We start from the raw sequence: 72,089 nt of genomic DNA on the forward strand, positions 1-72,089 counted from the left end.
CACTGGGAAAACCTTACTAATCTGGTGAACCTTGATTTGCGACACAATCTACTTGATGGGACTATTCCACCTTCTGTGTTTTCACTTCCCTTGCTGCAAAAGTTACAGCTTTCCGAAAATCACTTCTCTGGTCAGTTGCCTGAATTTGGAAATATTTCTACCCTATACAACCTTGAATTGAGCAGCAACAGTTTGGAAGGTCCTATACCTGTATCCATCTTTAATTTACGAGAGCTTAGAATACTCTCACTTTCTTCAAACAACTTCACCGGCTCTTTCCTTCTTAATGATATTCAGCAGCTGAAAAATCTCTCAAGTCTTGATCTTTCATGCAATAGCTTGTCTATTAATTACAATCACACCAATTCCTCTCATTCTTCATTTCCGAAAATTACCACATTGAAGTTAGCTTCTGGCAATTTGAGAAGATTCCCAGGTTTTTTGAGAAATCAATCAACATTAAGCACTTTGGACCTATCAGATAACCAGATTCATGGTGAGATACCCAACTGGATTTGGAGAATCAGTAATCTTGTTCAACTAAATCTTTCTTGCAACTCTCTGGTAACTCTACAAGGTCCTTTCCTCAATCTTACTTCAACTTTGTCTATGCTTGACCTTCATTCCAACCAGCTTCAGGGACAAATCCCAATGCTTCCACAATTGGCCACTTATCTGGATTACTCAAGAAATAATTTCAGCTCAAGCATTCCAGTTAACATTGGTGATTTCCTTATGTACACTATGTTCTTCTCTTTTTCAAGAAACAAGTTAAATGGAAGCATTCCAGAATCAATGTGCAACAAACCATATCTTCAAGTTCTTGATTTGTCTAATAATTCTCTAAGTGGCCCGATTCCCCAGTGCTTGACTGCGATGAGTTGGACACTGGCAGTACTTAATTTAAGGGGAAACAAACTTTCTGGCACTCTTCCTGATAATTTTCCTCAGCCCTGCAGTCTACAAACTCTAGACCTCAATGGCAATGTGATTGGTGGTCAGTTCCCAAAATCTCTAGCCAATTGCACAATGTTAGAGGTGTTAAACCTGGGAAACAATCAGATAACAGATGTCTTTCCGTGCTTACTGAAGAGCATATCCAGCTTGCGTGTACTTGTCTTGCGCTGCAACAAACTTTATGATCGCATTGAATGCCTCAAGACCAACAGTTCCTGGACAAAGCTTCAAATTATTGACATAGCTCGCAATAATTTTATTGGTGAAATACCAGGAAGTTTTTTGAAAACATGGCAAGCAATGATGGCTGATGAAGACGGTGCCATGTCAAGGATTAATCACCTCCGATTTCAAGTTCTAGAGTTCGAGCAAGTGTACTATCAGGATGCTATAACAGTTACCAGTAAAGGTCTGCAAATGGAGTTGGTAAAGATTCTAACTGTTTTCACCTTGATTGACATCTCATGCAACAAGTTTAGTGGATCAATACCTGAGGATATGGGAGAGCTGAAATCCCTCTATGGCCTCAACTTGTCCAGTAATGCTCTCACTGGGTCAATCCCATCGTCATTAGGCAACCTACGACAACTTGAATCGTTAGACCTTTCGGACAACAGATTGAGCGGAACAATTCCATCAGAGTTTTCCAAACTTAATTTCCTCTCATTCCTGGATCTCTCGAACAATCAACTAGTCGGGAAGATTCCAACCGGCACTCAGATTCAGTCTTTTTCAGCAGATTCCTTCGCAGGCAATAAAGGATTATATGGGCCACCGTTATCGTCGCTAGGTAACGTAGATGAGGGATCAGCAAGGTTGTCACCAACATTAGAAGGCAAACATTCAAATTCTGCGCACGGAATTGAATGGGATCTGATTGGTGCTGAAGTTGGATTTATTGTTGGCTTTGGAATTGCTACTGGATCACTTATGTTTTGCAAGAGGTGGAGTAAATGGTATTATAAAACTATGTATAAAATGCTTGGTAAGATATTCCCTCAGCTGGAGGAAAGATTTGGCCCTCATCGAAGACATGTTCACATACACCAAAGCTGGACCGGTTGAAATGATTACGAAGAGCAGTACAGCGTGCTCTGCAGTAACATTTTCTCTTTGAAATGTTTTGTATTATGAATTGTGAAGTTCCAGCAAACGGGATCGAACCCTGTCGAAAGACACGGTTCGAGGCACAACCTTGAGTCGTTAAGAATATATATTGTAAGAATCATTGTAGACATTGTAGGAGTCTTTTATTAGGAAGGAAATATGTTGTGTTTATAGTTTTCCTTGTAAGACAAGGTTTGTGTGTGTATATATTGTACAGCTTTGGTGAATAATAAATAAGAAAGTATTTTGGGTGTACAATTCTACATAGCATCGAGAGCTAGGTCTAAAGAAAACCTAACGTACCACCGTGCCGCTGCTGCTCAGAGTCTGGGGGGCCTATATTGTTTCTGCCCTTGCCGTTCCAACTTGCGAGGACTGTTTCCCTGCACTAACCGTGTGTACCTCAGGGCTGCCTCTCAGATATTTTAGGGGCCTTGTGCCAAATTTATAAAAGGGCCATTCTTAAGACAATCTTAGAAAAAAAATTGAACAATGTATTGGTGATAAAAAGCAAATATATAAACAAACTTAAAAATCACAATAATTATCGGTTTCTAAATATCATTAAATGTAAAGAAAATTACAAAAATAACCATATTAGTAAATAATCAACAACCAGTTCAATTTTGAGAAACAAATGAAAAAAACTTAAAAAAGTCTAGCATTGAAGTTTCACTTAAAGATGCTTATTCGTGCATTCTTGCTATAAAATCATCAATTAAACCTTCATAATCAATTTTGTTTAAGAAACCACTTTCTACCAATATCAAAGCAAGTTCATCTAACCTTTCCTACAACATGGTTGATTGCAAGTATGCTTTTAATAATTTTAACTTTGTGAAACTTCTTTCGCAGATGCAATCGTAACGGTACAATCAACAAAATTCTGTATACAATGCTTGTAGTCTGGAAACTACGCATTCTCTTCAAGTAGTTCAATATGTCAATGTTCTTCATTTCTTTCGGCAAACACTCTCGTAAAAGCTTAAACTCTACAAATAATGCATCCCCATCAACATCAAAGAACTTAACTTTCTTGAGAAAGTTTTGAAGATGATCACAACAATCTTTCAATTTATCATTGTCCATCGAATTCAACCTTTATGAAATGAACAAAAACCCAAATATATCATCATATGCTTGATATTCTTCAAACCTTCTCTTTAGTGAACCAATAGCTTGACCTATTATATGTAAGAAGTAATGAACCCTAAAAGATTCCTCCACTGATTGTTCAGTTGATTGGGATGATTCATAATCATTCTAATTAAAGTGTCTTTTGCTACAAACTTGATGCTTTTCTAGAACCACGAAATCAATGTCCATTTCAACAGAAGCTTTATAGCATTAATTATGGCCTCTGCAAACTAGTTTCTCTATACTTTTCAAAATAAGCGATCAATCATTGTACTTGTTCTATAGCAACATCAATACGCATCTCTTTAGATTGCAAATCTTTGTTAACCTCATTACAACAACCAATATTTTGTAACAAATACTTTATATATAGTTCTAGTTAAATACTTCAAAATTGAGACACGAAGCGATGAGCAAAGATGTACTTGTATGGTGCGAAAATATCAAATTTAAGCCACAACGGAATGTTATGCGTCAAATGTTTCACTTTTGAAAAAAGACTAGAATCCTTGCAAATATAATATATGCATTATTGATTTGTCAAACTTATTAGCAATACAATACAATTCTTTAATCACAGATAATAACCAACATGAAAGATAACAGTCATGGACTAAACCTTGCAAATTGTAGAACCACCATAAAGGCATCACAACGAAAAGATTGCAATACCGTCTGATGATCTTGCAATCGTCAATAAACAAGCATTACTTTGAATTATCTCCAACAAACGTCGAATCCTCTTCAAAGTCTTTTGTCATGGGCATAAATCAAAAGAAAAAGAAAATTTTTGAAAACTGTCGCCGCTCGATGATCTTGAAGATGCTATGAATACACAAAAAGTCCTAAATTTGAAGACTCATTTGACATCTCTCTTGGAACACAAAAAATCCTACGTGGCACTTTAAATTTAATTTTATGAACTATCTTGAAAATTCTCTAAGTACACCATCTTACCAAACCGACTCTTTTTTGGGATGCAATTCTAAAACCCGAAATCGAACTAAAATTTTAGTATTTCCGAATTTCGGGATTCTCAAAATTGTTTCTGTTTTCCGGTTCAGGATTGGGAATGACTACAGTCCTAATTTAGAAGATCGAATGAAGAACGCAAACCCCAAATCCCAAATTTGCAAACAACCCTTAAAAAAATCAGAGAGTCAACAATACAAAGATCGAAGAAGCCCTCGATCAAAATTCAAAAGCAGAAAGCCAAATACAAAGATATCAAGCAGTAATTGAAATTAGAGGATTTTCAAAACATAAATCCTAATTTTAATTCTAAATCCCCAAATTGAAAGTTCAAAACCCTAATTCTCAATTTAAGAATCCAAATTGAAACCAAGGTACAATAATTTCATGAGTCTTTGCTCCTTCATATCAGAGAAGCTTCGATTTGGAGGTCGTTGGAGGTGGAACCATGGAAGCTTGGATCTGGAATATGGAGGAGTCATAGAGGTGTAGTGGTCGGATGTGTTGAGTTTGCTCACAGATGGAGGAGGAGAAGAGTAGAGAGTCTAGAAACGATTCGAGAGATTAAATAGAGCCTGTTGACATAGTTGAGGAGAGGAGGAGAAGAGGAGAGGAAAGAGTGTGGAGATATTTGAGAGGTTAGAGAGAGTGAGGTCATCTGAGTGAGAGAGTGCTGACACATTTGAGAGATGGGAAAATTTATTTAAACCGATGTAACCTATTTTTACACCCAACTTACTCTTTGCACACATTTGATTTTTAACTAAACTATTAATATCTCTTTAAAACCCTAATTTACTACCTAATATACCCCCATAAACCCAATTCAATATGCGAATTTATTTTTACACCCATAACTGTTGGTCTCTCCTGACATCGTGCTTTGCTTTTCAAGATTAGCTTTCAGATTATCATCAGTTATTAGGACTTTTAGGCAATACTATTTCTGCAATTAGTATATCAATGCAAACTATTGGTCTCTCTTGAGTTTAGTACATCAATGCAAACTAGTGTACTACCTATTAGATCCATAATGGTTGGTATCTCCCGATTTAGGTTATAGAACCATTGAATTTTGGCAATTAAAAGCTTCAATCATGATCTCTTCAAGCTGAGAGATGAATATTGAACACCATTTCTTTAAAACTAAGAATTAAGATTGATTAATTACGCTATTTTCTTCTTCTTCTTCCTCTTTGAAATTGAACTCATACAGAACAAGCATGCATGTCTCCAGTTCTGCTTTCTTAAACTAGAAATAATAATTTTTTTTTCAACAAAACCGATTCCAATAACAACAACTGTGAGCCTGTGACCAAAACCAGAGCCAGAAGCAAACCATATATTTAAAACTACTATAATCTACGGGGAAGAGATTTGAACTTAGGTACAAGGAGGTAGACGCAAAACATTACAGTAAGATAACTTTTAAACTTTAAAAAATTGAAATCAAACGAACAAAAATTTCATAAATTGAGTCATACCTTGGTTGGAGAATTCAAAACTTCAAAATCACCATCCATCAATAAAAAAACTTATTTTTCTCTATGAAAGCTATTAGGGTTTTAGTCAGAATGAAAGTAGGATAAACAAAGAGTGATCGTAGGGTTTAATTATAGTGTTTGGGTTTATTGATAAATTTGAGTTATATTATTAATTTCATTTTGTACTTAATAGTAATTATGCAATAGGGTAAAATAGGCAATTAACATTTAAAATTTAAGTTGGGTGTAAAAAGAGGTTACATGGGTTTAAATAAAATTTTCCTTGAGAGATTAGAGAGAGTGAGGTCTTTTACCCAACAATCTTAACCGAATCCAATGGTTACAATTTGTTCTAATATATATAATATGTGACAAATACATGTATAATATGTATATAAATTGGTTCGGGATTACTGAACATCTGCCAACCAAGTCCCAATTCCTGTACTGAATCATTGGGATTTTTTCGGTATGGGTTACCAAACTTTTCGGGATTTTTTTATTTGGGGTTTTTCGGTTTTGAATTATGGATTTTTCGATCGGGTTTGGGTAATTCAGAATTTTTTTTTTCCAGCCCTACATACATGAGATGTGAACAGAGTCATAAAATAACAACGTCAATCTTTACACAAATTAATATTTGGGTACAATGCAGTGTCTACTTCTTGTTTTGTGGATTCAGACACTTTGTTGCAGTGTCTATTTCCTATTTTGTGATTGTGCATTTAGATTCAAATAGGTTTGTGGATTCAGACACTGTAATAGTGTCTATTTCTTGTTTTGTGGATTCAAACACTTCATTGCAGTGTTTGTTTTCTGTTTTGTGATTGTGCATTGAGATTCAAATAAGTTTGTGAATTCAGACACTGCAATGTAGTGTTTATTTCTTGTTCTGTGGATTCAGACACTTCGTTGTAGTGTCTGTTTCCTGCTCTGTGATTGTGCATTGAGATTCAAATAGGTTTGAAGATTCAGACACTACTGTAAAGATCATACCCTCAGAGGTGGGTAAAGATCATACCCTCAGAGGTAGCCACCTATACTGAGATTCGCCACAAATCCTTGTCAATACGAACTTCCAACAGCTAAAACCTGGAAGGGCTAAAAATCAATGGTGAGTGGGCCTGAAAATAAAGTTTTTAATAAAAACAATTTTGAAAACAGTATAACCCTTTGCCGTAAAACCCGTATAATTTCCCAGAAAATAATAATACATACGTATATAGAAATCATGCTCGAGAGTATTGAAAACCAAGTATATGCCATGTCAAGTATCTTAGCAATGAAATAAGTAAGCCATGTGAAATAAATCAATATAAAATGATATGCCAGCCAGAGTCACCTAACATAACCTGTACGGCTCTAAACCTACACACAAGTCAGAACCACCCAATGTGGTCTGTACGACAGGCTGGGTGTAAATAAATACGCTTAAGTGTTACAATCACGTGAAGGCTGTGCGAAGTATTGCAAGTCACCTACAGGCTGGCACCTGCCTTGGATCCAAGGTGAGCGTATGGTGCAGGAAGTGAACGATCACGTGAAGGTTGACCCTGACCTCGGATGGAACACTAACACTGGGGTGCAGGATAATGAGTACTAAATGCATCCAGGCATAACCATATACATCACAACCATTAACATCATAATGTACTCACCTGTAGCTTACGTGGGCTCTGCAACATCATGCAACATTATTCAAAACTATACTAATGCATAGGTTAAAATGTAAAGCAACCATGACATGGCATCTTAAATGAAATTCCACTTAAAACCCTTTCTGGGAAAAATGGGAAATGTATATACGTATATATAGAAAATCGAAAAGCCCACTCACCTGGAGTCCGTGCTATAACTCCCTAGCACAAATATCAAGGCGTCACGAACGATTGCCGCCTAGAACAATTATCAAATCATGTCTTAGAATTCTTATCAATAGAACATATAACTTACATGTCCTAACTGGGAAGATTCGCAAGTCGGATTCCTGATCCGTAAGTTTCTAATATCCTCAAATATTATGTGTTATAACGTATCAAAGTTTGGTGACGATCCAACGGTCGGATCGTCGATTCATATAATTATCAAGTAACGCACCTTAATCAAACTAGATTCACAATACTCAAATCACATCATATGGATATCAAATTTGAGATCAGGATATCAATTTAGTGTAAAATAGCATTGCCCGTTGGGCACGCGCCGCCACACGCGTCACCGCCGGTGGCGATCGGCTTCTCCGTCTCGCCGGAAAATTCAACTATTTCTAAAAATTCTCAAACTTCACAAAAAATGAAGATCTCAGTGAGTGGAGCAACTTTCATACCTATGGCTAAGACCAATTTGGCCGGAAAAAGCCCCAATTCCACTAAAACCCGTCGGAAACCCTTTAAAAGGTGCTTTTTGATTCGCCATCTCTGGTGCTTCGCCACCCTACAACTGATTTGGCTTTGTTCTAGACCTCATGGGAAGTCTATCGATGGTGGTGATTGACTGAGGTACCTTTGGATTTGGTGGATCGCCACCCCGAAGCTGTCGCACCCACCGGTGCAAAACCTCTCAATTCCAAACCCAATCCTCTCAAATTTGATGTAGAAATGGTAGAGGAAGGGTCTATATGAGGATTGGGAGTGGTAGATTGGCCTAATCCATAGGAAAAATGATGAATTTCACCTAAGAAACCTACGGGTCACAACCGGGTTCGTGGGTCCACGGGTCAAGGGTGATTTCGTGCTTCTCGTTTCTCTCATTTCCCCTTCTTTCTTCTGCTTCCTATTGGTTCTCCTCACATCACTCCTCTTCTGATTTTTCTCACCTCTCCCTCCTTTCTCTCCTTTATACTTCATCTGCAATGACCATCCTTTGTTCCTTTTAATCTGGGCTACACATTTGGCATCCCGGATTTTGCTCCAAAAATCTGGAATTTTCTAGATATTAGCTCATACCTTCTTCCTTCCTCAATAACATAGTAGTATAATACTCGTATAACTCGTAAGGTTGAACACCACGAGTGCAAATAACTCACCCGAAATTTGTAATGGCAGAAATACCCACATAAATAGAATAACTTAGTAAGAAAATATTTGTACGAGAAAAATCAAAACCCAAAATGAAAATGGACCTCACCAAACATTCTTCGTGTTATGAACTTCGAGAATGAGTCTGAACCATAGGTAACTAATAAGTGTTGCCGTAGATGAGCCGTCTTGCCCATTTTCTTAGTGAACCCAACAATTAAGCCATTGATATTACAGTTTACAGCTTGTAATGCCGATCACCCATTGTTGTCTCAATAAGCTAGTGAGAAGTTCTCGAGGATGCCAAAATATCATTTTACTTCTCATGTGCGAGTATGCCTAGATCACTCGATTCATGCCTCGATCACGATACCTTACTATCCCAGAGCGCACCAAACCATCTGCTAGAAGTGTTTGGACATCCACATTCCCACAACAATGTGACCCTGGAGTGAAGCAGTGGAAATATACGTAGAGACGAACATATATTGCGAAAGGCTTTATTCGTGGCTAATCACTAGAGTTGCTCTCCAAATCGAAGGGTATAAGATATGAAAGCTTAAGTTAGAGAAACCATATCTCTAACGACATTCTCTGAATGACAGTTATAGTCTCAAGCCACACTTGAAAATTAACGCCACAATCACCAAGCTCATAACTTATGTTTATACCTTCACCAATATCATGCTGAATTACTACTCAATCCTCAAAGCCACTTGGAATTCGTTTTGATAAATCTGATAAACTTGTAAGAAGATTATGCTCCAATGGTTTCTGCTAGCATCGATATGAAACTGGCGCACACATTTGCCAAGTCGACCTATCATGAATTCCTCAATGATTGAGTGAGAAAACATGTCGAGAAGGCTAAAAGAATACTCAAGAATTTGAGGGTCAAAACAAGTCCAAGAAATCTAGAGTACAAGATATCTGGATTGAATATACAATTTCGATGTCTAAACGCGTAAAAATATCTTACTCAATCATGTGCTGGAAGATAACTCAACTTGAACGATAGTTTAAGGAAGGTTGACGGACGGAAACTTAGATTTTTCCTTGACTCAAAATTCACAATAGTTTGTTACAGGGATATCTCTATGAATAATAAATCACTGATGGTGACGATTTGCTCGATATATGCTGATTGGGTGATTTAAGGACTGATGATCTGAACTGGAAGTTTCGACGTCTAAGTAATCCTCCTGGATAGTCCATCAACATCAGAAATGACCATTTTCTAGTGGGATTTCGTTGAGTAGTCCGGAGTTGGTTAGAAATTGCTCACGATAAATAATTGTTTTGGTAAATTAGTGATCATAACATTGCTTGGGGTCCAGATAGGGACATACAGTGATTGCTTCATTAAATTTCCTGAATTATTACTTTATTTGATTGGTTTACATAGTTACATTATGCATATTTGAATTGGTAAGTTGATGTGATTGTGGAATGGAGTTGGAAAGCATGTGCAATATGTGAATGACGAAATGACAAATCTTGGTTGACATATGATTGTTATGTAGTATGGAACTCTATGTTTTCTGCTATAAAGTATCATGTGAAATGTTAGAGTTTTACAAAGGATGATTTACATATGGGCTTGATCCTGTCTTAGGTACATAGGTAACACAAAGGTTAGATGTAGTCATGATATACAAGAAAAAGTTAATGCCTTGTTGAATCGTCGTTTTGCTTTTGGTCATGTCTCGGAGGCGAGACATGATAAATGAACAAGTACGTGGTGAAGTCATTTGTCAATCCTGAATGTAACTCGGGATTAGGGCGGGACAATTGTTATCACCTTAGGATTGTCACCACCACCACACCAACACTAAAATGCTCAACCTGAAATTGATTTTGATCTTATAAGTGCTGAGATTGGATGTAGCTTTGGCTTTGGAGTTTTCATCGGGCCACTCGCGTTCTATAAGAGATGGAGAAAATGGTACTACAAAACTGTGGAGAACATCTTCTTCAAGATGTTCCCTCGTTTGGGTAAAAGAAGAGGTTGCTGAGACATGTTTACATTAACAAATTTTGTAGATATCGAAATTTTCTGGTTTTTCTGGTTTCAAATTTTCATTACGTACCTAGCAAATAAGAAGCCATCTGATCAAATCGACGAGCTGATCTTGTTCTTAGTAAGGTAAATGCATGTTAAAGTTTCGAATACATTAACAGTTGCTGAATTGCTCGATTCGTCAAATATTGTCATGTAATCTTAATGTTTGGCATGAAATGAGTTTGTTTAAAGCAAAATACTTCTTTCAATTTTCAATCTTGTGAAGTTTGAATGAACGTGAAGTTTCAGGTTTCATTCTTATGAAGCTTCAACAACTTCTTCGGAATTTATTTCAATTTTGTTATCATTTATTCACATGGTTAATTGTTTTAGAACGCAGAATCATAAATTTAGAAATTACACTCAATAATCAACCGGATCAAAATTGAAGAAATTTTTACAACGTTAGGGTAGACTTGCAGATGAGTGAGCTAACTGATAAGCTTCCAAGTCTCCCTTGTTTTGACAACAAGATTCAGGGTGTCCTTTTCTAAGGGAAAACAAGGTAGTTGGGGTAGGATACATCACATCGCATGAGATCTTTTTTGACCGTATTACGCAGAATATTTAATCCAACTCCAAAGATTGCAAGAAATATGTACCACACAACGACTCCTTTTGCTTGTCTAGACTCTAAGTTGGTATGGGCACAAAAGAGTTCATGAACAAAAATGTTTTCTACAATAACGGTCTCTGAGCTCTGAGTCTGGTTTGGCATTGTTGTGCTTTGAAAAAAAAGCTGCTTCTGCTGTGCTGTGAGAATAAGTAGCTGTGAAATAAAACAACAGAATGTTTGGTAAACTTTTTTATAAAAGTGCTTTTGAAAAAAACAAAAAGCAGTATTATAGTGTTTGGTAAATTTATATGTAAAATAGATGTGAAAAAAAGCCGGTTTTTCAAAGCTGGGTTTTGCAACTTCTTGTTTTTGGCTTTTTTTCACCCAAAACTGTGAAAAAAAGCTGAAGCTGAATGTTTACCAAACACAAAAACATCTTCCAGCTTTTTTTTATACCAGCTTTTTCAAAATCACCTCAGTACCAAACCAGGCCTTCTTTATTTGTCTGTTCTACTTAAAAGATGTTATGTGGACTTATCTTGCACCTAAATCTATGAATTAACTGTGTTTAAAAATTTTTATTCTCTTCTCACTGATGCCTTAATTAAATCCCATTTGTCAATTAAATCATTAAATTATTCACCCAAATTTGACAATTCTAATTATTTTGTTAGGTCTTTTCCCTTCATCCCATGAAAGTTGAAAGGTCTCTCAAATATAATCTATAATCTTCTTGTTGTTGTATATGCCCCTTCTCCATTAAAATATCAGTTGATGTCTTTGTTTACATTTTGCAGAAAGGTCCGAGGAACTCCCTTCTGCAGTATTATATAAAGCAAAGTCGTTGCAACCGAACATATTATTTTTTTTCTTGGTGTTTCAAGAAATTACTTAGTGTTTTGTCCAATTGTTGTGCTTGTCAATGTTCTTCTCTTTGTCTATTGTTTAATTCTTATAGCGATGTCCTTATTTGCACAACAATTTGTCTTTGGTTTGTTGGTCTTCTTATTACTTTTTCCACTTATTGGTGATCTATTTTTACTTTTCACTAGCCTTAATGCACGCGCGTTGCACAACAATTTGTCTTTGGTTTGTTGGTCTTCTTTTTACTTTTTCCACTGATTGGTGGTCTATTTTTATTTTTTACTAGCCTTAATGCATGAGCTCATGCGTATGCAGAAGACATTTTTTTAATTATGGTGTGCTACGCACGACTTACACGTTTTAAATGTATATATATGCATAAATTGACAAAAGGAAAGTCAAATGATTGAAGTAAATGAATAATCTTAGATCATGCTAGAATAAACCCCTAAAAAACCAATTAAAGCAGTTGAATACACATAATAAAATAGGTCTTCATAAAATTTACATTAAGAATAGAGAAAATAATATTTAATAAACAACTGATTAAACCACATTATTTCCAGCTCATTGTGAGGCAAAACCAACCCTTCCCCCTTAGTATAGATAATATCGTTTGTTAAAAAAAATTATGTGCCAACTAATTAAATCACATTATTATCTGCGTGCGAATGACCTTTTTATAACCTGTTTACACGTCTCCTAAGATGTCTTGAACGTGTTTAAAAATTGAGAAAATAATATTGAATGATGAATCACATTATTGCTAGCCTAGTGAGAGATACTAATTAAAAAAAATGCAAAAAAATTAATTATTAAAAAACACTGTTAAAATGACTAAAATTCCTCTACCTTTTTTGATGCATTATTTTGGGATGCCTTTGAAGTTTTTTGTCATAAGGGCATTTTTGTCCGAATATTTTTGTTGAAGCTTAGTGACACCAAAAACACTATTCAGCTCTTATGGGTGATAACAATTGTCACGCTCTAATCCCGAGTTACGTTTAGGATCGACCAATGATGTCACCATGTACTTGTTCATTTATCATGTCTCTCCTCCGATACATGACAAAAAACAAAACGATTCAACAGGGCATTAACTTTTTCTTGTATATCATGGTTGCATCTAACCTTTGTGTTAGACTACCTATGTGCCCTAAGACGAGATCAAGCCCATACGTAATTCATCTTTTATAAAACTCTAACATTTCTCATGATACTTTATACCGGAAAACATAGAGTTCCATACTACATAACAATCATATGTCAACCAAGATTTGTCATTTCGTCATTCACATATCTCACATGCTTTCCAACTCCATTCCACAATCACATCAACTTATCGATTCAATGACTCAAAGATGCATAATGTAACTATGTAAACCAATCAACTAAAGTAATAATTTAGGAAATTTAATAAAGCAATCACCGTATTTCCCTATTTGGATTCCAAGCAATGTTATGATCACTAAGTTACCAACACAATTGTTTATTGTAAGCAATTTCTATTCACAAGATTGTAGGGTTTCAGAATAACTCCAGACCACTCAACGAAATCCCTTTAGAAAGTAGTCACCCACTGTGGATCTACCAAGCACAACCTTTACTTATGGGGTAGGACACATTACATCGCATGAGACCTTTTGGACCGTATTACGCAGAATATTTAATCCAACTCGAAAGATTGCAAGAAATATGTACCACACAAGGACTCTTTTTGCTTGTCTAGACTCTAAGGTTGTATGGGCACAATAGTGTTCATGAACAAAAATGTTTTCTACGATAACGGTTCCCGAGCTCTGAGTCTTTTTATATGCAAATCGTAGTATAACATAGCAAAATGACTAATTACACTAAGAGGAGTATTAGCTACATTCCCACTTGCCTTCTTTATTTGCCTGTTCTACTTAAAAGATGTCATGTGGACTTATCTTTCATCTAAATCTATGAATTAGTTGTGTTTAATTTTTTTTATTCTCTTCTCACTAATACCCCCTAATTAGATCTCATTTGTCAATTAAATCATTAAATTATTCACCCAAATTAGACAAATCTAATTATTTTGTTAGGTCTTTTCCCTTCATCCCAAGAAAGTTGAAGGGTCTCTCATATATAATCTATAATCTTCTTGTTGTTGTGTATGCCCCCTTTATGCCCCTTTTCCATTATAATATCAGTTGATGTCTTTATTTACATTTTGCAGAAAGGTTCGAGGAACTCCCTCCTGCAGTGTTATATAAAGCAGAGTCGTTGCAACCAAACATATTTTTTTTTTTTTTTTTCTTGGTGTTTCAAAAAATTGCTGAATGTTTTGGCCTATGGCGTTGCTTGTCAAAGTTTTTCTATTTGTCTATTGTTTCATTCTTATGGCGATGTCCTTATTTGCACAACAATTTGTCTTTGGTTTGTTGGTCTTCTTTTTACTTTTTCCACTGATTGGTGGTCTCTTTGGCTATGTCCTGCATTGTTATATAAGTAGGTATTTTTTTAATCACCGCATGCTACGTACAACTTATCGTTTTAAATGTATTTATATACGTAAATTGGCAAAAGGAAAGTCAAATATTTGAAGTTAATGAATAATTTTAGATCATGCTAGAAGAACCCCTCATAAACCAATTAAAGCAGCTGAATCCACATATTAAAATTGGTTCATATAGAATTTACATTAAGAATAGAGAAAATAATATTTATTAAACAACTGATCAAATCACATTGTTGCTAGCCTATTGTGAGGCTAAGCTCACCCCCTCTCTCTTAATGTAGATAATATCGTTTGTTGCAAAAAAAAAAAAAAATCATTTGACAACTAATTTAATCACATTATTATCCACGTGCAAAAGATCTTTTTTTATAACCAGTATTACACGCATCTTAAGATGTTTTGAATGCTTTTAAAAATAGAGAAAATAATATTGAATGATGAATTACATTATTGCTAACCTATTGCTTGGTGCTAATTAAAAAAAAAAAATGTACAAAAAAATTAATTATTAAAAAAACACCGTTAAAATGATGAAAATGCCCCTGCTTTATTTGATGCATTATTTTGGGATGTCTTTGAAGTTTTTTGTCTTGGAGGAATTTTTGCCTAAATTTTTTTGTTGAAGCTTGGTGACACCGATAATACTATTCACCTTTTGTGGGTAATAACAACTGTCACGCCCTGATCCCTAGCTCCGTTTAGGATCGACAAATGACGTCACCATGTACCTGTTCATTTATCATGTCTCGCCTCTGAGACATGACAAAAGACAAAACAACGATTCGACAACAAATTAAAATTTTCTTGTATATCATGGTTGCATCTAATCTTTATGTTAGACTGCCTATGTATTGTAAGACAGGATCAAGCCCATACATAATTCATCCTTTGTAAAACTCTAACATTTTTCATGATACTTTATTGCGGAAAACATGGAGTTCCATACTACATAACAATCATATGTCAACCAAGATTTGTCATTTCATCATTCTCATATCTCACATGCTTTCCAACTCCACTCCAAAATCACATCAACTGATCGATTCAATGACTCAAAGATGCATATTGTAACTATGTAAACCGATCAAATAAAGTAATAATCAGGAAATTTAATAAAGCAATCACTGTATTTCCTATCTAGATCCCAAGCAATGTTATGATCACTAATTTACTAACACAATTGTTTATCGTGAGCAATTTCTATTCAATAAATTCTGGGATTTCAGACTAACTTCGGACTATTCAACGAAATCCAACTAGAAAATGGTCCACCAAGCATAACCTCTCCTTACAAGAGGGTAGTTAGGGCAGCACACATCACATTGCATGAGACATTTTTTTACCGGATTACGCAGAATATTTAATCGAACTCCGAAGACTGCGAGAAATATGTACCACACAATGACTCCTTTTGCTTGTCTAGACTCTAAGTTGGTATGGGCAAAGGAGCGTTCATGAACAAAAATGTTTTCTACAATAACAGTCACCGAGCTCTGAGTCTTTTTTATGTGCAAATTATAATATAACATAGCAAAATGACTAATTACACTATGAGGAATGTTAGCTACATTCCCCACCTACCTTCTTTATTTGCCTGTTCTACTTAAAAGATGTCATGTGGACTTATCTCGCACCTAAATTTATTAATTAATTGTGTTTAAATTTTTTTAATGAAAACTAATAAAAAGAGTTTGAAAACTTTGAATTTTAATGATAAGGACAAAATAAAGAGTAAAGTGAATAGTACCAGACTGATTTTTTAGTGTAAAAATGTGGTTTTTCGTTAAAATGAACAGTACCGTGAGCTTTTCGTTAAAACTTCAATTTTTTTATTCTCTTCTCACTAATGCTCCTAATTAAATCCCATTTGTCAATTAAATCATTAAATTATTTACCCAAATTTGATAAATCTAATTATTTTGTTAGGTCTTTTCCTTTCATCCCATGAAAGTTGAAAGGTCTCTCATATATAATCTATAATCTTCTTCTTGTTGTATGTGCCCCTTCTCCATTAAAATATCAGTTGATGTCTTTGTTTACATTTTGCAGAAAGGTCCGAGGAACTCCCTCCTGCAGTGTTATATAAAGCGAAGTCGTTGCAACCAAACATATTATTTTTCTCTTGGTGTTTCAAGAAATTACCGAATGTTTTGTCCTATGGTTGTGCTTGTCAAAGTTTTTCTATTTGTCTATTGTTGAATTCTTATGGCGATGTCCTTATAACAATTTGTCTTTGGTTTGTTGGTCTTCTTTTTACTTTTTCCACTGATTGGTGGTCTCTTTTTACTTCTTACTACCTTTAATGCACGCGCTCACACTTGTGCAGGAGGTATTTTTTCAATCACGGCGTGCAATGTGTAAATTATACGTTTTAAATGTATTTATATTTGTAAATTGATAAAAGAAAAGTTAAATATTTGAAGTAAAGGAGTAATCTTAAATCATGCTAAAAAAAACCCCTCATAAAGCATTTAAACCAAATGAATCCACATAATAAAATCGGTCTCTATAGAATTTACATTAAGAATAGAGAAAATAATAATAAACAACTGATTGATTCACATTATTGTTAGCCCATTGTGAGGCTAAGTTCATCTCCTCCCCCTTAGTGTTGATAATATAGTTTGTTGAAAAAAAAAAAATCATTTGACAACTAATTTAACCACATTATTATCCACGTGCGAAAAAACCTTTTTTATAACCAACATTACGTACATGCCTCTTAGGATATTTTGAATGCATGTAAAAATAGAGAAAATAATATTGAATTATAAATCATATTATTGCTAGCCTATTGTGAGGTACTAATTAAAAAATAAAAATAAAAAAATTGTGCAAAAAATTAATTATTAAAAAAACACCGTCAAAATGATGAAAATGCCTCTACCTTATTTGATGCATTATTTTGGGATGCCTTTGAAGTTTTTTGTCTTGGGGGAATTTTTGTCTAAATTTTTTTGTTGAAGCTTGATGACACCAAAAATACTTTTCACCTTTTGTGGGTAATAACAACTGTCACGCCCTGATCCTGAGATGCGTTCAGGATAGACCAATGATGTTACCACGTAACTGTTCATTTATCATGTCTCGCCTCAAAGACATGACCGAAAACAAAACAACGATTTGACAGGGCATTAACTTTTTCTTGTACATCATGGTTGCATCTAACCTTTGTGTTAGACTACCTATGTGCCTTAAGACGGGATCAAGCCCATACGTAATTCATCCCTTGTAAAACTCTAACATTTTTCCTAATACTTTATAGCGGAAAACATAGAGTTCCATACTACATAACAATCATATGTCAGCTAAGATTTGTCATTTCGTCATTCACATATCTCACATGCTTTCCAACTCCATTCCACAATCACATCAACTTATCGATTCAATGACTCAAAGATGCATGTTGTAACTATGTAAACCAATCAAATAAAGTAATAATTCAGGAAATTTAATAAAGCAATCGCTGTATTTCCTATCTAGATCCCAAGCAATGTTATGATCACTAATTTACTAACACAATTGTTTATCGTGAGCAATTTCTATTCACTAAATTCTAGGGTTTCAGACTAATTCTAGGGTTTCAGACTAACTCTGGACCACTCAACGAAATCCAACTAGAAAATGGTCTACCATCGTGGATCTACCGAGCATAACCTCTCCTTACAATAGGGTAGGTAGGACAGGACACATCACATCGCATGAGACCTTTTTTTACTGGATTACGCAGAATATTTAATCCAACTCCAAAGACTGCTAGAAATATTTACCACACAACCAGTGATGAAGCCAGAAATAATCGGAAGGAGGGGCAAAATTTCAAATTGTAAAAGGTCCCAAAAAATTGTAGACAATCAAATCCTTTTAGATATTTAGCAATATTAATGTCAATCATAATCAAGGTTGAATGTTCTAAAAGACGTTAAGAACTAGTTGGGCAGCGAACTGAAGCCTAGTGTCTAGATAGATTTGAGTAAATTTATTATATATCATCTAACGCATTGGCGGAAACCTACTTGTATTTGAGTAAACTTATTATGTATATATCGTATACATAAGTGTTTTACACCTTAAAAAATTATACTTGTATTGAAGCTTCAAATTTATTTTTAATTAAGCTTATTATTTAACGTACAACATTCAAAAATATCAAAATTTTTATTTTAATAATTTAGTGAATATGATATTATGAGAAAAATACACTTCTTACAATGAGTTACTTTTTATTTTATTTTTATAAAACTCTAAACTCTAGATTAATAAAATTAATGGTCTGAAATCTTTTGTTAATATTAAAAAATAATTATAAAAAAAAAAAAAAAACGATCAGAAGTGGCTTGCAGCTGTATTTTGATTAGTAGCCACAACAAAAATGAAACTGTGCGTTGAAACTTAAATAGCTGGCCACCTTTTTCTTCCTCGCAAATCATTTGAACTGCCACTTTTGCAACAGTCGCAGCTCCGGCTAGCACCGGAAATGCCCATATTTCGTCTTATTTCTTCGCCATTCGCCAAAAAAAAAAAAAAAAAAAAAAAGAAAAAAAAAAAAACAAAGGCCTACATGCAACGGATGTTGTACAACAGCAGAGGAACTAGGGGGCGTTTGTAGTCCGACTGACTAGAGGGGTTGCTACCCCCTCCTAGGCTTCTTTTTCGTCGAGAGAAGGGGCGACCACGCCTCCTTGCTCCTCTGTAGCTTCGCCCATGCACACAAAGACTCCTTTGGCTTGTCTAGACTCTAAGTTGGTATGGGCACAAAAGCGTTCATGAACAAAAATGTTTTCTACAATAACAGTCTCCGAGCTCTGAGTTTTGTTTTTTATATGCAAATTATAGTAGAACATAGCAAAATGACTAATTACGCTATGAAGAATATTAGCTACATTTCCCACTTACCTTCTTTATTTGCCTGTTCTACTTAAAAGATGTCATGTGGACTTATCTTGCACCTAAATAAATCTATTAATTAATTGTGTTTAATTTTTTTTATTCTCTTCTCACTAATGCCCCTAATTAAATCCCATTTGTCAATTAAATCATTAAATTATTCACCCAAATTTGACAAATCTAATTATTTTGTTAGGTCTTTTCCTTTCATCCCATGAAAGTTGAAAGGTCTCTCATATATAATCTATAATCTATAATCTTCTTCTTGTGGTATATGCCCCTTCTCCATTAAAATATCAGTTGATGTCTTTGTTTACATTTTGCAGAAAGGTCCGAGGAACTCCCTCCGGCAGTGTTATATAAAGCGGAGTCGTTGCAACCAAACATATTATTTTCTCTTGGTGTTTCAAGAAATTACTGAATGTTTTGTCCTATGGTTGTGCTTGTCGAAGTTTTTCTATTTTGTCTGTTGTTTAATTCTTATGGCGATGTCCTTATTTGCACAACAATTTGTCTTTGGTTTATTGGTCTTCTTTTTACTTTTTCCACTGATGGTGGTCTCTTTTTACTTTTTACTAGCTTCATGCACGGCTCACACTTGTGTAGAAGGTATTTTTTTAATCACAGCGTGTTTCGCACGACTTGCATGTTTTAAATGTATTTATATGCGTAAATTGACAAAAGGAAAGTCAAATATTTGAAGTCAATAAATAATTTTAGATCATGCTAGAAGAAACCACTCATAAACCAATTAAACCAACTGAATCTACATAATGAGTTTATAAAGAAAAAATGAAAGTATAATACCCGTTACTTAGAAGGTTGAAAGAGTGAGGGTAGGCCTAGGCCAATGTTGGCCATATAGTGCCTATGCTCCTGGTGATAAGCAAAAATACACCCTAAAATTATAGATTAGAATCCTTCTGGCATTGAAATCAACATTTCTTACCAAGAAAATTATGCATTCCAAATTAGAATTTCGCATGTTCATTGTTTAATACGCCAAGCACCAATTAAAAACCAAAATAGTGAAGATATTTGGTACATAAGAACCTACGTACATATTTTTCAGGCAATAAGATTGAAGGGAGCCTATTACATTATATATGTTTTGGCCCTAAAATAGTGTTAAAACATGCATCATTTAAATCTTTAAAATCTAATTATTTAAGGATGATGACGGTCTGGTTTTGCAGTAACCAGGCCTTACAAGAATTAATGAATATAGATGTGAGAGACAACCACCGCTTGGTCAGAATTGAAAACTGATTCTTCTAATTATTCTGTTATTTTGAACAAAAAAAAAAAAAAATTGAGATTCTATGATTTTGTTTTCCAAGAATTATTTAAACTGTAATAACCAAGCCAAAATGTTTGTCATCAAAATGTAACATATACAGTGCTTTCGATGAGAATGACACCGTCACAATTTAAAATTTCCTGCATCTTGTTTGACAAGCAAAATTATAAGAAAGAAGAGAAAATTTGAAAAGACGTTGAGAAATGACATGGAGTACTTGGAGCTAACAATAAACCTAGTGTAAAACTGAGCGTTATAGCATTCTAGAATTCATCCTGTTGACTCCACTTAATAGGATAAGACTTTGTTGTTGTATGGTTTGACAAGCAAAACAAGTAAAAAATATAAAAGAAAAGGTCGATAGCATCTGTTACGTAAGAGATATATAATATTTCAAACCCTTATATTCCTGCCCCATTTTTCCTGGTTCGAGTCAGAAAAATTATTTTGATGGTTAATTAAAGACTTCGAAGTCGAGCTAATATTGAAAAATTTCATGAAGGTGTTTTCCACAAGATTATAGTTGCCAGCCACCGTATCCATTAACAGCACCTAATCATCTTCCAGCAGTGTCTCTAAAAGTTTATCAAGATGAAAACTTTGCTCCATTTCTTTCTATTTTTAATGACTGTTAAGTTGATCCACCTCTGTGTTAATGTCATCCCAGTTCACAGCCAATGTCTTCAAGATGAGAAACTTGCATTGCTCCATTTCAAACAAAGCCTTGTATTTGATCCTTCCACTTCCTCTAAGCTCGTATCGTGGAATTCAAGCATTGACTGCTGTTCTTGGGCTGGTCTTAGTTGCAGTGATGGACATATCGTTGGTCTTGACATCAGTGGTGAATGTATCTCAGGCAACATTGGCAATTCAAGCAGCCTCTTTGATCTTCAACATCTTCGAAGCCTCAATTTGGCTGACAATGAAGTTGGTTACGGCTCTCAAATTCCATCTGCAATTGGAAAGCTTACCGATTTGAGCTATCTAAACTTGTCTAATACTGCTTATTCCGGGCAAATTCCCATTGAGATCTCACATTTGACAAGGTTGGAAATTCTTGATTTATCTACCTTGTACTTTCCAGGAAATCCTTCACTGAATCTTGAGAGTCCGAATTTGAATGTGCTCATTCGGAAGTTTTCTGAGCTTGTTGAACTTCATCTAGATGGCGTAAGGATATCAGAACAGGGGAGCAATTGGTGCCAAGCGATATCGTCTTCACTCCCAAACTTGAGAGTGTTGAGCTTATCAGCTTGTAATCTTTCAGGCCCTATTGATAGTTCATTACTGAAGCTTCAATCACTCTCAGTTGTTCGGATAGAGAACAATAATCTGTCTACTCAAGTTCCGGAATTCTTCTCAAAGTTCAAAAATTTGACTTCCTTGCTCCTCATGAATTCTGGATTATATGGTACATTTCCGGAGAAGATCTTCCTCGTACCTACACTGCAGAGTATTGACTTATCTGGTAATCCGCAGCTTCAAGGATCCTTACCAGAATTTCCGAAGGGTGGATCTTTTCAATCCCTGGTTCTCAATGGGGCAAATTTTTCAGGCCAGTTGCTTCCAAACTCTATTGGCAACCTCAAACTGCTGTCCAATGTAGATGTTTCAACTTGCAATTTCATTGGGTCAATCCCGAGATCAATGGAAGACCTTACACAGTTGGTTTATTTGGACTTGTCGAGAAACCAGTTCAACGGTTCAATTCCATCCTTCAGTATGGCAAAGCATCTGACCATAATAAATCTTTCTTACAATCAGCTAACAGGTCAGATTAATTCCTCTCACTGGGAAAACCTTACTAATCTGGTGAACCTTGATTTGCGACACAATCTACTTGATGGGACTATTCCACCTTCTGTGTTTTCACTTCCCTTGCTGCAAAAGTTACAGCTTTCCGAAAATCACTTCTCTGGTCAGTTGCCTGAATTTGGAAATATTTCTACCCTATACAACCTTGAATTGAGCAGCAACTGTTTGGAAGGTCCTATACCTGTATCCATCTTTAATTTACGAGAGCTTAGAATACTCTCACTTTCTTCAAACAACTTCACCGGCTCTTTCCTTCTTAATGATATTCAGCAGCTGAAAAATCTCTCAAGTCTTGATCTTTCATGCAATAGCTTGTCTATTAATTACAATCACACCAATTCCTCTCATTCTTCATTTCCGAAAATTACCACATTGAAGTTAGCTTCCGGCAATTTGAGAAGATTCCCAGGTTTTTTGAGAAATCAATCAACATTAAGCACTTTGGACCTATCAGATAACCAGATTCATGGTGAGATACCCAACTGGATTTGGAGAATCAGTAATCTTGTTCAACTAAATCTTTCTTGCAACTCTCTGGTAACTCTACAAGGTCCTTTCCTCAATCTTACTTCTACTTTGTCTATGCTTGACCTTCATTCCAACCAGCTTCAGGGACAAATCCCAATGCTTCCACAATTGGCCACTTATCTGGATTACTCAAGAAATAATTTCAGCTCAAGCATTCCAGTTAACATTGGTGATTTCCTTATGTACACTATGTTCTTCTCTTTTTCAAGAAACAAGTTAAATGGAAGCATTCCAGAATCAATGTGCAACAAACCATATCTTCAAGTTCTTGATTTGTCTAATAATTCTCTAAGTGGCCCGATTCCCCAGTGCTTGACTGCGATGAGTTGGACACTGGCAGTACTTAATTTAAGGGGAAACAAACTTTCTGGCACTCTTCCTGATAATTTTCCTCAGCCCTGCAGTCTACAAACTCTAGACCTCAATGGCAATGTGATTGGTGGTCAGTTCCCAAAATCTCTAGCCAATTGCACAATGTTAGAGGTGTTAAACCTGGGAAACAATCAGATAACAGATGTCTTTCCGTGCTTACTGAAGAGCATATCCAGCTTGCGTGTACTTGTCTTGCGCTGCAACAAACTTTATGATCGCATTGAATGCCTCAAGACCAACAGTTCCTGGACAAAGCTTCAAATTATTGACATAGCTCGCAATAATTTTATTGGTGAAATACCAGGAAGTTTTTTGAAAACATGGCAAGCAATGATGGCTGATGAAGACGGTGCCATGTCAAGGATTAATCACCTCCGATTTCAAGTTCTAGAGTTCGAGCAAGTGTACTATCAGGATGCTATAACAGTTACCAGTAAAGGTCTGCAAATGGAGTTGGTAAAGATTCTAACTGTTTTCACCTTGATTGACATCTCATGCAACAAGTTTAGTGGATCAATACCTGAGGATATGGGAGAGCTGAAATCCCTCTATGGCCTCAACTTGTCCAGTAATGCTCTCACTGGGTCAATCCCATCGTCATTAGGCAACCTACGACAACTTGAATCGTTAGACCTTTCGGACAACAGATTGAGCGGAACAATTCCATCAGAGTTTTCCAAACTTAATTTCCTCTCATTCCTGGATCTCTCGAACAATCAACTAGTCGGGAAGATTCCAACCGGCACTCAGATTCAGTCTTTTTCAGCAGATTCCTTCGCAGGCAATAAAGGATTATATGGGCCACCGTTATCGTCGCTAGGTAACGTAGATGAGGGATCAGCAAGGTTGTCACCAACATTAGAAGGCAAACATTCAAATTCTGCGCACGGAATTGAATGGGATCTGATTGGTGCTGAAGTTGGATTTATTGTTGGCTTTGGAATTGCTACTGGATCACTTATGTTTTGCAAGAGGTGGAGTAAATGGTATTATAAAACTATGTATAAAATGCTTGGTAAGATATTCCCTCAGCTGGAGGAAAGATTTGGCCCTCATCGAAGACATGTTCACATACACCAAAGCTGGACCGGTTGAAATGATTACGAACAGCAGTACACCGTGCTCTGCAGTAACATTTTCTCTTTGAAATGTTTTGTATTATGAGTTGTGAAGTTCCAGCAAACGGGATCGAACCCTGTCGAAAGACACGGTTCGAGGCACAACCTTCTGTTAACTTGAGTCGTTAAGAATATATATTGTAAGAATCATTGTAGACATTGTAGGAGTCTTTTATTAGGAAGGAAATATGTTGTGTTTATAGTTTTCCTTGTAAGACAAGGTTTGTGTGTATATATTGTACAGCTTTGGTGAATAATAAATAAGAAAGTATTTTGGGTGTACAATTCTACATAGCATCGAGAGCTAGGTCTAAAGAAAACCTAACGGACCACAGTGCCGCTGCTGCTCAGAATCTGGGGGGCTATATTGTTTCTGCCCTTGCCGTTCCAACTTGCGAGGACTGTTTCCCTGCACTAACCGTGTGTACCTCAGGGCTGCCTCTCAGATATTTTAGGGGCCTTGTGCCAAATTTATAAAAGGGCCATTCTTAAGACAATCTTAGAAAAAAAATTGAACAATGTATTGGTGATAAAAAGCAAATACATAAACAAACTTAAAAATCACAATAATTATCGGTTTCTAAATATCATTAAATGTAAAGAAAACTACAAAAATAACCATATTAGTAAATAATCAACAACCAGTTCAATTTTGAGAAACAAATGAAAAAAACTTAAAAAAGTCTAGCATTGAAGTTTCACTTAAAGATGCTTATTCGTGCATTTGCTATAAAATCATCAATTAAACCTTCATAATCAATTTTGTTTAAGAAACCACTTTCTATCAATATCAAAGCAAGTTCATCTAACATTTCCTACAACATGGTTGATTGCAAGTATGCTTTTAATAATTTTAACTTTGTGAAACTTCTTTCCGCAGATGCAATCGTAACGGTACAATCAACAAAATTCTGTATACAATGCTTGTAGTCTGGAAATTACGCATTCTCTTCAAGTAGTTCAATATGTCAATGTTCTTCATTTCTTTCGGCAAACACTCTCGTAAAAGCTTAAACTCTACAAATAATGCATCCCCATCAACATCAAAGAACTTAAACTTTCTTGAGAAAGTTTTGAAGATGATCGCAACAATTTTTCAATTTATCATTGTCCATCGAATTCAACCTTTCTGAAATGAACAAAAACCCAAATATATCATCATATGCTTGATATTCTTCAAACCTTCTCTTTAGTGACCCAATAGCTTGACCTATTATATGTAACAAGTAATGAACCCTAAAAGATTCCTTCACTGATTGTTCAGTTGATTGGGATGATTCATAATCATTCTAATTAAAGTGTCTTTTGCTACAAACTTGATGCTTTTCTGGAACACAAAATCAATGCCCATTTCAACAAGAAGCTTTTTAGCATTAATTATGGCCTCTGCAAACTAGTTTCTCTATACTTTTCAAAATAAGCGATCAATCATTGTACTGTTCTATAGCAACATCAATACGCATCTCTTTAGATTGTAAATCTTTGCTAACCTCATTACAACAACCAATATTTTGTAACAAATACTTTATATATAGTTCTAGTTAAATACTTCACAATTGAGACATGAAGCGATGAGCAAAGATGTACTTGTGTGGTGCAAAAATATCAAATTTAAGCCACAACGGAATGTTATGCATCAAATGTTTGACTTTTGCAAAAAGACTAGAATCCTCGCAAATATAATATATGCATTATTGATTTGTCAAACTTATTAGCAATACAATACAATTCTTTAATCACGGATAATAACCAACATGAAAGATAACAGTCATGGACTAAACCTTGCAAATTGTAGAACCACCATAAAGGCATCACAACGAAAAGATTGCAATACCGTCTGATGATCTTGCAATCGTCAATAAACAAGCATTACTATGAGTTACCTCCAACAAACGTCGAATCCTCTTCAAAGTCTTTTGTCACGTGCATAAATCAAAAGAAAAAGAAAAATTACCATCTTACTCTGAAAACAGTCGCCGCTCGATGATCTTGAAGATGCTATGAGTACAAAAAAAGTCCTAAATTTGAAGACTCATTTGACATCTCTCTTGGAACACAAAAAATCCTACGTGGCACTTTAAATTTAATTTTATGAACTATCTTGAAAATGCTCTGAGTACACCATCTTACCAAACCGACTCTTTTTGGGATGCAATTCTAAAACCCGAAACCGAACTAAAATTTCGATATTTCCGAATTTCGGGATTCTCGAAATTGTTTCGGTTTTCCAATTTGGGATCGGGAATGACTACAGTCCTAATTTAGAAGATCGAATGAAGAATGCAAACCCCAAATCCCAAATTTGCAAACAACCCCTAAAAAATCAGAGAGTCAACAATACAAAGATCGAAGAAGCCCTCGATCAAAATTCAAAAGCAGAAAGCCAAATACAAAGTTATCAAGCTGTAATTGGAATTAGAGGATTTTCAAAACATAAATCCTAATTTTAATTCTAAATCCCCAAATTGAAAGTTCAAAACCCAATTCTCAATTTCAGAATCCAAATCGAAACCAAGGTACAATAATTTCATGAGTCTTTGCTCCTTCATATCAGAGAAGCTTCGATTTGGAGGTCGTTGGAGGTGGAACCATGGAAGCTTGGATCTGGAATATGGAGGAGTCATAGAGATGTGGTGCTCAAATGTATTGAGTTTGCTCACAGAGGGAGAAGGAGAAGAGTAGAAGTGTAGAGACGATTCGAGAGATTAAAAAGAGCCTGTTGACATAGTTGATGAGAGGAGGAGAGGAGGAGAGGAAAGAGTGCGGAGATATTTGAGAGTTAGAGAGTGAGGTCGTCTGAGTGAGAGAGAGTGTTGACACATTTGAGAGATGGGAAAATTTATTTAAACCCATGTAACCTATTTTTACACCCAACTTACTCTTTGCACACATTTGATTTTTAACTAAACTATTAATATCTCTTTAAACCCTAATTTACCTATCTAATATACCCCCATAAACCCAATTCAATATGTGAATTGATTTTTACACCCATAACTGTTGATCTCTCCCGACATCGTGCTTTGCTTTTCAAGATTAGCTTTCAGATTATCATCAGTTATTAGGACTTTTAGCAATACTATTTCTGCAATTAGTATATCAATGCAAACTATTGGTCTCTCCCGAGTTTAGTACATCAATGCAAACTAGTGTACTACCTATTAGATCCATAATGGTTGGTATCTCCCGAGTTTAGTTATAGAACCATTGAATTTTGGCAATTAAAAGCTTCAATCATGATCTCTTCAAGCTGAGAGATGAATATTGAACACCATTTCTTTAAAACTAAGACTTAAGATTGATTAATTACGCTATTTTCTTCTTCTTCTTCTTCCTCCTTGAAATTGAACTCATACAGAACAAGCATGCATGTCTCCAGTTCTGCTTTCTTAAACCTGTAATAATAATTGTTTTCAACAGAACCGATTCCAATAACAACAACTGTGAGCCTGTGACCAAAACCAGAGGCAGAAGCAAACCATATATCTAAAACTACTATAATCTACGGGGAAGAGATTTGAACTTAGGTACAAGGAGGTAGACGCAAAAAATTACAGTAAAATAACTTCTAAACTTTAAAAAATTGAAATCAAACGAACAAAAAATTCATAAATTGAGTCATACCCTGGTTGGAGAATTCAAAACTTCAAAATCACCATCCATCAATATTAAAACTTATTTTTCTCTATGAAAGCTATTAGAGTTTTAGTCAAAATGAAAGTAGAATAAACAAAGAGTGATCGTAGGGTTTAGTTATAGTGTTTGGGTTTGTTGATAAATTTGAGTTATATTATTAATTTCATTTTGTACTTAATAGTAATTATGCAATAGGGTAAAATAGACAATTAACATTTAAAATTTAAGATGGGTGTAAAAAGAGGTTACATGAGTTTAAATAAAATTTTCCTTGAGAGATTAGAGAGAGTGAGGTCTTTTACCCAACAATCTTAACCGAATCCAATGGTTACAATTTGTTCTAATATATATAATATGTGATAAATAAATGTATAACATGTATATAAATCGGTTTGGGATTACTGAACATTTGCCAACCAAGTCCCAATTCCTGTACCGAATCATTGGGATTTTTTTCGGTATGGGTTACCAAACTTTTTGGGATTTTTTTTTATTTTGGAGTTTTTCTGTTTTGAATTATGGATTTTTTGATCGGGTTTGGGTAATTTAGAATTTTTTTTTTCCAGCCCTACATACATGAGATGTGAATAGAGTCATAAAATAACAATGTCAATCTTTACACAAATTAATATTTGGGTACAATGCAGTGTCTACTTCTTGTTTTGTTGATTCAGACACTTTGTTGCAGTGTCTATTTCCTGTTCTGTGATTGTGCATTTAGATTCAAATAGGTTTGTGGATTCAGACACTGTAATAGTGTCTATTTCTTGTTTTGTGGATTCAAACATTTCATTGTAGTGTCTGTTTTCTGTTTTGTGATTGTGCATTGAGATTCAAATAAGTTTGTTAATTCAGACACTGCAACGTAGTGTTTATCACTTGTTATGTGGATTCAGACACTTCGTTGTAGTGTTTGTTTCCTGCTCTATGATTGTGTATTGAGATTCAAATAGGTTTGAAGATTCAGACACTGCAACGTAGTGTCTGTTTTTTGTTTTGTGAATTCAGGCACTTTATTGCAGTGTCTATTTCATGTTATGTGCTTTTACGTTAATGGATTCAGACATATAGTATTAATATCGCTAACACAAACTTTATATTTTTTTGTTTGTTTTACAGTTGAAACATGTCCCCAAAAAAAAGTTAAAGGGATACATAAACAAGTGAAAGGCAGTACTTTAAAAACAAAAGCAAAAGGGCAAGAAAATAGAAAGGCATATGATCGAAAAGCTAAGCATCCGAACCATGCGCAATTTAGGTGCAGCATGACTGCCTTCAACATGATTGTTCAAGAGGTGAAAGGCATCCTCAATAGTAAGCAAATTGACTTGCTAAAGAAAATTCCATTTTGGCCCTTAATAAAGCCATTCTACGAGGGACATATGAGCAAGGATGACATAGTCAAGTTGGACCTCTACTTGAACGAGATGGTGAAAGTTTTCAACCATCAAACCAAGTCATTCAACTTTGGGAAACAAAGTATCAAAATAACCTCCAAATCAGTGATAAAGGTTTTGGGGTTACCAAATGAAGGAAAGATACCTAAGATGATGGGGCCAAGGTACAACTCAACTTTTTGACAAAGGTATTTTGGCAAATGGAAAATATCGAAAGTGAGACTTGATAATGCACTTCAAAAAGCAATTGCATAGGCTAAAAATCCACCTCAACAAAATTCAAATCATGCAAAAGGAAAAGGAAAAGAAATGAGTGAAGAAGAGTCTGAAGTTGTTGAGTACGACAAGGATGTGGTAGTGTTAATCCTTCTTGAGTTATGCCTCATGATGCTTTTCCGCAACTCTGCCAGCACGCTAAACTTGAAAATTATGGAGTATTGCAAGAAGTTAGAGGAGTTATCTAAATATTCATGGGCTTAATTTGTTTGCAGCTACATCACACTTCATTGGTTGAACACGCTAAGGCGAAAGAAACTGAAAATGAACTAATGGGATCAATCGGTGGTTGCATCATTATACTTCCAGTAAGTCCAACAATTTTTTATTTTATTTATTTATTTATTTTTGATGTTTTAATAGTATAAAAATTAGCTTCTAACCTAACATGTATTTCATTATTTTTTATGCAGTTTTTATTATGTGAGAGAACCACTCTTATTAAACCAATGATTGGGAAGGAGAACTCCACACCAATAATGATAAAATGGGTCCTTCAAGAGCTACACACCAAATTCAACCAATCGGGGAATGTTCAAAATATTGAGGTATAAACATACTCATAGCATTATACGCATGTTTTACTTTTGATCATACATATTATAACACAATAACTTTCATGGTGCAGCCATATTTCAAAGCACAAAGTGAGATTGATGAATGTGATGATGTGGAAGATTATGATTATGGAAATCATGATGATGTTAGGGATGAAAATTTTGCTAGTGTAAAGATGGTGAAGAGGATCAGAGTGACGAGAATGAGAAGGGTGATGAGGATGAAGGTAGCAAGGATGAAAATGTAAGTAAACAGTAACTGCAATGAAGTTTCTTAATTTTTATGTTAAGTTTTAAATGCATTGTAGTTTTCAATTATTAACATTTGAATTTTATGATGAATGTTAACAGGAACAACAAGACGATGTTCAACAAACATATCGGAGGACAAAATTATGGAAGAACACGTGGAAATGATTAACAAGAAAATTGAAGAATTGGAAGATATAAATGTGGCGTTACAAGTTGAGAATGGTATGTTCAAATAAGAAAATGAGAAGTTAAAGAAGAGAATAAAAGAGTTGGAAGCCAAGATAATTGAAGAGCAATTATGGACATCAAAAGACAACACTAACAACCAAATGCTCGAAAAATACCAAGAGGATCATCTTGCCACTAGAATGGACATTGCAACAGAGTTTGCCAATCCCATGGATGTTTCAACTCGGCAAAATGAAGCAAATGTTCAGGAGAATGCAAGCACAACTCCAGAAAGTCCCGAAGTTGATGTTATTCAAAAAAGAGTTAGAAAGAAGAGAAAGCTATCTTGCTACAAGTACGACACTATATATAAGAAAAGAAAGAAGCAAGATGATGATTTACCCAGTTACAATCAAGAGATAAATGTTGAAACTTCCAAGGAAGCTGCCAAGGATGATAGTGATAAACTTGAGCTACTGGAGCATGCTAATAAGAAGCCTAAAATGAAAGTTCAGTTGTCAAAGCTAAAATGGGGAAAGAGTCTAGTTTGCAATATGCTTACTCCAAAAGAGAATGAGGTTATTGGAGACTACATGCTAAATTCCAATAAAGAGTAAGTTCATTATACCTTTGATTAAATAGAGGACTTTGGTTCCAATATGATTTAGTACTAATATTTATAAATTTTGACTTTGCTCAATCAAATTTTTTGGAAAGGAAAAAGAGACACCCTAAACAAGTTCAACATGAAAGAGATTGTAACCCAACTCACAGTAAAGCGTAAGTAACAAATAAACCTACTAGAACAATAATTCAAAATGTACATTGCATTGCATATGCTATTAATGTATCAATTGACACACCTCGACTCGAAATGTCCACGAGGACTCCAAATCGAGCTATGATGGCCGACACCTGGAAGGTGACAAAGCCATAAAGTATAGTGATGTGGAAAGTGTGAATAAATGTTGCCCCAAAAGTGCCTAAGGACCAGAGTGCACTGCGAGTGGGAACGAGCCCGTTTCACATGCAACGTCAGAGTATAAGTAAAGTACAGTTGTAACATCCCACATCGCCCAGAGGAGTGGATCATTTATGCCTTATATGTATATTCCCATCCCTACCTAGCACAAGGCCTTTTGGGAGCTCACTGGCTTTGCGTTCCATGGGAACTCCGAAGTTAAGCAAGTAACGCGCGAAAGCACTCTCATGATGAGTGACTACTGGGAAGTTCTCGTGTGAGTTCCTAGAAACAAAACCATGAGGGTGTGGTAGGGGCCCAAAGCAGACAATATCGTGTTACGGTTGAGTTGAGCCTGGGATGTGGTGGACCCTAGGCCTAGATGTGACAACAGTAATGTGGGTAAGGATCATACCCTCACAGGTAGCCACCTATACTGAGATTCGCCACAAATCCTGGTCAATACGAACTTCCAACAGCTAAAACCTGGAGGGGCGCAAAAACAAGGGTGAGTGGGCCTGAAAATAAAGTTTTTAATAAAAACATTTTTGAAAAAATTATTACCCCTCGCCATAAAACCTATAATTTCCCATAAAATAATAATACATACGTATATAGAAATCATGCTCGAGAGTAGTGAAAACCAAGTATATGCCATGTCAAGTATCTTAGCAATGAAATAAGTAAGCCATATGAAATAAATCAATGTAAAATGATATGCCAACCGGAGTCACCTAACGTGACCTGTACGGCTCTAAACCTGCACACGAGTCGGAACCACCTAATGTGGTCTGCACGACAGGTTGGGTATAAATAAATACACTCAAGTGCTACGATCACGTGAAGGCTGTGCGAAGTATCGCAAGTCACCTACGAGTCAGAACCACCTAATGTGGTCTGTACGACAGGCTGGCACTTGCCTTGGATCCAAGGTGAGTGTATAGTGCAGGAGGTGAACGATCACGTGAAGGCTGGTCCCGACCTCGGGCGGAGCACTAACACCGGGGTGCAGGATAATGAGTACTAAATGCATCCAAGCATAACCATATACATCACAACCATTAACATCATAATGTACTCACTTGTAGCTTACCTGGGCTCTGCAACATCATGCAACATTATGCAAAGCTATACTAATGCATAGGCTAAAATGTAAAGCAACCATGACATGGCATCTTAAACGAAATTCCACTTAAAACCCTTTCTGGGAAAAATGGGAAACATATATACGTATATATAGAAAATCGAAATGCCCACTCACCTGGAGTCCGTGCTAGAACTCCCTAGCACAAATCTCAAGGCGTCACGAACGATTGCCGCTTAGAACAATTATCAAATCATGTCTTAGAATTCTTATCAATAGAACATATAACTTACATGTCCTAATTGGAAAGATCCGTACGTTGGATTCCTGATCTGTAAGTTTCTAATATCCTTAAATATTATGTGTTATAACGTATCAAAATTTGGTGACGATCCAACGGTCGGATTGTCGATTCATATAATTTTCAAGTAACGCACCTTAATCAAACTAGATTCACAATACTTAAATCACATCATATGGATATCAATTTAGTGTAAAATAGAATTGGCAGCCCGTTGGCCACGCGCTGCCACACGTGCCACCGCCGGTGGCGGTCGGCCGCCCGGTCTCGCCAGAAAATTCAACTATTTCTAAAAATTCTCAAACTTCACAAAAATGAAGATCTCAGTGAGTGGAGCAACTTTCATACCTATGGCTAAGGCCAATTTGGCCGGGAAAAGCCCCAATTCCACTAAAACCCATCGAAAACCCTTTAAAATGTGCTTCTTGATTCGCCATCTCCGATGCTCCGCCGCCCCTACAACTGATTGGGCTTTGTTCTGGACCTCATGGGAAGTCTATTAATGGTGGTGGTTGACTGAGGTAACTTTGGATTTAGTGGATCGCCACCCCGAAGCCGTCGCACCCACCGGTGCAAAACCTCTCAATTCCAAACCCAATCCTCTCAAATTTGATGTAGAAATGGTAGATGATGTGTCAATATGAGGATTGGAAGTGGTAGATTGGCCTAATCCATAGGATGATGAATTTCACTTGAGAAACCTACGGGTCATAACCGGGTTTGTGGGTCCATGGGTCAAGGGTGATTCCGTGCTTCTTGTTTATGTCCCTTCCCCTTCTTTCTTCTGCTTCCTATTGGTTCTCCTCACATCACTCCTCTTCTGATTTGTCTCACCTCTCCCTCCTTTCTTTCCTTTATACTTCATCTGCACTGACCACCCTTTGTTCCTTTTAATCTGGGCTACAAACGTGGTATCCTAGATTTTGCTCCAAAAATCTGGAATTTTCTAGATATTAACCAATTTCTTAAAATGCTCTCAACTTTAAACGTTAATAACTCCTTCATGATAACTCCAAATTACGTTCTATTTGCGCCCATGCGTCCGTAGCGATAAGTCCTATGAGGATACGCTAAGAAAATGAATCTTATGTGACACGACACGGCAGTCAACAAAAGTCAACACTTTGCCTCGAAGGGCATTTTCGTAAATTCACCTTTAAAAATTATAAAAATCATAATAATTGGGGACGGGTTGTTACAATCTACCCCCTTAAGAAAATTTTGTCTCCGAAATTTAAAATAACTTGTTGATACTCGAAAACAGGAAGGAACATATTTATATAAACATACGAAAGAAATCAAGTTAGAGTGGCTGCATCAAAGAGAATGCCACTCCGTCGCGATCGGATTGCAATTATTCCTCTTTCATGCCTCCAAGCTCGTACCTTCTTCCTTCCTCAATAACATTGTAGTATAATACTCGTATAACCCGTAAGGTTGAACACCAAGAGTGCAAATAACTCACCCAAAATTTGTAATGGCAGAAATACCCACATAAATAGAATAACTTAGTGAGAAAATATTTGTACAAGAAAAATCAAAACCCAAAATGAAAATGGACCTCACCAAACATTCGTTGTGTTATGAACTTCGAGAATGAGTCTGAACCATAGGTAACTAATAAGTGTTGTCGTAGATGAGCCGTCTTGCCCATTTGCTTAGTGAACCCAACAATTAAGCCATCTATATTACAGTCTGCAGCTTGTAATGCCGATCACCCATTGTTGTCTCAATAAGCTAGTGAGAAGTTCTCGAGGATGCCAAAATATCATTTTATTTCTCATGTGTGAGTATGCCTAGATCACTCGATTCATGCCTCGATCACGATACCGTACTATCCCAGAGCACACCAAACCATTTGCTAGAAGTGTTTGGACGTCCATATTCCCACAACAATGTGACCCTGGAGTGAATCAGTGGAAATATACGTTGAGACGAACATATATTGCGAAAGGCTTTATTCGTGGCTAATCACTAGAGTTGCTCTCCAAATTGAAGGGTATACGATCTGAAAGCTTAAATTAGAGAAACCATGTCTCTAATGAAATTCTTTGAATGACAGTTGCAGTCTCAAGCCACACTTGAAAATTAACGCCACAATCACCAAGCTCATAACCTATGTTCATACCTTCACCAATATCATGCTGAATTACTACTCAATCCTCAAAGCCACTTGGAATTCGTTTTGGTAAATCTGATAAACTTGTAAGAAGATTATACTCCAATGGTTTTTGCTAGCATCAATATGAAACTGGCGCACACATTTGCCAAGTCGACCTATCGTGAATTCCTCAATGATTGTGTGAGAAACCATGTCAAGAAGACTAAAAGAATACTTAAGAATTTGAGGGTCAAAACAAGTCCAGGAAATCTAGAGTACAAGATATCTGGATTAAATATACAATTTCGATGTCTAAACATGTAAAAATATCTTACTCAATTATGTGCTAGCAACGAAAGTGCTGGAAGATAACTCAACTTGAACGATAGTTTAAGGAAGGTTGACGGACAGAAACTTAGATTTTTCCTTGACTCAAAATTCACAATAGTTTGTTATAGCGATATCTCCATGAATAATAAATCACTAATGGTGACGATTTGCTTGATAGAATGCTGATTGGGTGATTTAAGGACTGATGGTCTGAATTGGAAGTTTCAATGTCTAAGTGATCCTCCTGGATAGTCTATCAACATCAGAAATGATATGGGGAATAGATGAGTGACTCAAAATCAACTAAAATACCTTTAATACCAGGAGGTAAAGAGCTAATGCGGACTAAAATATCAAATAGTCGGACCATTTCAAAATGATGAATTATGCTGAAAGACTAAACAATTCTGTGGTTGTCTCAGGCCAAAAGTAGAAAGGTAAAGTTTAAGAATGGGCTAACAAGGTTTCTGGATGATTGAAAAGTAACATCACAAAAGTATTAGAGCTATTAGGGCCAAAAGTGATTTTTCCAAGATGTTCTTTGGTCGAGTGCTACCACTTTAGCACCATCGTCACATGAGACATTTCTAGAGTCTTAACAAAAGTAGACTTCGTAGGAATTCTAATTGGTGGTATTCTAACGGATACTGCCTATAAATCAAAACTATTTCAGATTTCCAATCTCGAAAGGGTTTAATACTGATGGCTAAAGGATAAGATGGAATTGGTTGATAAAGTCTTCATGATACACAGTTACCGATACATTAGCCCTACTTAAGGCCATCAACTTGCCTCAAATCTACATCTTTCCTTGGCAAGGAATTTCTTCACTTTAAATCTAAGGGTATTCATCAAAGTGCTCTTCTTAAACATCGACAAGTCGACAAAACTACCCAAAACTTAGCAAAAGCTAACACATTTTTCGTATTCGACAAGGTGGCAAGATCCGAACATTAAACTCAAAAACCTAGAATGCTTTCATCACGCATGTGATGAACGCAATACTGCCCAACTTATGCTCTGATACCAAACTGACACCCCCCGACCTAGAATGTCTACTAGGACTCCAAATCGAGCTGTGTTGGCCAACACCTAGAAGGTGACAAAGCCATAAAGTATAGTGATGTGGAAAATGTGAATAAATTTAGCCTTAAAAGTGCCTAAGAACTAGAGTGCACTGCGAGCGGGAACGAGCCCATTTCACACACAACGTCAGAGCATAAATAAAGTACAGTAGTGTGGGTAAAGATCATACCCTCAAAGGTAGCCACCTATACTGAGATTCGCCACAAATCCTCGTGGACACGAACTTCCAATAGCTAAAACCTGGAGAGGCGCAAAAACAAGGGTGAGTGGGCTTGAAAATAAAGTTTTTAATATAAACATTTTTGAAAACATTATAACCCCTCACCATAAAATCCGTATAATTTTCTAGAAAATAATAATACATACGTATATAGAAATCATGCTCGAGAGTAGTGAAAACCAAGTATATGCCATGTTAAATATCTCAGCAATGAAATAAGTAAGCCAGGTGAAATAAATCAATGTAAAATGATACGCCAGCCAGAGTCATCTAACGTGACTTGTACGGCTCTAAATCTGCACACGAGTCGGAACCATCTAAAGTGGTCCGTACGACAGGCTGGGTGTAAATAAATACGCTCAAGTGCTACGATCACGTACCCCCCCCCCCCCAACCCAAAAAAAATTCATCGTGGGCACGTGAGGCTCTTGGCCTTGACCTAAGGTGTTAATTGTTTTTGCAGGTGCATTTTCGTCCTAGAACAAGAAGGAAGAAATTTACATCCACATACATTACCGTGTTTTCGACACATTGAAATATTTATCCTTCATCAGATACCAAATGTTAATTTCAGTCAATCTTTTATCAAATTGGATAAATTGGGGTCCCATACATTTTATCCAAAAAAGAACCTCAGTGGATAATTATTGGCATCAAATACTCTCAAAAGAAATGTAAGAGACATCTATCTATCATCAACCTCTATCTCACAGAAGAAACCAAAGCCCTTGTTGAAAAAAGAAAAGAAGGAGGAAAATTAAGAGAGAAAATACCGCAGGAACTCTACTCTAGTCACTTAACTGACAGTAGTCAACCTCACCATTAAGGTTTACTTTTGTTCCGAAATGAGCTCAAAGAAACACAACAGTAATCTTAATTGTTTAATAAGTTAAAATGCTAAACAGATTCTCTCAAAAGTGATTTGTTTAGATTATTTATCATCTCATATTTTAAAATAATATTTTATAATATTGGCACCAGAATTAATTTTAAACAATAAAGTGATAGATAGTGCATGAAGAGTCCCACTTTAAGAGAGTTTCCTTAGCACATAAGAGATAGATTGCTTAAGAATAAAAACATTCATTCAAAATAAAAAATTATTTTCCTCTAGGCGCATTAACCTTGATAGGACTGATGAAGAATCACAAAATCTACCTCTTCAGTTAGATTTGATTATTGACGTGTTTTAGGATCAGTCGTTTACGCGAGAAAATGATCAATGAACTATTTACCTATTATAGTCATAACTATTTTTTTATTTATCTTTTATGACATTAGAAATGAACTGCACTAGTTACTTATCATAATCCTAACCATTTTCCCCTTCTTTCATCCCCTTTAGCTAATTTTGAGTGCTTCGCTGCTCAACTTAGTTAAATCCCTCATGTAGCCTCTTGAACTCTTTGGTATATATTATTCAGAATGAATATATACGTGCTAAAATTTCATTTGCTGTGAGGTGTATATATGTTTTTCGTGATATGCAAGCAAAAGACAAGCTCAAAGATAGAGTATGATTCTCTTTCCTCCTATTCACATGCTCTTTCCTCCTGTTTTCTCACACATTGCTCTTTATCTTATTGTCTCTAAAAAAATCAATATAAGATGTCGACATGATTTGATCGTGACCGTTCAAATAGGAGGAGAGAAAAAAGAAGAGAGATTAGAAGGGGAGAGAATCCTCCTCCCTAAAAGATGTACTGTAAATTTTGGTTGCAATCTGAATTTTCAGATATTGTCATCGATGACCTTTTTTTTTAATGTTTGGGGATCGAGAATATTCCAAGATTTTTTTCTGTAGTGTGGCTTATATAAGAGGCAACCATGCAGTGTTACGTCGCTATTTTGTTGAAAATTTGGGGTTTTTTTGTTTTATTCTTGTTTGTTTTTGCATCATATGACATGTAAATGGTCACTTGTGACCGATGGTAAACTGGTTGACGATGCACTCTTGCTGTTCACAGTTTCATTCTTCGCCTTTTAGAGTAAACTTGTTTGGACCCATTACTACACAATCTGTCCCGCGCGCAATCGAAACTATTGAATGAACAAAATTTTGAGCCGTCGGAAAGCTCCGAAATAAGGAGATTTTAATAATTTCGTTGTCGTTGGTTTTATCATACATGATAATTATCTTGGAGTTTTTGTTAAAATTATTTCGACAGCAACAAAAGCAAAGCTGACAGTCTCTTTCTCCAAAACAATTACAATTTTATCTCATCCTATCATTTAGTAGGATTTGGATCCTATCTGGATTCAAATGGTGGGAATTTTAGAGATCTTCATATCTTAGTCATTCATCATACATCGTGCAATTAGAAATAATTTGAATTTTTTTATTTAAAATTAAATACAAATAGTACCTAACGAAAACTGATCGTACGATGAACAGTTAAAATGTGAGGATCTCTAGGATCCCCAAGAAGATCCGAAGAGAATCCTCTTTCCATTTAGTGTACCACGGTTTCACTGACGATGGACTCGGGGCAGAAATAAAGCTCCAGGAGTTATGGACTCCCTTTTGAAGCACAAGCTGCATTTGAGGTTTATGGGCAGTGTGATTGCTTTCCAATTCTACAAATTCAAAGAAGATAAATGACTACTAAGATGGGCACGGTGAGAAGCACATCAAATAGGTTTGTTATTTGTAACTTATGTGGATATGCATGCAACGTGTGGGGGCAAAGGATATGATATCTTCCATGTAACAAATGATAGAGTCCCATCTTAGGAAGGAAGTAGGCCTCATCATGCACATGACCCCAAATGAGAGTTGTTTCTCATGAGATGCTTATCTGGACTTAAGCATCGGATATTTAGCAAGTAAAATGGGATAACGCTCCAAGAGCGTGCTGCAGTTCGAATTTGTTTCGGAACCTGTTAGCCAAAGTATTGCCGTCCTATAAATATGAGAGGCTCTGTAACGTGAAAATTCCCCTTCAACTCAACAAACAACTTAAACGATGAACGCAAAGAACCTCGCTCTGTCCTAAAACTCTTCTCACAACCCTAAAAAAAAAACCAATTATCCTAATCCCTCCGTTAGTACATATTTACTTCGTTGCAACATCATTGGGTTGGCTAATCGGAAACATGTTCAATTCGGGTAAAAGTCACTGGAGCCGTTGAACTAGTCAGCCTAGGAGTACCTTTAATTTGGTTAAATAGTGCTACTTATGATTTAGTTGGCTACCTCCAAGTCTCAGCCAACTGAAGAGTCTTTGATACTTTCGCTGAAAGCGGTCACTTTATTAGCTCCCCCAATAGAAGTGAGATGTTCTATGATAGTTACTTGCTAGTGCATTTGGAAGTTTGACATTCAGACTGCAGAACAACATTCACCATAAAGATCTCATTTCCTTTGAATATCTTTGTCCTTACAGCCTAATACCTATTCGGCATACTTATATTTTCAAGGATATATTTGAAGTTGCTGAAACTAGGGTAGAATATCCTGAACTTTGCAGTGAAGTAAGCAACTTTGTGTTCAGGTTCTAGAGCCCTAGGTCTAGAGGCATTCATTCCTCGGCTATAGTTGCTCACACATAAATCAACCCTTTTATGAGAAACCTTCCACAACCTGAAAAAAAATCCTAATTACTCATTAACCCTTCCCCGTTGACAAATATTCAGCTTGGTTAAACATCAGTGTGTCAACAACCGATGACACCTTCAGTTTGGTTAAACAGAATTGGAGGCGTAGAACATGCCTGACTTAGGAGACCTTTAGTTTAGTTAAACAACTCTCCTATCCTTGTTGGTTATCTATTCAAGTCTCGACAAACAATGAATTCTCTATTCATTTGTCTCAAGAGATCATCTCATCAACTTCAATGAAGTGATGTGTTCTTAGGTTACCCCTTCAGCACAACGAAAGTCGAATAATTGATTGAACTTCATCGCGAGATTAGCAACCTTGTCAAAACCCTAGGTCTAGAAGCCAGCAGCATATCGACACCACCACCACACTCATTTCACTCACCTGATTCACCTCAGCGCAAGGTTCTAAAAGACACTAGGCGCTAGTCGGGTGGTGGGCTGGAGCCTAGTGCCAAGGTGGACTAGGCTAATTTAAGTAAATCTATTATATTTCGTGTAAATAAGTGTATGTTTATACTTAAAATATATGTAATTCCATCATAAACTACAAAATAGAATAACATATATATTATGAAGTATTGGAACATAAGGAAAACATGGGGAACAAGCACATAGTGTGTATTTATTTAAGTATTCAACAAGTCTGTTACAATTTATTAAAAAAATAAAATACAAAATGAAAGTCATCTATTTTCTGTCTAAGTGAATCACAACCTAGGCAGGTGCCTAGACGGTCTAGGTGGAGACCTCAGCAGGTCTAGGCGCCCTTTCTTAATTTTCAAATGCCTAAGCATTAATTAGGATGTTGACTAGCCGCTTAGCACCTAAGTGGGGCCTAGGCAACGTTAGGCGGAGATTTTTAGAACAGTGCCTAGACGGTGAGGTGGCATACCTGCATGAACCACAAGAAGGATGTAGTTAATTCTTAGTTACTTGGCATGTGCGTCATGTAAGTTTGATAGTTTTTATGATCAACAGAGCAAGCGTGTTGTTACTAGAGTAGCTATTACTAAAAGCGTGACAATGGTCATGCCACACTTTTTGTACTTAATGGCATGCTCACCTCTCCTATAAAATACGTCATCAATCGTTGTTGTCAAACGAAAGTTAGTGTGATACAGCTAGACCAATCAATTTTAGTGTGATGCAGCTAGACTAATCAAATTCGGCATATGATAAACGGGGCCCTAGGCCCTTAACTAGAGAAGTCCAAAATTTGTATGTGTATTAATCAGTTTGTGGTCACTAAATTCGCTTGTCTCTCTGACCACGTCAAACCTACTAGTCCATGTTATGTACTATGAACTTAATGAGAAATAGAAAGCGAATTCATGCACTCATCATGCATGCTTGATTGTAGACAATACTACAACCATCTAGCTTAATTAGGGAAGTTAGTCTGACTAGGAATCTTTGCAGGATTAGGAATTTAGGATAATGTACTTATAAAATGAAAGATATCTAAAGCAATAGATTATATAAAATAGAGTAGTCCCACGGTTGAGGAATTTCATATTCCATTTCTCCAAAACTATTTGGTTGCTTATTATTTTACGCTTCATATCGTACTAAATTACGACATATGGGGGCGTATGTGTGTTCACCTTGTCAAATTATCAGAATAACAGGATAAAGATCTACTTCTAACAATATCGATATTGTCCCAAACTTGTTAATTAGCACTTGTACAGTTTAATAGGTGTGAGGTTTTTATCACAAAAAACCTCAATATTAGTTAGAGTAAAATTATGATATTTAAACTGTTATTTTCTCTTTCATTGTGTCGATGTGAGATTTTTCAACACGCCTCCTTTTGACTTAGAATCACAAAAAACAAATTTGGTCCCTTTAGTTTTAGGACTTTAGTTTTAAGGTGCGGAGCGTGCCACCATCAGATCGTGTCTTGGTCCTAGAGTTTTTTTGTAGTATTGAGGACAAGACCTCAAGGTCAAGTTGCTCACATCTATGATGAACCGTATAGGCTCTTTAGTATGAACCCAATTATTCATGGCCTTACTTACGATTACGAAGCCTAACTTAACGAGGCCTAATATATTATTCGGCCAACCAAATCAGATCGAAATAATAATTAGTTAAACTAACAAATCAAACACTCGCATGTGTATTTATCAGTTTTTCGGTGATGGATTAATTTGTCTATTGTACCACATTAGATTGGATTTAGTCCATGTGATGTGCTTCGAAGTTTAATGAAAACAATTTAAAAGAGTAATGTTAGGTAGACTAATTTTTTAAATTAAATTTGTATGTTATGTGAGGTGTTATTAATAAAAAATAATCACTGTTAATCAACGCTTAAGTAATAATCAAGTCATCAACAATTATTTCATATAATTTACAAAATATGATATAAATAGGAATAATGCTACACTTACCACATTTTGTACAATCTTCCAAAGGTAAGGCTCACCAAAACATGTGGATTTCATCATTATTATAAAGATGATACAAATGATGATATAAATATGTAATGAGGATGTCTTTACCCATAATATTATATGCATGGATCGAGAAGACCACAAATCACAAGTGTCCTTCTCATCTTTGCTTTGCCTCCAGCGCCTTCAATTCGTCACCACAAACGTCACAATTCTGCCCCAAAACCCCTATTTAAGCCGTGCCATTCTCTCACCGCATTCCCCACCTTGAATACGTACTCCCACAAGAATTTCAACTTCACTAAGCTAATAAGCCCACAGCACCAAATTTTCCACCAGTCAACTACGTACCTACTTTTTCTACTTCCAACAACTCCACGCTCCACCGCGCACCTCCGCAATCGCATACGCTGCCATGGTGCAACACCGCTTTCTACTTGTCACATATCCGGCTCAAGGCCACATCAACCCTTCCCTCCAATTCGCCAAGCGTCTTATCAACACTACAGGTGCGCATGTCACCTTCATTACCAGTCTCTCAGCCCATCATCGCATAGGCAATGGCTCAATTCCAGATGGATTGACTTATGCGCCCTTCTCTGATGGGTACGACGACGGGTTTAAGCCCGGCGACAACATAGACCACTACTTGTCGGAGTTGCGGCGCCGCGGAGCACAAGCCATCACCGACCTTGTAGTCTCAAGTGCAAACGAGGGTCACCCTTACACTTGCCTAGTCTACACAATACTTCTCCCTTGGGCCGCGGACGTGGCGCATGAACTTCACCTCCCAAATGTGCTGCTTTGGATTCAACCAGCCACGGTTTTCGACATCTACTATTATTACTTTAACGGGTACAAAGATATCATCCGGGATAATACTAGTTCAGGTACGAACGATGCCCTTCCATATTCAATAGAGTTACCAGGTTTGCCACTATCTCTTACAAGCCGAGACCTTCCCTCCTTCATGGTGGATACAAATCCGTACAATTTCGCCCTCCCGTTGCTTCAAGAACATATGGATCTGCCGGAGAGAGAAACCCACCCTATCATTCTAGTGAACACGTTCGATGCACTAGAACCGGAAGCCTTAAAAGCAATTGAAACGTACAATTTGATTGGAGTCGGGCCATTGATTCCGACCACTTTCTTGGACGGCAAGGATCCATCGGACAAGTCATTTGGAGGCGATATTCTCCAAAAATCCAAGGACTCTCCGTACCTGGAGTGGCTAAACTTGAAGCCGGAAGGGTCGGTGATTTATGTGTCCTTTGGAAGCATTTGTGTGTTGGAAAAGGCCCAAATGGAGGAAATCGCCAAAGGGTTGTTGGATTGCGGCCGTCCGTTCTTGTGGGTTATTAGAGATAAAGTCAATAAGAAGGGAGAAGATAATGAGGCGAAGGAAGAAGAAGAGATGTTGAGTTGCAGAGAGGAATTGGAAGAGCTAGGTAGGATAGTGCCGTGGTGTAGTCAAGTGGAGGTTCTGTCAAGTCCTTCGTTGGGTTGCTTTGTGACACATTGTGGGTGGAATTCAAGCTTGGAAAGCTTGGCTTCGGGGGTGCCAGTTGTGGCGTTTCCTCAGTGGACGGACCAAGGAACGAATGCCAAGTTGATAGAGGACGCTTGGAAGACAGGAGTGAGGGTGACACCAAATGAGAAGGGGATTGTTACGGGTGAGGAGCTCAAAAGGTGTTTGGAGTTGGTCATGGAAAGTGGGGAGATTGGTGAAGAGATGAGAAGGAATGCTAAGAAATGGAAAGATTTGGCAAGAGAGGCTGTGAGTGAAGGTGGGTCTTCGGATAAGAATCTCAAGGCTTTCTTGGATCAGATGGATTGATGTTATCTTAACAAGTGGCTGTCCTTTTTTCTGTTTCTTGGTTTGGTAGTAGCTTACATATATGTAGAATTTTAGACGGCTACGTAAACACAACTGGTCGACTTTTTGGAATTGTAATACTTTGCTATTCAAAGATGAGTAGGAATTTCTAATTCAAAATTGTTCGTTGTCAATTTATAGAACTTCATGTTTATAATTAGAACCATTCATATTATAAATACCATATAAAGATCGTCTCTACAAAAATTCAATTAAAACTAAGGTCGTTTAGTCATTAAACTATTTAAAAACAAATGAATGGTATTGGTAAAAGCATTATAAACAGTCTATATATTTGCTAGAATAGATTGACTAAACGACTTTAGTTTTAATTTATTTTTTTGCAGAGATGATCTTTACGATATGATTCATAGTATTAACGATTCTAATCATAAGCACAAAGCTTCCTGATTAAAACACTAAGAATTTTGAGTTGGAGTTCATACTCATCTTTGAATACCTAAGTATTGCTCGTCATATATATTGCATGCACATGTACTTTTTTATTTTACTTTTAAAATGAGCAGTTGTCTCCTTTGTTATTGCAAATAAGAATATTAGTTAGAATAATGTGCACTCCCTTCTACACTCAAGTTCAAATTTTTATTAAAATATATATATATATATATATATATATATATATATATGGTGTAACTTTGTTTTAATGTAACTTGCAACAAAATGCTAGGAATGACTTGAAAACCACATTTATATAAGAGAAATTTCTTTATGAAAATCCAGTTGTGGAGAAATTTTAAAGTGTGCAGAAAATACGACCTAATATATCAAAAAAATTAGCAAAGCCTTTAAATTGAATTAGGAAACAGACACTTCAATGCAGTGTCTGACCCCAAAGGCAAAAACAAAAGCACAAAACGGAAACTTCAACACAGTGTCTGAATCCAAAGGCAAAAACAGAAGTACAAAACGGAAACTGCATTACAGTGTTTGAATCCAAAGGTGAAACCAGAAGTAAGATATGAAAACTGCATTCTAGTATCTCCATTCAAATGGTAAAAACTGAACTAGGAAACAGACACTGAAGCGAAGTGTCTGAATCCAAAGACAAAAGTAGAAGCAAAAACTGCACACTACATTTTATTGTTAAAATTCAAATGATAAAAACTGAACCAGGAAACAAGTATCTCAATGTATATAAACTGAAAATTCAAATTCAATTAATAACTGCCATGCATGTCTTCTTATTGTGCCCTTAATTTCACCAAACCACATCGACTGCACTTCAAGGCTCTCTTCGTATCACAAAAAATTTTGATCCTCTTTGTTACAGGTCTTTCGGGAGGCCGCTTAGTAATTAGAGGAGCACAACTTGATCTTGATCAACTAAACCATCAATGTCCAATCCTTTCCCAATTGTTGGTACAGGAAATATCGGGATATTCATATGTCTTTCGATAGAAATCTGGCTTGAAATAATCTTCAATATAATCATAAACACATGCTCGTATTGATACCATGGCTATCAACGCATGTTCACACGGAAACCCATCAATCTGCCGAAGACGACAAGAACAAGTCTTTGACTCTAGATCAACCATCACAGACCAATCCTCAATCACTTCTAAAATTGTCGCATTTAAACGGTGAATAGACCAACACCTACCAACCTCTATTGCACCATTCAAAGTCTTCTCCATCTCCGGACAAAGAATTTCAGTCCACTTCTCAGCTTCCAATCTACGATGAGCATTCAACACCATCAATTTCTTTTGAATGCCTGCCAACAAGGCAACACAGGCAATTCTAAAACTCTAGAATCCAATTGTTGAATGACTCTGCTAAACTATTAGCCCTCTCACCATAGCGCATCCCTTGAAAACAAGCATTAGAATAATGCTCTTTAGAAAGGTCAGTACTAAATATCATTCCCTATATTCAACAATTGATCTATAAAGTTATTAAACTCGACTTCAGTCACAGCATATGCACATGTTGAAAAAAAATTTAGTACATTAGTTCGGAGCGTCTGACCATAGCCTGACTTCGGAAACTTGATTGACATATTTTGTTTCAAATGGAAATAGCAATACGAGTGAGGCCAGCCAAGAAAAACGTTGAAACAGCATTTAATAGTCATGGTTGACGATCATATAAAAAAGTAATCGTTCTACCCATTGGAATCAAAATACTTGCCAAATGTTGAAGATACCAGGTCCAATTATCCTCCGTCTCGGAATCAACAATGCCAAAAGATAGAGGAAAAAAATCCTATAAGAAACAAATAAAACAAGAAAACAATAAATAACAATATAATAATGGATAAAAACAAATAAATTATCTCTTGAAAGAAAACGCAACGTATATGCTTAATCGCTTATGGCTTAGCCTACGAGCTAAACCTTAAGCCATAAGCGCCACCCCACCCCAAAATTTCTAAAACCCTACACCAAAAACCACCCCCAAAAACCCATTCCATCTTCAACCCTTAGTAAGCTTTCTAAAACCCTAAACTCTAAATCAACCCTAAACTTCTACTTCATATTGTAAAACAATAAACCTAAGCCAAAAGCCTCAACAAGTACAACATAAACAAAAAATATATTGCTTAATCCTACCTTGATCTCCTTGCTTTCCACATGCTGCAATAAGGTGCAACTGGTATTTACTCTTCAAGAATGTTGCATTAATAAACAACAAAGGAAAGTGTGAACACGAAAGTTCCTTGAAACAAGAAACAAGAATAACATGTACAAAATAATATTTTGTGTTTAATGATTTTGGGGTTACGATCTCTCTCAAATTTGGTCCTCTGATTCTATCTTCGTAGGGTGTAGGTTTGTGGATGAGTTGTTGATCCAAAGGGGCCGTCGGGGCTTGATCTAAGGATGAACAGTTGATGAACGGATGAACACTTTCTTCAAGGGCCGTCGGGGCTTGATCTTGAATAATGGTTGTGTGGATTTCTTCAAGGGCTTTTGGGCTTGATCTTGAAGGTTGATGGATGAGCGGATCTTCAAGGGCTTTTGGGCTTAATCTTGAAGAACGATTGGATGTGTGGATTTGTTGAGGTTGTTGATCCAAAGGGCCGTTGGGGCTTGAGCTTAGGATGAACGGATGATGAATGATGAACGCTTTCTTCAAGGGCCGTTGGGGCTTGATCTTGAATAATGGTTGTGTGGATTTCTTCAAGGGCTTTTGGGCTTGATCTTGAAGGTTGATAGATGAGCGGATCTTCAAGGGCTTTTGGGCTTAATCTTGAAGAACGATTGGATGTGTGGATTTGTTGATCCAAAGGGCCGTTGGGGCTTGAGCTTAGGATGAACGGATGATGAATGATGAACACTTTCTTCAAGGGCCGTCGGGGCTTGATCTTGAGTTGGTGAAAGTTCTTCAAGGGTCGTTGGGGCTTGATCTTGAAGGAGGATTTGACGAAGAACGAAGAGTGTTTTCTTGATCCTTCGGGATTTTCTTGAGAGCTTTAGAACTTAAGGCTTCAAGGTTTTGGTGTGTAGAGAAATGTATTTGTGAATTGGTTGATGCTTGATACCTTGATGGAGAAGCCTATTTATAGGCTTTGAGAATGAATCACCACCACAAAATATTTTTTTCCTTTCCAAGCACCATTGCCTAATTTTCCTACTTAATGCAATATTGAAATTGAAGTGGTGTAACTTATGGCCTAATTTCCCACTTAATACCATTTTAAACTTGAAGTGGTGTAACTTATGGCCTAATTTCCCACTTAACACCATTTTAAACTTGAAGTGGTGTAACTTATGGCCTAATTTCCCACTTAATAGCCTAATTTCCCACTTAACACCATTTTAAACTTGAAGTGGTGTAACTTATGGCCTAATTTCCCACTTAATACCATTTTAAACTTGAAGTGGTATAACTTATGGCCTAATTTCCCATTTAACACCATTTTAAACTTGAAATGTGTATGCTTTGTCATTGCCCAAATGAGAAAAACTTGCTTTGATCCGTAATGGATTGAAGTGTGCTTGCCTTGTCATTGCCCAACATGAGAAGAAAAACTTGTTTTGATCCTCAATGGATTGAAATGTACTTGCCTTGTCATTGCCCAAAATGAGAAGAAAAACTTGTTTAATCCTTCAAGGGTATTTCTTCCTATTTTGTTGAGTCACACGCCATGTGTACAACTTGTACAACACGTGGCGTATGCCATGTATGCCTTGACACGTCAAAACTTTAATGCATTGGTGAACATTTGTTTTTTTTTTTACTGAAATTTCGATGTCTACAGAAAGCAATATTTGAATCCCACTATACAACCACCAAATCAGACAAAAAAACGTTTAAAGCATTAAGTCAATGGATCATATTCCAGGACACACACAAAACCAGGGTTTGTTGATTTAATAGCCTCCAAATACCAAGTTAACTCATTAAATGATTTAGACTCATCACCATGAACTTCCAGCTTTGCCAATTCTTTTCCAAACCACGCATGGTGGTAAGAAATATCAAGCCCATAATATTCCTTAAACTCTTTTTATCATCTCAATCGGTTTTAGTCCTGGTTTTGCATGAATCCTATCAACAAAAAGTGAAGACACAACTCGAGAACTCATCATCTTACTCTTAGATTCATGGATCTGACCGGGACATGTATGGACATTGTTTAGTGTCTTGATAACAAAGAAACCTGTAGCTTGACCTTGGGAAGCATAAACACGCCAACCACATCCATCACTATTTTTTTTTTGGAGCACACAACAATGACACAACTTTTGTCATTGTTCAAATATACACAACTAAAACCTGCCTCAAGAGCGTACTTACACAATTTTATATGAAAATCTTCTACCCCATCCTCAATTTTTTTCCCAACGTGATGAATATAATGCAACCATTCATTAGACAACAAAGCCTTGCTACTAGCTGTCTTTGACCTTCCCAAGAAGTTATTGCGATCTTTGCAACTTGAACTTGTAGCACACAATAAAGAACTGCCGTCGTTCCATTGTACTAGATCATTACCCGTTGAGAAAACTTCACTACACACACTAACATCCTTTACCAATATATCAACTGATTTTGGCTTTGCTATTCTCAAACATGCCAACATCATATCAAAGTCATTCTCATTTTCTAGTACACAATTAGAATAATCCGACCGCGAATACCTAACATGAAACTCCTCGTATACAATGCCTAAACCTCAAACGAATCACTTTGCAAACGTCAACAAATGAAGAACTACGTGAAACAGGAAACAACACAGTTTCCATTTTGTATGTACACTTTGTAATCACACAAACCTCCATTATCCTAAAACAAAAACAAAAGGACTGAAATTACAAACAGAAAACATAAACAGACACTGCGATGAAGTTCCTACGAAATTGAAAAGATGCACTAACACTCAAACACAATCAAACAAGCACCATAACTCTACCCAACGAACATCAAAGTTCTAATTAACTGAGAATTCTAAGAAGCTTAAATTTCAGAGCAACAAATTATCAAATCATATCCACAACCATAGGCAAAGCCAAATTTTGAAAATTTTAAATTCAAATTTTGTACAAAATCACAAAACTAAATCAATTCAATGCAAATAAACAAAGAGAAAACGCGGAAACAATTGAATGCATAGAACATAATCGGAAAAAAAAAAAAAAAAAAAAAAAACACACATACGTCAATTTACCAAACACCAAGTATGGTTGATCTCCAAACACAGCAGAAAACTGAAAATCTTAGAAGATTTTGAATCGTATGCATCAACCAAGCATCATGATTAAAGTTGCAGTTAAAATCGAAGAAAAAATTTGGTCGCCATTGAAATTCTGGCGCGATTGTCCTCTGTTGAATACGAGGCTCCTTCGCTCGATAGTTCTTCTGTTGAAGGCAAGGCTTCTTCGAGTGAATAAAGGAGAGTTGTTGGGCAAAAATATAATTTTATAATGGCTTAGAGTAACTTGGGCTTTCTTTATTGACTTATACTAAAATAATGTAAATAGTTCATTGATTAAGTCCAAAGGAAAACCTATGCATTGATATATGGTTATTTAGTAAACTTTTTATGGATCTATGGCTAAATTTCCTTTATTATTAATTACTATATATTGATGTTATATTCTGCTGTCATATGTCTCAATCTTTTTATATAATCAAAATCGTACATACATAGTATTTTTGTACATAAAAATCATGCAAGCGGTTCATATCTAACTCAGACATACATAATATTTTTGTACATAAAAATCATGCAAGCGGTTCGTATCTAACTCAGCAAAGAAATTCGTGATGCACCCCTTACATTATATTACTATGTATTCATATCTTTATATATAACAAGAGGGCCAGTGTGGAATATGCTTCCCTGTACCAAACCTATAGAGGGACGTCTATATGACCCCTTGTAAGCCAAAAGTAGACATACTTTACAACATAAATATTTACCACTGCAGGCGACTAATAGAGAGAATATAATGTTAAGAGTTCAAAGTCTAATACCAATGGTCCACTACTAAATACATCAACATTATCCCAACTTTAATCATCTGCACAGCCCAACGTGTTGAATTTTGTTACAGAAGACAAAAGTGCTACTACTAATAGAACCATTCATATATAAGTAATAATATATCATGTCATACTTTCTATGGAGGATGACTCTTCAACGTACACTTACCGCAGTTTTCAACATGTTATTTTCTTCACCAAGCCTTTCTAGTTTATTGGTACTCTTATTTTCATATGCTGGTAGATTTCAGTTTTTTAGTATACGATATCTTTTAATTAAGGCGGTATTAATTTAATGAATATTGTTTTTGTAATGTAATTATGTTTATACATAAGATTATAACTTGACAGTATAATATGACGTCCACAATGTAAAACTCAACCTTGTTACAATAATAACAATTTTGTTGGAACTAAAATTACATCAATTATGTATTATCACACTAGTTAGCCTACATTTCTTGTAATTCATACATAATGCTAGCGTCATATTGTAACACCATTAAAAAACATTAGCCTCTTGCCACATGTGTACGCACGTGGCAATTGGCTTTTTTGATTTGGAAAAAAACAGAAAATAATAATAATAATAATAATAATAATAATATATTTATAAAGAAAAGTTAATTACGGGGGTTGGTTTTTTTGTGTGAATTCTTATTTTATTTAAAGTTTAATGAAAGAGGAAAAAAACTTGTATTTATGTTGTAACAAGAAGTTCATGGTGTAACGATCATGTTGATAGTGTGTACGTAATAAACTTTATCCTTCTATAATCTCAGTCATTATTATACAGTAAACTTTAATGATTATGTAAATTTATTAAAAATGGTTACAATATTCAAAATGATGTGGTAAAGTTAATGCAAATCTTATATTGATATCGTCCAATTAAATTTGAAAGTTAATTTTTTTACTGATTGTCAATGTTTTTATGCAATAATATATTTACACTAAGGGTCAAACTTATCATTCACGAGATTCAAAATTAATGACATCTCACTTACAAGTGAAGAAGAATATTAATAGACTATAGTACGAAGTAGTTTTCTTGTCAATTTGAATATGTCATTTAAATAAGAAATCTGTTTAATAATTCAGATTTAAGTGTATTATCTTTATAAAGTATAAATGTGCGAAAATAAACATGCTCATGCGCATAAAAGATGCTTTTTTTTTTTTAAATCACGGGTGCTACGTGCCTCTAAAATTGTGTTGCGTTAGTTGTCTACCATTGTTAGGTATAGACATTAATAGTGTCACTATAGTTATTGTGGTTGTGAATTTAACATATTGTTTTAAGTTACAAACAAACTTACAAGTGGTCCTCTACCAAAGTGATAGGGAGGAGTGTTGCTCTTGCACCATGGCGTGGGTTCAAACCCCATGGATCCCTAATCTAACACCTAATCTATGGTATTCCTCCACAGTTTGGACAGGTTTTCAAGTTTGACTCGTTTATCGAACGCTTGATAAAAATAGATAAATAAATAAAGCCACAAAAATTTTCCTTTATGTCCGAATGCTACTGCCAGTTTTCAATTATAAATATTATCAGTATTCTTTTTATGCACTCTCTCTATCTAATCGGTAAAGGGTTTCATTTATAAACACGACCTAATCAAATTGAAGAGAGTATCAATAAGACAAACTTTAAGTGCTTTTAGATTACTAATCAAATGACTGCAAGGAAAAAATTGAAAACCATATATATATATATATATATATATATATATATATATATATTATGGATGTAAATTTCCGTTATATTCTCCTTTGACGAAAATGCATCTGTAAAATAATAACACCTAAGATTAAAGTCAAAAGTCTCGTGCGCCCATGATGAATGGGGGGCTTTGGCCGAAGAATCTCCGATGCCAAAGTTAGAATTTTGAAAAGAATGTATTTAAAAGTTTGTGGGTAGCAAATGACTTAAGTGGGGTATTTATAGGAGGGTGGCCGGCCATATATGGTGTAATTAGGTGAATAATTGTAAGATATTATATATTAACATGACAATTATTCCTAAATTAAATAGAAACTTTTGGGAGTTACCTTTTGAATAAAATCAGTAAAGGATTGATGAGGAGTGATGAGAGGGATTTGAATAAATACCATATTGATCACCTTTGACTCTTCTTTTGTCCGTTGCATGCGCGTGGAAATCCAGATGTGCCTTGAGGATAATCTTGTCTTTTTAACCCAAAAGTCCACATGTCACCTCCATGATTTTTTGGATTATTTTTGGCTCCACAAATGCCTACCAAAGCCTATTTAAGCCTACCTTAAGTAAAGGACTAAATCAACTTTGGAGGGAATTATTTAACACTACAAGAAAGAAAGAAAGCTAGAGGATATTTTGTTCCCCCTCCTTTAGCATTTTTCTTCGCTTATCCATGTAAAGAACCGTCTTCCATTGATTTCTTTGTCTTCTCCATGCCGCACCAGGGTAAGAAAAAGTTAATTTTCTTTGCCTTCTTTTTAGGTGGTGCTACCGTAGAGCAGTCGTTGGGGTAGTACGGCACGTCGACTGGCAGAGGCCAAAAGTCGACTCAGTATGGGCTTAGAAGCTGGTGTGGCAGGGGCCACAACTTGGGCTACTCAACTTGGCTGGAGCCAAGGGCAGCTGTGTGGCTGGGGTCGCGACTTGAGGCGCTGAGGCAATTAAGAGGAATGAAGAGGTCGTGGGCCTCCTGAGCTGCTGGAATGATAGGCATGTAGGCCCTTTGCCTATTGGTCCGAGAAAGTAATAAGGAAAAAACCAACTTGGGTTGAGCTCATTTGCTAAGCTGCCAAGTCTGGCTTGTGGGCAGTTGAGGTTTTGCTGTTTAATCTTTAGGTTGCTCCGTGCTTTTACTGAGCTACTATCTGATTTACTAATTGTCCTGTTCTGTCAATGTAAATTCAGAATTTGGCTCAACTTCCAAGATTTATCCAGATATAAAGAAAGTGCACATTGCTTTAGGTATCCCAGATGAATATCATGAATGGCGTTGGCTGCTTAGTCCTCTTTACCAGGAAGAAGATGAGCTGCCCTCGAGAGAGGAGATAAAATGGATTAAGGCTGAAGCATTGGCTCGTCCGATCACTGTCGTGGAGCCTGCTATGAATGAAGATGGAAAGAAGAGATTTTCCCCACCAGCTCAAGAGATGCCGATTGAGAAAAAACTGAAGATTTCTTCCATTGCTCGTGAAGGTCCGCCTACTGTTGAGAAGCTTATGACTAACTTGACTTTTTTCCAAGGGGAAGAAAGATAAGGTTAACAAATCTGACCCTATGACGTTTGCCATGCCGAAGATGACAAGTATGATTGCTGATAGGATTGCTCAGCGTAGATGTTCCACCGTGCCCTCAGAGCCGAAGTCTGTATTAAGACGTCTGCTAGGAGCTAAGTTTGGTTATCATTTGGAGAGGTTTGCTACTACGAAGATTGATAAGGTGGACTCTGCTGCTAAAGTGGGGTTGGGCCTATTCCTTTTGCTGCTGAGACTGGTTCGCCTACTGAGAAAGAGGAAACTGCTCGCCTAGGTAGTTGTGAGAAATCCACCAAGCCTGTTTTTGGAGAGTCTGCTGATATATGTGCACTTTTGAAGCCTGATCTTCTTAAATACATGAACGTTTGTGCTAAACTTGTTGATGGTATTAGAAGGGTTGTTTGCCTAAGTTCCTTTACGAAGAATACGACCCAATATAGGAGGACTGTTATACTTGCCATAATACAATTCTAGCAGCCAAGTCTATGTTCCTTGACCAAGAGGATACCAAGGCTGCTAAGAAGATGAAATAACTATGGTAGCTGAGGTTTATTATTCTGCCAAAAAGATAAAAAAATTGCAGTCTAAGCTCGTCACTTTGAAGGGGTCTGATATCTCTATCCACACTTCTCTACATCTTGAGACCGCTCGCCAGGAGATTGTTGACTTGAACACTAAGCTTGACACAATCCAAGTTAAGTTTGAAAGTGCAGAGAGGGAGATTAGTCGTTAGATACCTCATATTTAAAATCTTAAACGTGTCGTTTCCTGGTTTCGTTCTGTTACCTTCCGAAAGGATGAAGAGTTGATTACTGCTTATAATCAAGTAATCCACTTCCAGAAGATTGCCAATAAGCTTAAACCCAAGTGTTAAAACTCCAAGGTGTGCTGAAAATGAACGAAAATCTAAAGAAAGAAGTGGATGAGTTGGAGCGTGCCCGTATTGGTCTGCTTGAGGATAATGAGTAACTAAAGAGTGAGAAGGTTGGACAAGGCTTCACTTGTTCAATGTCAGGCCAATTTCTAGAAGTTGGGTTATGTAGATCATCTTCTTCAGTAGAGCATCTGACTTTGAGTTTGTTGGGAAAAACTTCGCGACCTTCTCTATTTCTCCAGAAGACTTGCTTGCCATTACTTTCGAGGCTTCCATTGGTGAAGTAGTGGGAGAAGTTGGTGCTCAGGCTGAGGCAGTCGGGGGTAAAGCACAGGATAATACCGTTGCTGAAAGTATGGCAGCTGCTGAAGGTATGACGACCGAGTAGTCGTGGGATGTCCAAACTGCTGAAAAGTAGTCTTCTAGGTAACCTTTAGGATTTTCTTTATTTTCCTTGTTGCTTTTTGCTTTGCTTGAACTCCATCGGCCTTTGCTATTTGTTTATCAATTTTTCCAGAAAATTTGATAAACTTGTTTCCTTCGCTTATTTTGTTTACACTGTAACCTTTGACCTCTAAACCAGCGGCAGGTGTGCTGTTTTTCTATTAAGCAGACAAGCCCACGTAGCATATGTAGCCATAGGTTTTGGAGTATAACCTTTGCAAAGCAATTAGCTATAAGGTTGGCAGCTGAACACCTTACTTACAGAATAAGACAAGTCCGTGTGAACATTTGGGTGTTAGTTTTGGCTTTCTTCAATCCTTTGAGCTGTATGGCCTACATCACAACATATTAAAGATTTATGGGGCATGAAATTCGCTAAAATTCAGTATCAAAAGTATGTGGTTGTATGGAATTTCGTAGGCAAAGGTCCGAGAGAACACCTTGCACTTTATGTAACCAATTCCGTGGGTTGCGTAGTAAGTACCACAACACTTTAGGAATCAGTGTAGATCTGAGTGATCATTCGGCGCTTGGCAAAGATAAAGCTTATTGACATCGTAACGTGTCGGCAATGGATATAGCTTCATATATACACGCTAATTGTTAACCTTTCAGAAAAATGTGTGGTTGTATAAGTTTAATACGGCTTAGTACTCGAAGGGCAAGCCGTAGGCAGTTTTCTGGAAACCATGGTCTACCTTAGTGCACTCGGTAACAACTTTAGGGTTCCAAGGCAGCTGTCTATATGGCGTACTACGTAATGTTCCTCCTCCGTCTCTAAGGCCCAGTTCCCCGCGAATTAGGCTAAAGACCAAAAATCTTTTAGTTAACTGCCTTCAAAAAGACCATGGTATCTAATTTTAGGGATCTCGCTGCAGGTCATCGTGCTCCTAGTTACATCAGGACAGCCTTACCCATCCACGTTTGGATATTCGGAATGTATAATATACCCTCTTACATCCAAAAGCAGTACCATATGGGTGTTAGGGAATTAGTTTACCTTCTCACATTAGAAAGCAAACCCAGATGGGTGTTGGGGAATTAGTTCACCCTCTCACACTAGAAAGCATAGTTGGTCCCTAAGGGGTACAGTTCCTGCGATAAGTCCCAGAAAGGGCACGATCTTCAATGAGAAGCATGGGTGATCAGTTTTTGTAGGCATACAGTCAAGCTAGGTTTGTGAATGACTTTTTCAATTTTCAAAGACTTGTATCTTTTCTGGAAGGTAAAAACTGCATAACAACTAGATAATCCTAAGCCTGCAAGGTTTTGTTTGTTGAGCTGCTTAAGTTTTCGAACTTTGATAGGCTTAAACAAGGTTCATGTGGTGATGATGAAATGTGGGATTCGTCGTTTTGGAGCCTTCCCATCAGGCGGTGATGATGTCTTTTCTTAGGATTAAGTTTTGGGCTAGAACTGCCAGATTCGTCATCTTATTATAGTTAGAGATGAGCTGTTATTGGTAGTATGCGACGCGAGTGATAACCTTCTTGTGTTCTTCCTTTGCTAAGTCTAAGTTTATGGCCTCTCTTTTCTGTTCTGCTTAATGGTTGGTAATAAAGTGTTGATGCTCAACACGATGACATTCAGATGGATCATTGTTTCGGAACCGAATGTCAATGAAAAAGGAGTTTCACCAGTTACTCGTCGTTTGGTGGTGCGATACGCCCATGAAACACCAGGAAGTTCGTCTGGCCACTTTCTATTCTTGCTTGATAGGGATTTCTTGAGGTAGTTGAGGGTTGTCTAATTGGATGTCTCGGCCTACCCGCTATCTTAGGGATACCTTGGTGTAGACATATGATGCTTGATGCCATATTTCTAGAAAAACTTCGCCAAATCTTTGCCTATGAATTGCAGGCCATTGTCTATGACAATATCTTAAGGGACGTTGGACTAGCTGATAACATTCATCCATATAAAGCGCTCTATGTCTGTCTGAGTTGTGATTGTCATAGGTTTTACTTCCACCCATTTGGTGAAGTAGTCAATTGCCATGATTATCATGCTCTGCCTCTAATAGCGGGCGATGTAGGCCCTACCAGGTCGATTGCTTACTGCTATGAACGGCCATAGGACTCATCTGCGAGTGTAGTTCGATGGCAGGTAGTACTGGTACCATCTTATAGCGTTGGCAGTTGTCGTACTTTTGCATTAACTCCTTAATGTCTTTATGTATAGTAATCCAATAGTAACATGCGTTAAGAGCCTTTTGTGCTAATGATCGGCCTCTATAGTGATTTTATAAACACCTTCATGGATTGAAGTTAGAACCTTTAAGTCATCGGGGTGCGCTAGGTAACAGAAATGTGGTCCAGTGTAGGATCTTTGGACGAGAATGTCGTTCCACATGTAGTAGCATGCTGCATTCGTTTGGAGTTTTCTAGACTCCAATCTTTATGTGAGGAGTATACCATTGACCAAGTAGTCTATAATGGAATCTTGCTAGTTCAGCGTTGAACTAACCTGTGACACCTCGGCTATTGGCTCTACCTCTATGCTTAGTTTGTCCAGATACTTTATTAGAATATAGCGTTTGAGTTGATGGTCGAGGGTGGAACTTAGGCCAACTAGTGCGTCTGTGTGGGCATTGTCTGCCCGTGAAACTTGAGTGAGGTGTAAGTCTGAAATGCCTCAAGTTGTCTTTGTACCTTTTCTAGATACTACGTCATTCTTGGATGTTTTGCTGTGTACTCCCTAGTAGTCTGGTTGGTGATTAGCTGAGAATCGGAATGAATTATAAGATTTTTCATTGCCAAGTCTTTCGTCATCCGAAAGCATGCTGGTAAGGCCTCATATTCTGCTTTGAAGTCTAAAGAGCCGCAGACATAATCGGCACGGTGAAGAGCTACGAAGCTTGAGTCGGCGTGGCGAAGAGCCACGGAGTATGATTCTCATAATCATGAGCCGTGATGCAAGATAGGCGTGGCAGGGAGCCGCGTTACGTGCAACAGAAAACAATGCTTAATTACCGGTATTGGGCCACTTTACAGTTGAGTTACAGAGCAAGGGTTAGCTAGGGCCGTGTGACAAGCAACATGAGGTGATGCTCTACTGCAGGTACAGGTTACTTCTATGTAGAATCTTCTTGGGTGATGAGGACAAAACTTACTTCCGAGTGCATATTTATGTGTTCGTCTGCCCCCGGGGCGCCTTTTGAGCTAAGTTAATGCGTTTGTTGGAAAACTTTGTGTCATCCAGTGTCTGTGCCTTTATCGTCGCGCATCTGGATTGGGCAAAATAAGACGTTATGAGGATGGCTGCGTTCATCTGAAGGTATAACTTGAGCTTCCAAGTTGCAACAGTTGTCACCAAAGTTAGCTTTTGAATTTCTGGTAGCTAGTTTCCGCATCGAGGACAACTTTTGAACTATGGAATACAGGTAGTCAATCCCCCAGCTCTTCTTGTATAAGGGTAGAGCTTATTTCTGCTTTAGATACCGTCAAGCATGTAAATAAGTCCTCCGTTGCTTCCGGCTTCGGATAATAAGGAGGTGATGTCAGGTACTTCTTCAACTCCTTGAATGCTTTCATGCACTCGCTTCATATTCATCTTGATCGTTATTTTCCATTGAGTCACGAAAAAGGCTTATGTTAATCGTTGGATCGCAAGGCAAATGGTTGAGTGTGGCTATTCGTCTGGTCAGACCTTGGATGTGCATTTGGCTAGGTTGGGTTTCGTTGCCTCCACTAAGTTACTGATGTGGCCTGACCACTGCTTAAGGTCAAGAAATATGTGCTTGGCGTCTTCTTGGTTGAGGTAGAGTTGTCAATCTGCACTTCAATAGCCTCTACTGAGGTATAGGACTTCTTTTCAACTTCTTTAGAACTTGTACAGTGTATCGTCAGGATTCGGCTTAGTTTGACTTAATTTCTCTGATTCCTCATCCAAGGATGCGGAATCAGATTTTTTGCTACTCGACAGAGGTTACCGCGCCTAATCTCACTAGTCAGTGTCGACCTAAAATCTCGTTATAGAGAGACGGGTCACTAAATATTGTGAACGTTTGCTTTGAGACCATTGGGGGTATTATCAAGTCGAGCATTATTTTGTCGATGGTAGTCAAGTTGTGACCGTTAAATCCGGTAAGTGGGGTATTTATAAGAGGGTGGTCGACATTATATGGTGTAATTGGGTGAATAATTGCAAAATAATATGTGAAATAATATCTTGCAATTAACATGACAATTATTCTAAATTAAATAGAAAGTTTTGGGAGTTACCTTTTGAATAAAATCAATAACAGATTGATGACGAATGATGAGAGAGATTTGAATAAATACCATATTATCACCTTTGACTTTTCCTTGACTGAGCTGTTATTATCCGTTGCATTCCACGTGAGAATCTCAATGTGCCTCGAGGGTAATCTTGTCTTTTAACCCAAAAGTCCACGTGTCACCTCTATAATATTTTAAATTATTTTTTGCTCCATATATATGATTTTATGTGAACACATCATATATTCAGCATTCGTTATCAAGCACAACCCTAGCAAGAGTTTTGTTTAAGTATACATATACATGGATAAAGTTTAGTGAATTTATACCGTATCTATGTCTAGGTTTGGAAATTCCAATTTTGGTACTGTTAAAAACTAAAAATGAGCTATATATCAAGTAAATACTAAAAATTAATCATTTCAAAAATTAAAAATTCATCACTTCAACTAATTTTTTAATAGATAATTATATTGGAGTCACTTCTCTAGTGTAGGTATATTTGAGCTTTCATGACCCCAATGCGACTAAAGAGATAAAGAATTAAAAAAAAAATCACTTTATAATCGGATGGTATAATTAGGGGTGGAATTTTTTACCAAATTACCATACCAACTATACCATATCAAAGTTGTGCCAAAAAATTTGTACCATTGGTAATAGTAGGGTATTTGTATCATACCATACATTTTCGGTACAGTAATGATATTCAAAACCATGACCATTGGTATACCGTACCGTACCACTAATATTAATGTTATATCATTTATTTATTCATTTATATATATAATTAGGTATTATTATCATTATATATGCACTTTATATTTTTTTCTAGTCATGTATTCAATCATCTCACCCTCTAACCTCTACTTTCCCAATAAAAAACCTAAGCCTTCTTGAGCTGCAACTCTTCATCTTTTCACTCATCTAGCCATCGGCTTCATCTATGTTGCTCCCGTTCCGACAACTCTCTCTCTCTTCGCAGTCCATCTCACCTTCTTCTTCATCAAATTAGGATGTCTTTCTCCCTGGCTTCATCTATCAAGTTAATTTTTGTACAATTTTAAAGAATGTAGAAATGGAATTTAGGAATCTTTGTACTATTTTTTTTAAGGATGTTGGGTTCTTTCAGCAATTCTTCCATCTATTTACTTCTTGTTTCTTAAATGAATCTTTATAAAATTCTCATAATTAAATAAAAAAGTTTTAGAAACCCAAAAAGAATGGCCAAAACACGTTTGGGCCTGGAATTGGGTTAAAAAAAAAAATCAAATTTTGGCCTAAAAGAATGGCCCAAAACAAAGTGGTAATTATCATTACCATACCATGTCAACTAAACTATTTGGCATACCGAAATTTGGTATACTGAAAGTTTGGCATGATAATGATAATAGATTTTATCATACTAAAAGTTTGATATGATAATTGGTACATGGGATTACCGTACCAATACCACCCCTAGGCATAACTATAAGGGAATATGAAGCGCAGGACCTTCATGAAAAGATCGATCTATTTTCTACTGCTTTATTCAAAGGTCCAACTTCCTCATCAGTTTATTATGAAATTAATTTTCATGGTCTACGTGTAAATGCACCAATTTTGTTTTAATAATACAGAAGGAAATACCATCGATCCCACCTACCAATAAACACTGGAGCAGTTATGAAACTTCTTTGAAAATACCTAAAATTATTTATACATATATTTAAAAGCCGGCTTGCGTGGAAATCATATGGTGCAGTGCACCATGCTTGCATGGAGGCATGCATTACAATATTACAGAGATGCGGGCGGGCATTGATGCCCTAGCTACTACTGTGAATAAAATAATAATAAAAATATGTGTGAAGGGGCAGAGAGGCCCTAGAAGACGGAAAATTTTTAGGTGTACCGGGTACACCAAATTTTTTTGGTGTACCCTCACTCATTAGAATTTTTTTGGTGTACAAAAAGTGAGGGTGCACCAAATTTTTTTGGTGCACCCTCACCATTATGAGTGAGGGTACACCAAATTTTTTTGGTGTGCCGGGTACACCGAAAAATCCCTCCTAGAAGACGACAGACATCCTCATTCTCAAATAATGGGTTAGATCCGTATTAATTGGCTCACGTCTTCTCATGCAGATTAAACTATCGACATAAAATATTAGTATGAATGCGAAGAAGGGAAAGATGAGCGGTTGGCCGTTGACCTCAAAGGCTAAGTGTTGGTGTGAATCTTTTTGTATTCAGTATGGCTTTTGTTTCTGTCTATCTTCTGCTGTATGTTTGTCCTCATCTCTAGCAAAGCTGTGATTTGAAGTATTTTTCTTTGTTAACTTGTTAATTAGTTCGTCCATATACGCGTTCTGCAGTACTATTGCTGCTAATCTTATTTAGTCCTTGATTTGTTAGGACTCAAAATAATTTTAATTGAAGGTTCATGATATATAGTTGTAGCTTGCAATTAATAAATTAGACGGATTTATTCTTCTTGAAGAAAGTTAAGGTTTCACCATAAAACCAATTGGTAATATGGGGAGTAACCTAATTTACTTATAAAGCACATGCAAGGTCCCTCCTCCCATCAATGTGATTCATTCTCAACGCAGGCCCCTTACATGTGACGAATTTTCAAGCCTAACACATGTCGTGTGGCCGCTTGGCTTCACACGTAAGACAACCTGCTCTAATACCATGAAAAAAGTTGAGGATTCCACCATAAAATCAATTGGTAATATAGGGAGTAACCCAAATTACTTATAAACCTATGCAAAGTTCCTCATCTCATCAATGTGGAATTCATTCTCAACACTTATATCAATAGATACTATTAATTTGAGTAGTGATATGTGTTACCAAACTCTCAATTTGAATCAAATTTTAGATAAGAATTCACCTTATAAGCAATGGTTCAATACGATATCGATATCTCTCGATTATCTTACCGGGCAACATTTTTATTAAATACGTAAATTTTACTAACCGCAATTTTTTTTTAAATTACTTAAGAAAATATAATCTACACGGCATACTCACATTGAGAAGTGAGCCTAGTATTTTTTTAATTTTAAGTTTGCTTCTTTAAAAGGAGAAATACTATTAAACCAAACATTAAGATATCTAATTTCTATGGTACATATATACACAGCTAGCATACTTTACTAACCAAAAGATTACTAACTGTGATGATTATTCCAAGAGAAAATTAAAGTTTGACATATGCCACGGTTAAATAGCTAGCTAGTTGCAAGAACCCTGTGACTAAAAAGAAAAGGGATGACTTGCTGTGCCTTACCTTGTTGGCCCTTAATATTCGCGGCCTACTGATATATACACGTGGGAAGAATGAAAAACTTCTCATACAACCTAAAAGCATAGACTTTGCTCTAGTTGAATCTGATGATGATGATATAAAATCATGCATGAAACTTGAATTCAATTCCAGCCCCCAAACAATGTTCCAGAAATTTCTAGCATGCTTAATTTCAACGTGTCATTTTTTTTCTTTCTACTATGTATTTTATTAAAAAAATAATAATAATAGTATCGGAACACAAATCACACAGTGTGTCATGCACGTGTTAGAATAAGGATGAAAAATTTGATATGTTCCATTTCTAAAGCATATTAATGAACAAAAACTTACGTATTAAAATTTGAATGAAATAAACACCACGCAACTATCATAAAATTTCATATATTACTATTTTTCTCCTGTTTATCATTTCAAAAGTTGTTAAATATTTTTTCTTGGAAATTAATTAAGAAGATAGTGCCAGTGTGTATAGAAAGGTGACGTAGGTGGCATCAAGGGCCAAATCTCAAAAGGGAACAATCCCCGTGATTCGCGACAGAAGGCAGTATATATATACATACGGACATATATACATGGTGGATATTACACATGCACCATCCAGCTTAAGAGAGTCACCCCATTAAATGATTGTGATATATCGATTATATGATTGTGATATATTATTCCTGTAAAGCAATTAGCATCCCCTATTGAGGATGAAAAGAAGATCGATTTCGAATACGCTATAAGTATTTGGGTTACTTCATGTTTATTAATTGATTTTATGGTGAAGCTTAACTTTTTTTATGGTAGCGGAGTAAGTTGTCCTGCATGTGAAGCCCAATGGTCACACTTGCTCGACGTCATTCCGTTTATGTTGTACATGTGCTAGACTTGAACATTTGTCACATGTAGACATGTTGTCAATGAATCCACATGATGGGAAGAAGAACGTTAGTACCTTACATAAGCTTATAAATAAGTTAGATTATTCTCTATATTACTAATTAATTTTATGATGAAACCTCAATTTTCTTCGACCCTAACTTTTTCAACATCTTGATACACCACGAGCAACATGACCGTGGTGTATTGTACTTTACCACGAGCATTGACCTAAGGTAGATGACGTGGTGTCTTGTAGTGCCAGAAAAAATTACTTTAGCTCTTCTACTAATGATCATGCACTCAGTCTTTATAAAACATAAGAAAATGTAAACGACGTAGTGTACATATAGTGACAGTTTTTTGGAGTGATAATGATAGTTTCTATTTTATCATTCACGTATATAGATTGAGAGGATAATATTTCATCCAATCTAATTACAATCGATGTCTCTATATATAGTAGTTAAACTTAAAACTGAACTTATGTCCATGAAATGGATCTAAGTATGATATGTACGTATCAGGCCGTATTTAGATACTTCCATATGTGCATCACAAAGGAAAATAGAAAAAAATAAAGAGGTTATTGATATAAAAAATTGTCAAAGCTCCCCTAAACTAATTAATTTCAGTATTTTCTGCTCGTAACTGCGTTCTTCATGCTATATGTTATGCCACATAACTTAAACTTTCGTATATGGATGAAAATTAAAGATGTACAATTTAACAATTGGTCATTAAAAGGATTGAATTTTTTATCACCGGTGTTATTTAACTAATATTATTTTTCTTCTACACTTGCTAACAGCGTATCAGAATGAACTCTGCACTAAAAGACCAATTGAAAGTTGTTTATTTAAGTTCAACTCCAACCGTGAAATATTTATCAATAAAAGACCAATTTCTTAGTCTTTGCTGAAAATAATAAAACCCTCCTTGTTTGCTAAGATAATAAAACCTAATAGCCTAATTGTCTAATATACGGCAAAGTAACTCAACTAGAGCAAGGGGCTGCACAGTTTATGCTTGGACTCTTTTAATAAAAAAGAGAATTATTACTTGCAAAATAAGAGGGATGTGGAAGAAAAAAGATATATAGCACTGTGTATTGTTATCTATATTACTATGTAATATTCTACTAGATATGGTGTTGAACTTTTATATATGTGTCCCGAATTCGAAACTCTTTCCTCCTTTTAAATAGTTTCAAACTCTCTCATGTCCCCTCTCCTTAATAAAAGTAAATTTTTATTTTTATTTTATTTAAAAAAATATATTACTAAACTATACTTGAATTCAATTTGTTTATTCAACTTATTAAACTTTAAAGGGATATAAAAGTAATTTTCATCTTTTTGGCTGACAAAAAGAGTTTTGATATTTGATAGGATAGATTACATAATAATAGTGAGCTATGTAATGATAAAGAATATTACACTACCAAGTTTTTTTCAACTTTTATTATTATTATTATTAAGGGGAGAAGAGAAGAGAAGGTTGGAAACTATTACAATAACTTAGGAAATGAGGAGTTTCGAACTCTGGACGCATGGGTAGAAACCCAACACCCTGTCCACTAGGATATTGAACCACATATGCTATTACACTACCAAGTTACTACTGATGATTGTTACACCATGAATGTCTTTTTACAGTATTGATGCAAGTTATTAGTGAATTATTTAACTATCTATAACTACTTTTGGGCTTCCTAGTTTCACCTTTAACACTACCACTAGTAGAAAAACATGTTTGCGCGACGGAAACTTGCGCGACGAAGAAAATTTTGTCGCGCAAAGTATGTTTGCGCGACGCAAAACACAAAACGTCGCGCAAAAGACCTTTGCGCGACGATACTTTGCGCGACGAAGGCTGGCGTCGCGCAAAATATCTTTGCGCGACGCATATACATTTGGGTCGCTCAAAACATCTTTGCGCGACGCCATATTTCGTCGCGCAAAGTGCCGTCGCGCAAAGGTGTTTTGCGCGACGTTTTATGCGTCACGCAAGATTTTGGCGGCAAAACATGAATGCTTTACCACTTTTTTCCTATTTTTAATTTATTTATTTTGTACTCATAAGCAAACAAGTTTGACGGTTAGATCGTTGAAACTAGTTTCGTACAATGCGTTTCCCATCAAAACGATAGATTCACTAACACTTAAGAGTTTATTTATACTTTCATTAAGTATAACATAAGATTTTGTAGTATCCACTTGTGTAAATATTTTAAATTGACGATCGAATTCATTCATTGTATTCATATAGGGTCAAGGAGTGTAGTTGTAAAAAATCATCAAAATCGGAGTTAAAATAACCGTTAAATCGTGATGTTTCGTTTATACCCGTCGAAAAGGTTTGTCCCGTTACTTGATCTTTGAATGTTTTTTTTTTTTGTGATTTTTGGCGTGTACGATCTCGAAGTATATCCAAACAAGTTTGACGGTTGGATTGTGAAAACTAATTTCGTACAATACGTTTCCTATTTTTAATTTATTTATTTTGTACTCATAAGCAAAAGGGCACGAAAAAAAAACACAACTTTGCGCGACGTAGGTACAATTGCGTCGCGCAAAACATCTTTGCGCGACGCAATTGTACCTACGTCGCGCAAAGTTGTGTTTTTTTTTTTTTTTTTTGGCCTTTTGCTTTTCTTTTGGGTTTCTTTCATTGCATTTTTCTTTTTTAAATTGTCGTTCGTATTTGTTCATTTTATTTTTTTAGGTTTAAAGAGTGTAGCTGTAAAAAATCATCAAAATCAAAGTTAAAATGACCGTTAAATCGTGATTTTTCGTTTATACCCGTCAAAAATGTTTGTCCCGTTACATAATCTCTGAATATTTGTTTTTTGCAATTTTTGACGTATGCGATCTCGAAACATATACAAACAAGTTTGACGGTTAGATCGTTGAAACTAGTTTCGTACAATGCGTTTCCCATCAAAACGATAGATTCACTAACACTTAAGAGTTTATTTATACTTTCATTAAGTATAACATAAGATTTTGTAGTATCCACTTGTGTAAATATTTTAAATTGACGATCGAATTCATTCATTGTATTCATATAGGGTCAAGGAGTGTAGTTGTAAAAAATCATCAAAATCGGAGTTAAAATAACCGTTAAATCGTGATGTTTCGTTTATACCCGTCGAAAAGGTTTGTCCCGTTACTTGATCGTTGAATGTTTTTTTTTTTTGTGATTTTTGGCGTGTACGATCTCGAAGTATATCCAAACAAGTTTGACGGTTGGATTGTGAAAACTAATTTCGTACAATACGTTTCCTATTTTTAATTTATTTATTTTGTACTCATAAGCAAAAGGGCACGAAAAAAAAACACAACTTTGCGCGACGTAGGTACAATTGCGTCGCGCAAAACATCTTTGCGCGACGCAATTGTACCTACGTCGCGCAAAGTGGTGTTTTTTTTTTTTTTTTTTGGCCTTTTGCTTTTCTTTTGGGTTTCTTTCATTGCATTTTTCTTTTTTAAATTTTCGATCGAATTAGTTCATTGTATTCATATAGGTTTAAAGAGTGTAGCTGTAAAAAATCATCAAAATCAAAGTTAAAATGACCGTTAAATCGTGATTTTTCGTTTATACCCGTCAAAAATGTTTGTCCCGTTACATAATCTCTGAATATTTGTTTTTTGCAATTTTTGACGTATGCGATCTCGAAACATATACAAACAAGTTTGACGGTTAGATCGTTGAAACTAGTTTCGTACAATGCGTTTCCCATCAAAACGATAGATTCACTAACACTTAAGAGTTTATTTATACTTTCATTAAGTATAACATAAGATTTTGTAGTATCCACTTGTGTAAATATTTTAAATTGACGATCGAATTCATTCATTGTATTCATCAAGGAGTGTAGTTGTAAAAAATCATCAAAATCGGAGTTAAAATAACCGTTAAATCGTGATGTTTTGTTTATACCCGTCGAAAAGGTTTGTCCCGTTACTTGATCTTTGAATTTTTTTTTTTTTTTGTGATTTTTGGCGTGTACAATCTCGAAGTATATCCAAACAAGTTTGACGGTTGGATTGTGAAAACTAATTTCGTACAATACGTTTCCTATTTTTAATTTATTTATTTTGTACTCAAAAGCAAAAGGGCACGAAAAAAAAACACAACTTTGCGCGACGTAGGTACAATTGCGTCGCGCAAAACATCTTTGCGCGACGCAATTGTACCTACGTCGCGCAAAGTGGTGTTTTTTTTTTTTTTTTTTTGGCCTTTTGCTTTTTTTTTGGGTTGCTTTCATTGCATTTTTCTTTTGTGGTATCCACTTGTGTAAATGTTTTAAATTGACGATCGAATTAGTTCATTGTATTCATATAGGTTTAAAAAGTAAAGCTGTAAAAAATCATCAAAATCAAAGTTAAAATGACCGTTAAATCGTGATTTTTCGTTTATACCCGTCAAAAATGTTTGTCCCGTTACATAATCTCTGAATATTTGTTTTTTGCAATTTTTGGCGTATGCGATCTCGAAACATATACAAACAAGTTTGACGGTTAGATCGTTGAAACTAGTTTCGTACAATGCGTTTCCCATCAAAACGATAGATTCACTAACACTTAAGAGTTTATTTATACTTTCATTAAGTATAACATAAGATTTTGTAGTATCCACTTGTGTAAATATTTTAAATTGACGATCGAATTCATTCATTGTATTCATATAGGGTCAAGGAGTGTAGTTGTAAAAAATCATCAAAATCGGAGTTAAAATAACCGTTAAATCGTGATGTTTCGTTTATACCCGTCGAAAAGGTTTGTCCCGTTACTTGATCTTTGAATGTTTTTTTTTTTTTTGTGATTTTTGGCGTGTACGATCTCGAAGTGTATCCAAACAAGTTTGACGGTTGGATTGTGAAAACTAATTTCGTACAATACGTTTCCTATTTTTAATTTATTTATTTTGTACTCATAAGCAAAAGGGCACGAAAAAAAAACACAACTTTGCGCGACGTAGGTACAATTGCGTCGCGCAAAACATCTTTGCGCGACGCAATTGTACCTACGTCGCGCAAAGTTGTGTTTTTTTTTTTTTTTTTTGGCCTTTTGCTTTTCTTTTGGGTTGCTTTCATTGCATTTTTCTTTTGTGGTATCCACTTGTGTAAATGTTTTAAATTGACGATCGAATTAGTTCATTGTATTCATATAGGTTTAAAGAGTGTAGCTGTAAAAAATCATCAAAATCAAAGTTAAAATGACCGTTAAATCGTGATTTTTCGTTTATACCCGTCAAAAATGTTTGTCCCGTTACATAATCTCTGAATATTTGTTTTTTGCAATTTTTGGCGTATGCGATCTCGAAACATATACAAACAAGTTTGACGGTTAGATCGTTGAAACTAGTTTCGTACAATGCGTTTCCCATCAAAACGATAGATTCACTAACACTTAAGAGTTTATTTATACTTTCATTAAGTATAACATAAGATTTTGTAGTATCCACTTGTGTAAATATTTTAAATTGACGATCGAATTCATTCATTGTATTCATATAGGGTCAAGGAGTGTAGTTGTAAAAAATCATCAAAATCGGAGTTAAAATAATCGTTAAATCGTGATGTTTCGTTTATACCCGTCGAAAAGGTTTGTCCCGTTACTTGATCTTTGAATTTTTTTTTTTTTTGTGATTTTTGGCGTGTACGATCTCGAAGTATATCCAAACAAGTTTGACGGTTGGATTGTGAAAACTAATTTCGTACAATATGTTTCCTATTTTTAATTTATTTATTTTGTACTCATAAGCAAAAGGGCACGAAAAAAAACACAACTTTGCGCGACGTAGGTACAATTGCGTCGCGCAAAACATCTTTGCGCGACGCAATTGTACCTACGTCGCGCAAAGTTGTGTGTTTTTTTTTTTTTTTTTGGCCTTTTGCTTTTCTTTTGGGTTGCTTTCATTGCATTTTTCTTTTGTGGTATCCACTTGTGTAAATGTTTTAAATTGACGATCGAATTAGTTCATTGTATTCATATAGGTTTAAAAAGTAAAGCTGTAAAAAATCATCAAAATCAAAGTTAAAATGACCGTTAAATCGTGATTTTTCGTTTATACCCGTCAAAAATGTTTGTCCCGTTACATAATCTCTGAATATTTGTTTTTTGCAATTTTTGGCGTATGCGATCTCGAAACATATACAAACAAGTTTGACGGTTAGATCGTTGAAACTAGTTTCGTACAATGCGTTTCCCATCAAAACGATAGATTCACTAACACTTAAGAGTTTATTTATACTTTCATTAAGTATAACATAAGATTTTGTAGTATCCACTTGTGTAAATATTTTAAATTGACGATCGAATTCATTCATTGTATTCATATAGGGTCAAGGAGTGTAGTTGTAAAAAATCATCAAAATCGGAGTTAAAATAACCGTTAAATTGTGACTTTTCGTTTATAACCGTCAAAAGGTTTTGTCCCGTTACTTGATCTCTGGATGTTTTTTTTTTCCAATTTTTGCCGTATGCGATCTCGAAATATATACAAACAAGTTTGACGGTTGGATCGTTGAAATTAGTTTCATACAATGTGTATCCCATCACGTTCAAAGGTATATATATTTATTAAGTAAAATTTGAGTAAAATTTACAATTTTTTTTAAAAAAAAACCTTGCGCGACGTCACAATATGGTCGTTGCGCAAAAGCACTTTGCGCGACGTCGAAATGTATACCTGCGTCGCGCCATGTGTGAAAATTTTGGCGAGGGAATAGTAAAAAAATTTCAAAAAATTTCCCAAATTTTCCAAACCAAAAGCCTTCCGCTCTTTATCTCTCTCGCACTCAGTCTCTCTTCCCAAACCAAACCCAAATCCTTCTCCTAACTCCAGCCGACTATCCTCCTCGACACCCTTCCCTCGACTCTCCAACTCTCAATCGTCCTCCTCCTCATAGTGCTCACGAGCCATCACCGCCGTCGACCAACACAACGGCACCACCCATCATCTTTCTCAATGACATCCCAGATAACCCAGGCCATCACCCCCGCTGTCATCCCTCTAAAATTTAGGTAATTTTGATTTTGGGTTTTCCTAAAATTTGAATTGCATTTGTAGATTAGTGATTGATGATTGATGGCTGGTGTTATGTATGTTTATAGATGATTGGTTTAAATTTCATGCGACTGTGATAATGTTTTAGGGAAAAAATCATTTTTCCCTTTGTCGTTTGGCCCAATTTCATTTGTCAACATCATGATTTCAATTCCACAATTTCCATCTGACCCTTTTCTTTTCTTTGCTGCTATATAAAATGAAATGATACGGTTGATACCGTCCAACCACCGTTTCATTTTTCTGCATTTGAGTTATGATTTGTATGAATCTAAGAAATATTTAAGGTCAAAACTAATGAACTTGACTTAGTAGCTGTAAATCATAGTTAACTACATCCTATGACTTTTGAACCGAGTTGAGATTTCCATAACCAAAGGCATTTTAGACTAGTTGTTGCCTACCGTTGGTCAAATAGTAAAGGTAGTTATAATGCTACTGGGAATTTCAGGACCTCAGCAAGTTCTATATTGTTTTTCCATGTTAGTGAATGCTCTTGATTCTTCATCTCCTAGACTGTTGTATTCATATGACTATGTAGGTCGTGTAGTGGATAATTGATTGAATTTGATGATTGCTAGTTCTGAATCTGCTTTATATGCTGCAACTGAAAGTGATATCATTGTTGGTGTGAAAGTCAGTCGAAATGCCACAACTGAAAGTGATATCATTGTTGGTGTGATGGAC

General features: G+C 36.1%; 4 protein-coding genes and 1 long non-coding RNA gene across 6 annotated transcripts in view; 4 read left to right on the plus strand and 1 right to left on the minus strand.

Annotated features, from left to right (window-relative positions):
• Positions 1-2,022, plus strand: part of LOC125476843 (receptor like protein 26-like) — a 3,186-nt gene extending 1,164 nt beyond the window's left edge. The window contains exon 1 of the mRNA XM_048583407.1: positions 1-2,022. This exon is cut by the window's left edge and continues 1,164 nt beyond it. Coding sequence (XP_048439364.1) covers positions 1-2,022 — 2,022 coding nt within the window.
• Positions 2,023-21,452: 19,430 nt separating this feature from the next.
• On the plus strand, positions 21,453-24,638 carry LOC125476844 (receptor like protein 26-like). The gene has a single exon (XM_048583408.1). The coding sequence runs from the start codon at positions 21,453-21,455 to the stop codon at positions 24,636-24,638; it is 3,186 nt and encodes a 1,061-aa protein (XP_048439365.1).
• An 18,409-nt stretch (positions 24,639-43,047) lies between these two features.
• LOC103930171 (phloretin 4'-O-glucosyltransferase-like) lies at positions 43,048-45,037 on the plus strand. The gene has a single exon (XM_009339472.3). It carries the CDS (start codon positions 43,448-43,450, stop codon positions 44,870-44,872), a length of 1,425 nt encoding a protein of 474 aa, XP_009337747.2. The 5' UTR covers positions 43,048-43,447; the 3' UTR covers positions 44,873-45,037.
• Positions 45,038-45,858: 821 nt separating this feature from the next.
• Positions 45,859-47,576, minus strand: LOC125476915. Its single transcript, XR_007258141.1, has 2 exons — positions 47,488-47,576; positions 45,859-47,140 (listed from the first exon to the last, which is right to left on the minus strand). It is a non-coding gene; the product is annotated as an uncharacterized LOC125476915 (long non-coding RNA).
• Positions 47,577-71,086: 23,510 nt separating this feature from the next.
• LOC108866773 (subtilisin-like protease SBT4.3) overlaps positions 71,087-72,089 on the plus strand; it is a 2,045-nt gene continuing 1,042 nt past the window's right edge. Inside the window, exons 1-2 of one of the 2 annotated variants that reach the window (XM_048583487.1) lie at positions 71,087-71,359; positions 71,984-72,089. The exon at positions 71,984-72,089 is cut by the window's right edge and continues 107 nt beyond it. In XM_048583487.1, the coding sequence (XP_048439444.1) occupies positions 71,304-71,359; positions 71,984-72,089 (162 nt within the window). In that variant the 5' untranslated portion in view covers positions 71,087-71,303. The remainder of the gene's footprint in view (positions 71,360-71,983) is intronic. The other variant, XM_018646002.2, reaches the window with a different exon arrangement.

The sequence above is a fragment of a genome, unplaced genomic scaffold (genome assembly GCF_019419815.1).
Source record: "Pyrus x bretschneideri cultivar Hongxiangsu unplaced genomic scaffold, Pyrus_bretschneideri_v1 Contig2, whole genome shotgun sequence".
NCBI classification, from domain to species: Eukaryota; Viridiplantae; Streptophyta; class Magnoliopsida; order Rosales; family Rosaceae; genus Pyrus; species Pyrus x bretschneideri.

Excerpts from the sequence above, each read along its gene's own strand:
- LOC125476844 (XM_048583408.1), top strand. The coding sequence starts at position 21,453 with ATGACTGTTAAGTTGATCCACCTCTGTGTTAATGTCATCCCAGTTCAC.
- LOC103930171 (XM_009339472.3), top strand. The coding sequence starts at position 43,448 with ATGGTGCAACACCGCTTTCTACTTGTCACATATCCGGCTCAAGGCCAC.